Here is a 69505-nt window from a genome sequence, read left to right as displayed (position 1 = left end):
GAGACGGTGTCGTCGATACTGGTGAGGACACAAAGGGGAGATGAACGACGACCGAGCAACAAGGGTGGCCAAGTGGGCAAGATGGCTCGAGAGAGATCGAGAGAGATGTTTTTCGAGACTCGCTTTAATTGTTGGGTGAATGTTCTCTAAACCTGAGGGCGTTTTGGTCTTTCGGAGTCACTACAAATTATGTAGTTACACCTCGAGCTTAGACAACCGCAAAAAAAGGAAAAATTCCTGTGTGCATGCTAAAAATTCTCTGGTATGTTAATAGCAAGTTGAAACCACATACATCTTTGGTACCACCACACCACTAGGTGAAAAGGTGGAGAATATTTCCATGGACGTGAGGGTTACTTGCATTGCATTCAAAGGGGGACATGCAAGTGCAACGCATTAAAAAGCCAAATTCCAAACAAAAGGTGGGACTCTCATAAAGGTCATAAAGGTCTCCCTCTTTTTACTCCTTATTTTCATCACACAAACTTTGGGTAGAAATTAGTTTGCACGAATTCTCTTATGCAAGTCCAAACTAAATAATCGACTTTGCTTTTGAAATATAGTCTACAATATATATGTACACAACGAAAATCATTTTTCTTTTTATGTTTTTTTCCTCTTAACTTCGGGACGTCCAACCCCACAGCCCACTTACATGGAAGACAGGACAGAACTATTAAAATGAGCCTACAAAAGGCATGTCCCTCCTGGAAATCCTCCTTTTATTCCCGCAACCAGATTCAAAAATCACACAGAGAACGTACCCCAACATTTCTATCACAGTCATGTCTCCATCACAAGATTGCAAAAGCATGAATGTTTATGTTTGTGTGCGTGAGAGAGAGAAAAGCTTTCGGTACCTTATGATTTAAGGTATAAAAAAGCAAGAGTGGTGTACAAGCAAAATGGATTTTGTGTCTCTTTCTCTTGTTTACACTGGGGTCTGTCTAGTTTTAATCCGTCACTTTTAGGCAAAGACAATCAAGGGTGTCTACTACGACTTTGAATGCTGCCAAAGGAGCTTCTGTTGCTTGGAATGTCAAAGAAATTAGGGTTGGTCTTTCTATTCAGGTAGTTGAATGCTTGTTCATCAACACTAGATATACGTTCCGCTGGATATCCAACGCAATGGGCTGAGATCGATTGATATCTTTTGAATTTTATGTGATTAATTAACTGCTTTACAACGTTTCCCGAAATGATTGTCCCATCAAGAAGACAATAATGATGACCACGTTATCAGCGAATCCTACTTAATTTGAAATATTTCAACACTTAAAGGCCCTCAGGATGGCTAACGAGAGCCCATTTGCTCACAATGGAGTTGTGATCGTCACCGGTAGTCGCATGAGCATAAACTACTTCATCCTGCCTTTGTTATGAAAGGAAGGGTGGCGCTGCCATCTCTGTATGTGAATACCGACTTTTTAAAAATTTCAAATATATTTATTGATGTGATGTCAAGTATTTAATTGTACTTTTTGAACAAGTTTAAGACATGTTGGACCAAAAAAAAAAAAAAAAGAACAAGTTTAAGACATGATTACAGTACTATACACTACCACTATAAATTTATGAATTCCGATGTTGGCAATGCAACATATACATAAAGAAATGTTATTAAAAATTTACTTATCGCATGATGTGATAATTTTTTTCAGTTGGAGTTTTAAGGAAATCGATTATCTAACTCACGGATTGTCACTTATTTCACACATAATTGAAACTCGTCACATCGTTGCATCCATTTTAATAAGATTTTGTACTGCATCCAGCGCTTTTCTGTGGTGAATTTGTGAAAAGAACATCACATTAAACATAAAAGGGCTTGGATCATGATAGCATGTTTGACTAAGGTGGGTTGACGGGCTTTTCACAGGGGGCAAAAGGAAGTGAAAAAAATGAAAAAACAAGGAAGCAAAAGGTACACACACATGCACTCCAACCCCAAAGAATCAAAGATGGTAAAACCCTGACAAATTCACAGCAGCAGGAACAGCAAGAGGAGAGGGAGTCGCCATGCACTCTTCCCCTCGATTTCAACACTTTACACCAAAAAGCAAAAGCGAAGCTAATAAACGAATGCCCCACTTGTCTTTTTTACAATCCCCACAAAATTCACATGCATGAACTGACATTTTGCACTCATTGTACCTCACATGCACATGCAAATATGATAACCCTTTAACCCTCTCTCTCTCTCTCTCTATATATATATGTATATATATGTATATATCTCTATTTATATATATTGAGCACATATATATGTATATATGTATATATCTCTATTTATATATATTGAGCACCGGGGTTCTGATGGAGCTTTGATGATGATGAACGTGATGATGGTGTTGATGATGAATCGATGACGAGATTAAGACAAGTTCTTCCACACCCTTCTTCTTCTTTCTCTCCCCATCTTCATCACTGTTGCGTCCATCTCCAACTATTTAGTGGACGAGAGGCAGTAAACCAAAAGAGGTCGCTCTTTTTTGGTCTCACGGGAATATGCAACATCAAAAAAAGTTACATTGCTATGATACATATTGGTCCCCCATACCATATCTCTCTCTCTCTCTCTCTCTCTCTCTCTCTCTCTCTCTCTCTCTCTCATTGCTATGATACATATTGGTCCCCCATACCATATCTCTCTCTCTCTCTCTCCTAGAGAGAGAGAGAGAGAGAGAGAGAGAGAATCCCATGCATTATATTTACGTATACATAAAAAAACATGCTTTTCGCATCTGTCCATCCTTTTTCTTTTGGTGGGGAAGCTCTTGAGTGATGGTTGAACTTATGGCATTTACTACTTGATCACTGACCCTAGGGAAAAAATATATCTATTGGGTACACACACCCACAAATATACACACAGATCGTGCGTGTGTGTATATATATAAGCCGACCCTCAGAGTTAATTGGAGATTTCCAACTTAGGAATTGAAAATCACATGCGCAAGTCTTACAGTCTCACCAACTGCGTGTCAACTGCTCCTAAGTAGGCAACCTGCACAAGTCGAAACTTTCGATTTAACTAGATAACAAAACTTGCAGGGTGATCTATAATTCTTCAAGTAAACTGAACTCATTGTCTAGTTGCTCGTGTCTGTCGCCTCCCTCCTTTCTTTATTTGAAAGCATCATTACATTGCAATCTAAGGTTGCCAACCATTGGAGACCCTAGGGCGCCCGAGGTTGGGCCATCACTTGCTTTGTGGTCATGACATCTGTGGTCGTGACTTCATTTGTCTTTGTTGGGGGGTGGTTTCTTGACAGTATTGTTAGGGATGATACAATCTCAACTATAGATCCATATACCATCACTATGTGTTTTGCATAAAGCATTCATTAATTGAAAGATCGTGTGGTCAGAAATAACTAATAGTAATGTCATAACTGCCGCTTCCTAATAACAAAGCTCAACGGGGAAAAGTAAATCTAACTTGAAAGAAATAAATTAGGATAAATATCCTTAATCCTAAATAATAGCAAATCATTAAATTAAATAAGGTCAGTAAGATAGTTGGGAGAATTCCACTAGTATGGTCATGCAATAGAAGCTAAAGAGCCCGATCTAGCTAATCAATATATCCAGTCGAAATCACATTCATTCAAAATTTTAAATTGATGAGTAGGGGTTGAGTAGAATATATGAACTGCTCAATCTTCTATTACATCTCTGATATTGTTAGTAAGCAACATTTTTTCTTTCAAGAAAGCTAGAAATGCGAGAAGAATTATTTATCCCGACACCCTCTTGGTCCAATTAATATCCGCGCTAATTAATTAGAATCGCAGCAATTAAGGAGGGAGAAGAGAGGAAAGCCTTGCAAAGAATCTTGAGGTTGAATTTTGAGTAGAAAAGTATCAGCGTCAAAGTCCCCTTCCTTGACATGCTTTATTTGCAAGCTTAAGTCATTACATGCCCATGCACTGCCTTCATGGGCCACTCCCTCTCATTTTCAAACTCCTGCTTCTTATCAGAAAAGCCATCTCCCATTGTCACTTTCTTTTCTCTTTTTCCTCCCTCTTTCTTTTTGTCCCATACACCATCAAGCATACATAGCAAAAGTGAAATATATAATGCACTATTGGGTGAGAAATAAATTGAAAAGATGTCAGGAAAAAAAAGGAAAAAACAAAAAAATTATGCTACTTGAAAGATGGTGCAACATCACTAAAAACTACTAGAAATACATAAGAAACCCTAATCCCCATCTCAGCCTGGAACACATCTTGTATTAAGAAAGAAATACAGGCTCGTTGGATTAGATTACAAAAAGCAAAAAATAAAATAAAATCATGAAGCATGATGATTGGAGTCTCCTAAGGAGTTGTTTAGGCATTCATCGTATCTATCTTCTTCGCTCAATCGCTCAAAATTTGAGTTCAAATCACTATTTCTGCGCATTCTCTTGGGCCGCCTGTAGGAGCACAAATATAAGTGTCTTCGATGCATTATTCGAACTGTGGGAAATGAAAATTATCACACCCGGACACCTGCTAATATGGCAAAAAAAAAAGATTTTTATGTTTCATTTGATCCAACTTATGTTTGCACTAAGGTTATTCTATTTAACAAGTATAAAATGATGCCCAAGTTAAATGCAAATCTTTAAATAAGTGAATCGGATTCGAAATGAGTGTATTGGGTAACTGTGCTTTCCAAGTCGAAACTAGTAAAGATGAAATATAGTATATACTCAGTGGAACATCATGGTCTAAGCCTGTCTTGAGACACCTTTCAGTTGGAGAGTTCAGTGATTGACCTCTCATTGAAAAGTCGCCTTGACGAGAGAGCGCGCATGTCTGGGATGGGCTGGAAACAGAGTCAGCTTTTCAGGAAGTCATCAGTTTGTGGAATATCATTAATTCCCTCGACATTGTCAAATTTCTAACTGAAAAAACGAATATTGTGTGTACTCGACAGCAGAGATAGGCCAACAGAGAGGATAAATTATTTGATTCCCGTAATATTATTTTTAAATGTGGACATCTTTGCCGTTTGAATAAAAAAAATATAAAAAAAGTCTTAAACCCATTTCATTGATACCAATTCAATCATAAAACTTTTAATTAGGTCAATTTAGTCATAAATCTTTTGTAATTGTACCAATTCAACCTATCCGACCAACTTTGATTAGAAATTGTTGACATAGATGCTGACCATTGCCGATAATCTTACGCGACACAATTGGCATTGTACTACATGGACAAATTTCATAATTTCATAATTTTTTCTGATATTTTTTTTTTCATTGTGGCCAACGAGGGTCACAACCTAGCCCGGGCTATTGCTAGCCACAAGCGACGGCCGCCAAGCCCTCGCCCGGCCGAGAGGCTCGAGCCCTTGCATGGAGGAGGGTTGCCCTCTTTGGATCTACCGAGGGCTTGACGCGACGGTTGTTCTCCCCAGATTTGGTGAGGGCGTGACCCTCCCGGCCGAGCGATGGCTCTCGGCGGCGGTCAATGATGGCCCGGGCGACAACCGCGACCCTTGTTGACCACAATGAAAAAAGAAAAGAAAAAAGATAACAGTAATAAATAAAAAAAATTAAAAAAAAATTATAGAATTTATCCGGATCACCTGAAATTGTGTCATGTAGGACGGATGTTATCCATATTAGCATTTTCGGTCAAAATTAGCCGGATAGATTTAATTGGTACTAATGTAAATGGTTTGAGGCTAAATTAGTCAATTAAAAGGTTTGGAATTGAATTGATACCAATGCAATAGGTTCAAGATTTTTTTGGTACTTTTTCCTTTTTCAATTGGTGGAACACCAGCTACGTAACGAACATATACGTAAAGATACTCGACATAGGATCTTCATATGACGTCATGAACGGAGTCAATCACAGTGCAAAAAAACATATGTGATCGTTTTTCTTTAAGGGTGACGTGTTCTAAGTCATGTCATGCCTTATTCTTATAGTCTATGTTTGATTGTTAGGATAAAAACCTTTATCCTATACTGTATTTAGTAGATATCCATGATAGGATAAAGAGGGATATAGCCTGGATAAAAATATCCTAAAAGAGGGGGTGTGATAGATTTTGATAGGATTTCTCAAAATAGAAAACACAAGGAGAACCGGGTATTTTTCCCACAACCACTTTCTCTCTTTCATGTCGGACCGCTTCTTCGGTGGCGCTAGGTTGAGGTTGAACCTTTCCAACATTCGATAGGGGTCTCAATATGTAATGAAGAACTCGAGATTGATTATCGACTTTCAAGGTAGCTCTCTTAGACGACCTGCATGAGTGCATCTTCAACTTGTGAAAAGAGGTTGAATAATTTCATTGTTCAGCATTTGTTTACTCACTCGACAAGACAACGAGCAATCCTAGCGGGTCATTTTCAAAAGATTCGACTCCAAATCAAGACCCCATAGTTCTACTAGGTTTGCTTGATTGATGTCGTGCTTGAATTTAGATGACACAAATCTTTGTTCAACAATAACTTAGTCATTAAAACTCATCATTGAATAATTTCTAAAACATTATGATGTTTCAGCAAAACAGAGTCTCTCTTAGCTATGTCTTATCTCTATTTATACGATTTTACAACCGCAATTTACCAAACAATATATAGGATGCGATAAAATTCTTGGATTCTTATCATATCTTATCCAGACTAAAAATCCGGACGACCAAACGTAGTCATAGAGCATGAAGATCAATATTATCTATTTTGAAGCTTCCAAATCTTTTTTTATTCCTTTTTGTTCTATTAGTAATTGAGAAAGTTTGGAGCACAAGTTGAAGTTCACAACTTCGTTTTAAAGGAAGAACTTTTCATTCCAAGAACGTTGGCTCCTTTTGGGTCAAATGCTAGATATTGTGATTACTTGGGCTTCCAAATCATCTTATTTACTTATAATTGTGTTTATTTTGATTGTTTTAACACTTGAGAAAGTTTGGAGCGCAGGTTAAGGTCCATAACTTCGTTGTCTTCTCTCTATTAAGACAAGGTTTGTTTGTCTTTTTTCTTTTTTTTTTTTCTTTTACAACTCCTTTTCTACAGCCTAGAGGCACAAGCGACGGGTGCAATGAAACAATCTATAGGTTTTCCGAACCAATTAATTTCGACCCTTCAACATCTACAGATAATTCTAATGTGGAGCAATTCACACAAGATGCCGACATTGCGATCTCCGGTTTCTAAATCGAAAGTTTTCTGATGCGCAACCAGTCAAGCCTATAGAAAATTAATTTTCCGATAATCTTCATGGAGAAAGATGGAAGGAGAGAGACTGAAGGGCATCATATACATTCACTAAACATATAACCCATCCAATAAATATATTGGACAATGCAGAGTCCGTATAATTGTTTCAAGGAGGGTGGGAGGCACATGCTGTGGAACCGAATGTCCAAAGAAGTCCCACGTCGCAGTGTTTCGGTCCTCGTAATTATGGGGAAACACCATCATGCATGCTTAATTTGTTTATAATCACCCAATTAAAATAACCTACATTGTTGCAAGTGCTTCATTCGTTCCACTAATTAATTGATTAGTTAGTTAATTATGTTAATGCCAGGCAAGTGTGTCATCTTGCAGAGTTCAGACATAAGCAACCCTCTCTTTTCCCGATAAGTAGTGTTGGACGCATTAAATATCGACTTATAAAGGAGTCTCGTTAACGGGTGTCTGTGGCGCTAGTTAAGATTACTAAAATTATTAATAACTTGTGCAAATATGGTACTTTTTTTTTTTTTTGGTGAAGCTCATTCATAACTTGTCATAGTTGTAACAGAGAGCAACTAAGAATCTCATGTTTAAGACATTAAGAGAACAGGCACGCCTGTTTCTCTAAATGCTAAAAATAAATCACTTTGTCAGTTGACTGTAACTCCTAAGGTTACGCCCGTACTTTATTCCCATTTTCATGTCATAGTAAAAGCAACTTTTCTTCTTTATCCAGACATCGGAAACAAGCGTAGCAAAACTTAGACACCCCGTTATACACCATGACATGGAGAAGTCTAGAAATAGGATAAGCAAATATCATGTCAAACTTTATTAATATTGAATTTGCGTGGACGGAATTGTTTTTCTTCTTGGCTCCATTTATTTCGCGAAGAATGAATGATTTGAAAAATATTTTCTTAAAAGTAATCAGTTCTATCACTTACAAAAAACTAAACGAATGAAAAATACTTTTACCGTCCACGAAAATGTTTAGACATAAACTGTTGTAGATAATAAAAATATTTTTCACAGACTAGAATATATAAAGCGATACAATCAATTACTTTTAGAAAAACATATCTCTAATTATTTATTTTTCACGAGACAAATGCACCAAATCGAGTAATTCCCTGGATGGCGTGATCTTTGACTCAAATAGGAAGATCATGAATGAAGTCTTGACACAAAGCTTTGTGTTCTTGATGCTCAAAGTTTAAGGTCTCGATCCATGGAAGCTTCGAGCTCAGTAGATGAAGATTGAACCGGGCTTGGAGCTTGATCAAACAGAGATTCAACTGGAGTTGGTGCAGATTGCTTGGGCCTTGGAGATCCGATAGAGCAATTCTATTTGAGTTGTGCAGCTTGGAGCTTAATCTCAAAAGACATCATCGACCGGTAATGTTCCCTCCATATAAGACTCGAAGTAAACAGGTCTTGATGTTTATAGTATCCAATAAGGGGTTCCAGTACAAGGAAATTGCATTTTGTGAAATTTACGGAATTTTAGTTATTTGAGAAACGGGTTCTTTTCCGTTGAATAAAGAAGGTGGGAATGGACAACCAACGACAAAACAATTTTATAGGAATTCCAGAATTGTGGTCGAAAATTTTCTGTAGAGCCATAGCCATTACTCAAGCCCGTCAACATCACACCACCAATCGCAAGTTGAAATACTAAAGAAAGAACCATGATTTTTCTAGATAACGACTTTAAATCAAGGTATTCGAGCTTATAAGTAAGCGAGACTCCAAATTGTAGGAGAGTAAGGCGTCGTTTGTTTCTCGAAAAATGAATGATTCGAAAAATAATTTCCTAAAAATGCACTCGTATTGCTTGAAATTATTAATCAATGATAAATATTCTCATTCTCGACGATAATTTTATAATTGATACAAGCAATCTCTTTTAGGAAAATGTCTACCGAATCATTCGTTTTTATTCGAAACGAACTGAGCCCAAGACTTTTACAGGCCTATGCACTAGAAAAAAGAGCTAGGGATAGAACATATGCATGCATTACATAAGAGAAAAGGAATGTGTCCCCCTAGTTCTTTGAATTTGAAAGGCGCAAAAAAGATACCATGAGGCGTTTTTTTTTAGGTCAAAAAAGGATTTGTCATTTAGGGCTAAAAAGGACCTTTTCGTGATATTCCAAAAGGCAAGAACCTCAAAAGGTAATTTTGATCTCTTGGGAAGAATTAGCCCTACTTAAGCCACTAGCTGGAGCCTCCCCCGACATATAGTTTTATTCTCTCAATTTAATACAGGTGGACCATTTTATTTCCGTCTGAATAAAGTCAAGAACTTTATATTTATGACTAACCTTCGAACCATCCTTAGGAACATATAAATGACAATGTACTTGTTAATTCATCTTTCAATTTTAACTCACTGACCACCACCTCTCTCTCTCTCTCTCTCTCTCTCTCTCTCTCTCCCACAAACTTCCAAACCAAGAGAGAATTGATGGAAAGGGAGATTCATTGCGAGTTTTATTCTCTTTGTTGTCCTCTGATAAGTCCACGATGAAACAGCAGACAATCACCCTTATCTGCTCGATCAGCCCTATTCTTGATCCCTCCTCTGGTCTTGACAGTCCCAAGGAGACATGCTTTTGGTGAACCTCAAGCACATCCCTCCTCGCCATTCCACGAGCTGCAGATTCAGGAATCCTCAGCCCCATGGCTCGGCTTGAGATCAAGAGCGGCGTGGCGAGGTTTGGACGTCGCGGAACTGGTTCACGCTCTGCCGGGTCGCTCTCGGCTTCTCCAATATGACCATGGTTCCCGCTCAAAGCCTCTCTGATAAACACCGCCGCCGTCACCGTCGTCGTGGTCGTCAAGTTTGCAGCAGGTTCTTTGGTTATGCTGATTGTTGCGACGCAATCGGCAGCAGCGATTACACAGCTTGTTGTGGGGTTATGAGCCGAGCCGAAGCCGGGTCAAATGATTATTCTGACAAAATTACTTGCGTAGGAGGATCTGATCTGGTGATTGGTCCGGTAGCAATGGCCGAGGATGAATCAAGACTCACTGGCAGTCTCAATGAAGCAGCAGCCTCTAGCTCAAAGGACGTGGCTCATCACGACGACCGCAAGGACGATGAGGGTTGGCTACAGTTGAGTATAGGCGGTGGCCACGTCTCGACCACGATTGCTACACGCGGCGAGAATCACGACCGGACAGATTTGAGCGTCAAAAGAGACGCCGGACTCATTGAGCTTGACCTGCTATCCAGCGGAAATTTGCAACGGACGGGTCCATTGCCATTACCCCCCGCTCTCACTGTCCCTAAGGCCGAGCTCAATCCGTCTCCTAGAACGCCGCCGACGAATTTCACAGGCGCGACAACAAGTTTTAGCACGTCATCGTTTAGTTATTTTCAATACCCAGTTGGCGGAAGTAGCTCTACTGATTTCCCTCATCACCAAGTGATTAACTGGGCATTTAGGCCTCCTTATTCGTACCCACAAAGCCTCGCAGCTTCTCCGTCGTCCTTGCCTTTGCCGTCCTCCTCCTCTTTATCTTTGACGCCGCTCAGACCATACTTCGCACGACCATTTCAGCTACAAATGGGAGTGGACGTGGCGGGGCCGAGCTCGGACATTGGGATCATTGATCCCCCAAGAAGACCCCATTCTGGGATTTGGTTTATGCTTCAAGCATCCCAAAACCAGTAAGTATTTCTATGAATTTGTAGTCCCATTTGAGTCTTGATCTACCCTCAGTTTTCACCGAACGATTATTTTATTTGTAGTATAGTTTTCATTTTTTCTCTCAAATGCAGGGCAAAAGAACCGTTCCTGCCTCAAATACCTAAGAGCTACCTGAGAATCAAGTAAATACTAAAACCCTCTTGGCTCTTCAATTGTTCTTGAAATTCATCTAGCTGTTCTTGTTCGCCTCGTTAGTTTCTGCTGGAGTTCCTGTATTATTGTGGAGTTTTGATCATTGGTTTAATTTGTTTTACTTTTTCTGCAACATTAAGAGACGGAAGGATGACCATAAGATTAATCATGAAGTATTTGGTCAACAAGCTGAGACTCGGTAGCGAATCAGAGGTATGTCAAATGAAAACCCTCACATTCTGACACTTATAACTTTGTTCTTCTTAGAAATGCTGCTATTTAATGAAGAAACTATACAAAACATGCCTTAAATTCTTATATTGAAATGCTCCTTTTTTTGGTCCTTTTGTTTAGTGGAAACATGTATGCCAAGGGTGTGTTTCAATCTTGCCATTGAGTGAATACCTGGTAATATTTGCCAAAAATAACCTAAATTAGCGAGAGTGGTTGGTGTCTGAAACTTGACAAACATTGAATCACTAAGTTAATCTTCCCTGGTCCAAATAATTTCTCGCTTGATCTGTTACCACCATATTTAGGTGGGAAGTACATGTCCGACAGTGTAGTCGTCTTCCCGCTTTGTTCTTATTAGCTTTTGAAGTCGTTCATCGATGAGTCTTGTCGTGAGGAAGAGATCAAGCTCAGCTAGGACCAATTAAGGGGTGAGATGAGTCTATGGAACGGTCGTGAGGAGTGCTGATTAGTGGAAGGATTAACGTGGGTAGGGGTTTCGAAGAGGAATGTTCGATAGCTCAGAAAAGCACCTACCACCCAGAAAACTTGTGAAATGGGAAGAAACGTAGCTCTCATTCTTTGAGCCGAATGCCTCACATATTAACCCACATACACTCGTGCAAGTAATGTTTCCATCATTCGACATGCCTTGCATTAGAAACAGGAGAAAGCACAACCCAACTCCCTTCCATGGGCAAAAAGAATCTAATTTAAGGAAAATATATACAAAACAAAAAAAGAAAAAAAGAAATAAGCCACTACTTTTTTTATTTAATCGTATGTATGGCGTATAATAACATGTGTTGCTGCATGTGGTTACTTGATAATTTAATAGGCTCTCTCTCTCTCTCTCTCTCTTTTCCCCCTTCTTTTCCTTTTTAAAAAAAAAAATACCTTCTCCACTTTGTGGTCAAGACAAGGCACGACTGAGTTCTAGGGTTCTTGTCTTCATCACTCCTTTTTAATGGATGTGTGTGAAATCTTTGCTACCCTGTGTTGTGGCTTGATCCTTGGGAAGAAGGTGTCTTAGAGTCTTAAATTTCTGTCGAACTTACACCGACCTCTCGTTTATAAATTTTCTCATTGCTTTTCGTGAGATTATGTAAAAGGGTGTGCATTGGTTTTTGCGGCAAAATGAGAACGAGTCATTAGTGTAATGAAGGGGTCCAATGATGGGTTATCCAAGCCATTTTAAGGGACAATCATTGCTAAAAACGTAGTTCTAAGAGGCCAATAATGTTTGCACGAGATGGAAAAAGCCAATCATTCGAGAATCGAGTATATTGGTGTGTGTCTATTTGTGCATTACAATGCGTCTCGTGCACACTATAATCGTGTCATACATTCCAAATTACTGTGCATACTTCTCCATAGGTGCTTGTCGATGATGAGGATCTATGATCAAAATGTGCGCAATAAGACATAATGATTATGTAATACATTCCGAATAATGCCTGCTACTTTTAAAAGGTGCTCAAAGATACAGAATGCCCTGACCATCAAAACTACCACGCTTCATGGGAAATTTGTTCATTTATTCAAGGATGTAGAGTTTGAGCCTTAGGTTTGGATACCATGCATAAGTGTTCTTCTGACTTTCCAAACGTAGCTCAATTTAAAGGGGTGTATTCTGATAAATCTAGGCTTTTGTCAATATTGAATAGAGGTTTCATGAGGAAGACAACCTTCAAATTTGAAAATTTTCATTCTATTAGGCTGAAAAATGGAGTCTCAGGTTAGCCAGTGCACCGTCTTTTGAGATTCATAGCTAGAGGAGAGTGTTGGAAGTCTCATATATCTACTAAGATATAATCCAGAGAAATGCACTTGAGCTGTATTGGTTATGGTCACTCTTACAGCTGAAAAATTTCCTCCGCAGGACAAGAAAAATAAGAAAGTGAGATTTTTTTTTTTTTTTGACACATATGGTCTAAGTACGTAACATTCTCTCATGTTTCACTACTATAAGCAAGCCAGATGTGCTTGGACTAACTGTTGAGGAGAAGACAAGAGAGACGCATCAACAAGTAAGGGATCATAAAATTTCGGGAAAAGCCAATTCAAGTTTGCTTCGCTTCGGGGCCAAATCTGAATTCTGCTTGCCTTTGTTTGTACAAGAATCTATGTGTTTAAATCACTTGCTTTTGAGATTATCAACTCATTATTAACGCACAATAAGCCAAAAAATGTAGTAGGAATGCTTTAAATCACATAAAAAGATCGTATTTTGTCTCTTTTTTTTTCCGTTTTCCACCCACCTAAATCATCTTGCATAAAAAATATCGATTGCTTTATTGTTGGGTCTTGTGTCACCTACTAACATTCCCTCGGTCATTATAAAAAAAAAAAAATCACATGATTCGTATATGTTGTGGTTGAAGTCAACCCTACCACCGCGATTCGGATGCATATAGTCTTGTTTTTATTTCTCTCTCTTTCATGGGTCTTTGTCTTTTGTTGCATTACATGCCCATGAACAAAGGACATGACACTTCCTTAGCTAATTTTTTCTAAGTTTTGTATATTGATCACGTCCGGATGAAAAATAACTATATGTGCAACCGCCAAGAATAAGAACCATACAAACCCTTCTTCTTCTCCCTCTCTCTCTCTCTCTCTATCTCTATCTCTTCCCACCTAACACCCATACACGTAATCTTCACATAACTGTCATCCATCACATAGAATATAGACAAACATTTGTTTTATAGCTCTGAACATTCTCTTTGGTTATTCTGTCCGAAGCTCTCTCGTGCAATTAAGTTGTCCGGGTCAAACGTATGAAGCCAATTATTTGGTATTTTCTAAGTGCAATCTTGGCACCATTTGCCAGCGTGATGACACACAATACGTACCCAATCATCTATAGTGCGTATCATGTCGTTACGTGGACCGAGTTATATACTAATGTAGGAAAATCCCCGACTTATTTTATATACATATATATAGAAGCCAACTAGCTGCCAGCCAAACTATTGAAACTTCAACTTCCAACCTTCACTAAATGGCATGCAACTAAACTATACTATTAGTCGCTCGTCGGTTTATGGAAACTTTCTTGGAAAACTTTCGTTCGTATGATAAATTTAGTCAAGTCATGTCCCGAAAATTACATGAAAATCATATTTCTTTTTAAAGGGTTTGAGGTTTGGTACGGTAGATCTGCAAGATCAATTCGATCTAGCAAAAGTAGTACTTAGATTCGTATTTAGGTTACGAGTGAAGACTTTTAGCTTTGTGTTCATACCATGGTCGGCATCATTCCGAGGTATATTTCTTAGTGATGATTGGGCACAATATGGTCGCAGCACTTAGAGTACGTTTACGTGCGCATGAATGAAAGTCGGGGGGGGATCATCAACACCACGAAAAGAAAAAGGAGTGATGTGATTGATTGGTGGGAAGGTAAAGATCGTTTTCCTCTTAACTTTTTTCTTTTTTTGGCCTTTTCTTTTTATTCAGCCCTTGTTTTTTTGTTTTTGTTTTTGTTTTATTCCTCTCCCTCCCGAAAAAGCATTGACTTTAAACAGGTTAGGAAAAAAACATCATCGGCTTGGGACGATCGATTCTGGCCCTAGTTGACACTCATGAACATCAAAAAAGAAAATCGAAAGTAGGAGAATTAAGCACGTCCAAATCCCATCGTAGGGCCTCAAAGATCACCACGTGGACCCTCTCATCCTCAACCCTTCTTTTTTCATTATTCTTTATTCTCCTTTCGTTACGTCTCAAATGAAAACCTCCCACGTAATTCCTCTTTATTACGTCATGCTTTCGCTTCTTTGACCTCAGCTTACACATAGCTCAAGTGGGTCCCTCTGTAAACCCTAAGTTTTCTTCTTTGCCCCCCTTTTTTTCGTTTGGTGCTTAGGACAAATCCCCATCAAGAGCCCCATAAGTGGTGCGCCTCGATGGGATTAGAAGAGGCCCCATCGACGGGGGGCGAAATGGGGATGAAATCAAAGGGGCGAAAAAGGATGAGAATTCCTTTTCTCCTTTTAAAGAATTGACGTCGGAGGAAAGCAATGCATGAGGGATGATTCAACAGCAGAATCATTCCAACATGCTGAGAAAGATGCAAAAAATAAAGCTAGGAAAACACAAATGGGCCTCTCCACCACAAATATAATAAAGACCCTTGAATGGAAATGCATGCACAGGTATAAAATGCTGTAAAAAAAGGGTAGGTTAGATATTCAATAATTAAAGATCCATTATTAACCGCCCGGTTACGAGTATAATGTACCATTATTTAACCCGAACAATCATAAGATGGCGTGGTTCATGGGAGTGACTATTGATAATGGTATTAAACTTAGGTCTCTCTAGGGTTATTGAAGAAAGAAAATGGAGAAAGCAACGTGAAGAGGACGTGCATGAGATGAGGTGGATAGAATATGTTTGTGTGTGTGTAGATATCTACGTGCAAGTAGGTAGAGAGATTTTGATTGTTAGGGCTTATTCGTCGCCGTGTTATCTGGGTCCTTTTTTCTTTTAAAACGTTACCTGATAATAATGCGAAAAGATTAAGGAAATCTTGGTATTTTGTTTATGTTGTAGTGGAAGTCTAGGGCATCATGATTTAATGTTTTTTTTTTATCTTTTTTGGCTTAGGAGCAAAGTCTTAGGTGGGTCCGATGCATATGATTAAACTCGGGCAGGTTTCGATCGTGGGGTGGCTGGGCAGCCCCAAGTCCAATTTCTTGGGCAGAGAGAGAGAGAGAGAGAGAGAGAGAGTGTGTGCAGTAGGGTTAAAGTAGACGTTACAAGGATGTGTTTGAGTTGAGATATAACGCATGACAGCGTATGATGATGAATCACATTGCTTGCCGTCGAAATATTTCGATCGATTCGTCTGTCGATATTTACGTAAATATTTTGATGATTACTTTGGCTGTCTCAATCATAAGGGACTTAAACCCCGCTTTTCTTCGCCAAACCCCAGTTCACATAACTCTCCTGAAACCCTAATTATTCGTTTTGGTTTTTCTGTTTTGAACAAAATGAAGCAGGTCGAGATAAGATGTAGAGGGCAACACCTGCGGCCGAGCTTGACGTTGCAGCACGTGAGGGACCAGGTTTGGAGCACCGGCCAGAGGGTTCAGGCGGTGACTTTGCTTCCAGAGTCCTCCACCGCGGATCATCTCATGGTGCTTCACTATGGACGAAGCAGCGACGACGGTTGATTATAATCCCCCGGCCATCAATTAATTAACCGGAAAAAAGGGAAGAAGAAGAAGAAGAAGAAGAAGGTGATTAGTGTCATTTCCCCCTGTCATAATCCATGTCGATTAACCGATTAATCGGCTCTCTCACGTTAAATTATTGTGGTCAGCACCCAGCTCTTCATTCTTTCTTTCTTTTTTTCCTCTTTTCCCCCTCTTTTTTTATTGGCCACTCTCTCTCTTTAAGTTAATTCTCTAATTGGTGGAGAAAAAAAACTCTAAAATTACTGAACTTGGAAATAAATTTTTTTGGGTTTAGTAGAATGAATCTGCATGGGACCCGGCTTGTTGAAGGGTTCATATTTATTACCTGATGTTATTATTGCTAGGGTTCATAAATTCGTTTTTATATATGTTTCCTGCCTTCCTTCGCTTTCTCTCAAAGTCAGATTTGGGGGGCATTTCCGTGGTCCTATAGTGTTGGAAACTTTTCTTCTTTCTCTCAATCGTTGAATGAGGAGGAGCATTTTGCTGATTGTTTATTGATCAAATTGTCGTCTTCAAGACAAAAAGTGTCAGAATTTGAGCAAGTGACTCCACACGTATCGAAAGAATCACTAATACATCGAGATTAGTGCTATTACGAAGTACTGTGAATTGTGTGTCTTTTCGCCCGAGATTGTTAACAAATTGGGCACTGATGCTTTCGGCAACAATCATTATGTTATTGCAGGAAGAGAGACGGTTTGGTAGAGCGGTCATAAAGGTTTTAATTCAAAAGATCTTTCACGAGGAAAGATAAGAAGGTCTTGTTTAGGAGTGTTCCCCTTGAAATGTGTATCGACTTTGAGCCTGTAATACAAAAGTAAGTTCGATCCACATCGAAAGAAGTGGCTACCTGCCTTATACGTATTGTATGAAGTCTAAAGATGTGAAGCGAGACACAATACTACTCCTTGGTGGATGCTTGCACAGTCGTTCGATTTTCCAAAAAAGTCATAAATTTATTGTAATTGTGTCATTTCAGTTATAAACTTTTTTTTTTTTTGCTAATTCACTCCTAAACTTTTCGCATATGTGCCAATTCAGTCCATTTGGCTGGTTGGCGCTAATATGGATAATTTTTAATAATTTTTAATTATTTTCAATTATTTTTATTAAACATTTTTCCTGCTTTTTTTCTTTTTTTCTTGTCCTTTTTTTTTTTGTTAGGGCCTGCAGGAGACTGTTGGCCACTAGGCGAGAGGGTCCACGAGCCCTCGCTGGCTGCTAGCTTGACCCATGGCTGGCGGCCTCCTACCAGCCCTAACAAAAAAAAAGAAAATAAAAAATTTATTAAATATTAAAATAATTCAAAAAATACTAAAATATAATTAAAAATTGACAATGCAAGTGCTATTGGCGCAATGTCAGCGTCAGCCCTTCAAATGGATTGAATTGGCACAAATGTAAAAGTTTAGGATTGAATTAGGAAAACAAATGTTTATGACTGAATTAGTATAATTGCAATAGATTTATAACTTTTTTGGTGATTTTCCTAGTCATTGAAATGGATAAACACGTGATTAGAACGTAAGACATTGCTAAGCACGTGACTCATTATTGACGACCACAATGTTTATTATCGGTATTGATGCTTATTGATGACCATTACTAATCAATTGTTGAAACACAACGACGAATGGTTAGCGATAGTCGACAAGAGCATCGATTAGTAAAGGCAACAGGTTACTGAATGGAGCAAAAAAGGAGAATTGATGCCTGAAGGATGTCAGGAGGAAATATTAGGAGTGAAACTGTTGGAAGATAAGGTAATGGAAATCATGGAACAACTAGAACACGAATTTGAAGGAGCAATTGCTTGAAAACAAGAACATGATATCGAGAGAACAAGGACGCGAGATTTTCGAAGATGAAACGACATGGCTGCAAACGTAAAAGAACAAGAGAACTGCTCAGGGACGCTTATGGCACAATCACTATAAGTACCATAGTTCGTCTACTGAAAAGCCTTGCGCACAAGCAAACAAATCTATTATCGGTCAATCTATATTGTACTTTTAAATCTTTAGACTAGCATTGTCAATTAAATTTCGACATGTTTCTTAGTTGTACCTTCCAGATGCGTGTCATCGATTAAATTCCAACGTGTTTCTCTATCCGGGTGTTGCCTCGTCCATCAAATTATGGCATAGCATCCCGCGTTTTTATGCTTTGTCGTCAATTAAGTTCCAGCACAATTTGTCTACGTTTGGCTCAATTTAAGTGGCTGTATTTTTCAAGCTTTGCCGTCTATTCCAACACAGTTTGTGTATGCATGGTTCTATTCCAAGTAAAAAAAATTTTATTTCTTGTTTGCCTTATAATATTTCTTGTCCGGAATCGCCACAAAACTTGACTTCTTTAACAAAAATGGAAGAATGACTTTCAATGAAATATATTTCGTTGCGGGATCAATACCGGTGAAACAGTGGAATAGAAGTCTCGGTGAAGTCGACTTCATTGTGATTTAATAGTTTAAGTTTGTAAGTAAATGTTTGTCCAATTGGATCTATTAATGGGCTTAAATTTAAGCTCCATCTTGGTGATATGTCTATTAAGGGCATCATGATTCTGTTGTACGTCCCAACAAGTGATAACAGAGTTGAGCGAATTATTGGCTAGTGAAGAAGGATACATGAAAATTGATAGATTATATGGGAATGGTTTCAATTTTTGAAAGGTATAGATTGAAGATTAATTTACCAAAGGAATCTGCACTTGCCCTCGTATGGGAAGAAGCCATAATTAATAAAGCAAGCTGATTGGAATCTACTGGATCGACAAATGTTGTGTGTTATTAGGCTAATGGTGGTTCCTAATGTCGCATTTAACACCGTGAAAGAAAACACCACTCTGAAACTGATGAATACCTTATCGAACATATATGAGAAGCTCTAGGCCATCAACAAGGTTTACTTGATGCAACATGTACGTCACTTAAAGATGGGTGAAGCTAAGACGGTTGCTAAGTGTATCGATGAATTCAATGTGATCACAACCAATTGAGATTAATTTCATCGATAAAGAGCATGTTTTAATTTTATTATCCTCATTGCTCAATAATTGGAGTGCTTATGTTCATGCTTTTTTAGTTCTTAGAATCAAGGAACTTGTCGTTCAATGAGGTTTGCGATCTGATTCTAAGTGAAACATCCATTGAAGAGAATATGGTGAACATGTGTGTCCATTGATTTAATAGATTAAGGTGGAGGAAAAACTAGTACTCATGTTAGCATCAGTAGTATAAATCTAAATAAAATTTTTCAATCTATGATTGATAGTGTTGTATGTTGCAATTAGAGGGTGAATCATAGAAGGAGTTGCCTAAAATCAATAAACAAGAAAGGTAAGGAAATTAGAGTTTTTTTTTTTTTGTCCGAAGGAAATTAGAGTTGAGTCTACTAGTTATATTGTTGAAATATCTTATTGTAATTCAAATAATGTTGAAATAACATGTGTACACTAATTTATTAGATTAAGGACACATTCGTATTAGAGATAGATCTCTAAATAAATTATACACCTCTGGTTGAATCATAACGACTTAGATCTCGCGTTAGCAACGATAGTACAAATTTAAATAGAATTTGTCAATCTATGATTGGTAGTGTTGTATGTTGCAATTATGACAAGAGGGTGCATCATAGAAGTGGTTGGCTAAAATCACTAACCAAGGAGGGTAAAGAAATTAGAGCTGAGTCTACTCATTATATTGTTGAAATATCTTATAATAATTCAAATAATGTTGATTTTTTTTTTTTATCTAACACTCAGGATTCGTCACTTGATGGATGATTGTTGGATTCCGGTTGTTCTCTTCACTCCACTCTTAATAAAAACTGATTTACAAATTACAAGTGCACGTATAGTTTTAAATCATGGTTGGGGAATAAAGCCAAGTAAATACAATGGGTGTTGATAGGAGTGATCGGTACTGTGGTGGGTTGGTTCCATGTCTAGAACCAAAACTGGCCTAAAAACTTCTTTTTCTCTGTTTCTAAAGGAACAGAGTCTTAAGAAAAATGGGACGACCTATTTAGAAAATGTTTAAAATAAACGCTTGAATGAAACCTTTATACCAAAGTGGCATTCATCAAATACGTTGAGTGCCTGGAATTTTCTAACTGAAAACTTCAGCTGTCTAGACAAAATATCCATCAAGTCCAAGAGTTCAATTTTATTATTGAGCTGTCAAAAATATACTGATCAAGAAGCAAAATCTAGATGAAGTAGTTTAGGGAAATTTCAAAACTTAAGTGAAAAAACGAGTGGGTATTAGGGGTGGGCAAAGAAACCGAGAATCACCTAGACCGTCCGGAACCGGACTAGACAAAAAATTGACAACTCAAGCGTCGCTGAGAGAGAGAGAGAGAGAGAGAGAGAGAGAGAGAGAGAGAGAGAGTGTGTGTGTGTGTGTGTGTGAGAAATAAGAGAAGAGAGAGGCTGCGATATGAGAAATGAGAAAGTAAACAAGGGGTTTGAGTTTCTAAAACTTGTTCTAAATTGATTCCATAGAAGAGTTCTGTGTAAAACAAATCAAACCATGTGACCGAAACCGAGTCAAAAACCACCGGCTCCAATTTACTCGAGAATCAAATCAGTCCCCAAGTGAATTGGCCTAGAACTCATCGATAAGTCCTATTAAGTCCGATTTTCAGGTTGAACTAGCCCAATTGCATAGCTCTAGTTATTTGTGACATCAAAATCAGAATGCATGACAATATCGTAAGGGCATTGGCTGTTGTGAGGCCCAAATCGAAATGAAAGAGGAATCTCATTTCCTTGTGTACCTTGGATTTATCTAGATGTTAGTATACTTCAGCTCAAAATGAAAGAGGAATCTCATTTCCTTGTGTACCTTGGATTTATCTAGATGTTAGTATACTTCAGCTGATGGAGTTCTAAAAGTCATTCGAGTTGCCTTAGTGATAACAAAAGGAATAAAAAAACATAAGCTTATATGAGCTCCAATGGGAGACAATACCAAATTCGTCACTAAAACGTTAGAAGCACTTGTACGAGTGTCTAAATTGTGGCATATGCATTTGGAACACATTAAGAAAAGATGCCCGAAGGTTTTTAGTACAGTAATTTACTATATGTTTATGTGGCTAAAAAGCTGAATGTATGCAGGTTTTGTTGCTTGAGCAAACATCAGCAAGTGCAATTCAATACTATTGTCAAAGAAATCACGAAATTGTAGAATTAATTCATGGATGTTCGCTGATGGTCGCAATTTCCTTTGAGAAAGAATGTCAAATTTATGCTACCAATTGGTGATGGGTAGATTGACTATGGTACGAACTTGTGCTTCTAGGTGTTAAATGAATATGCAACGAGGAGGGCATACTGAGACACTGCAATAATACTAGTGAATCATAGTATGTTGTAGAGTTGATGAGCAAAAATTTACTAGAGATGGCCACAAAAAACTCTCTCTAGTGCTAGTACAAGTAGGAGATTTTCGGTAAACGTACTTAGTGCGGCGAACCACCTGGTGAATAGATTCCAATCGATTGCGATCAGATATGGGACTCCTTAAGAAGCATGATCATGTAATGATGTAACTAATTAGTTTGTATATTTAGTTCTCCTGTCATGTTCGAGTAAGTAGTAACAAGAGCGATGGGAGGCAAAGAAAATACATGTTCCTAAGTTATGCACTAGGTGAGTAGGACTATTGGGTGTGGCACTTGGAATTAAATTGATCGGTTGACAATAAAGAAGTTAATATAATGAGTGTCCAATACTTTTGGGCAAGAAAGGTTGTGGTAGTGTTTGAATAGATTTTCAAGGTGTTAAACTCAAAGTCGAGTTGCAATCGGAGTTTGTTGAGCCGACGGTTGTTGTAGCTATTGAGTTTGACAAGATAAGAGTTTGTTTTCTTGACAACTGTGGATGCAAAACTAGTTTTACTTTATTTGTAGTACAAGTTGTTATATTTGAATATCCTTATGGAGCGGCTGAGGTGTAGATTTTTTTTATTTATTTAGTTCTATCCTATCATAGTTTACTATACAAGTCGCATTATGTGCGCTATATGCCGTGTGCAGGCTACGAAACCTTACTTCCTTCTCACCATCCCCACCCCACTCCCCTCGAAGGTGGGGATTCGAATCCCCCTCCCAAATGAGAAGAGTGACCACTGGAATAATCCTCCAGTAATTGGCTGAAGGTATAGATTGAGTGAGTGTTCAATTGATGTCCAAGGCTAAGGCAAAGTTCAAGCGTGACTTGGACTAGAAGCATGTATATGGCAATTGAGCCCATGAGGGATTGTGTGAGAGTAGCAGTGATAAGTTCAACTTTAGTAAAGTGATAATAACTTGAGTCAAAAATAAAGTCGAAATGGATATCTATTAAAATATGTTTCGAATTTGAGCCCATTATACAAAAACCCCTACTAGAACCAAGTATGTGGAATCTCGATGATTACTCATAGCGCATTGGTAATTGTAAATTTCTTTCATTGCTTACTTAACAGGTGCCCATGGACACACTCGTTAACAAAAATTTAGGATGAAAATACATCACTAAAGAAGGAGCCATTTTCATTGTTACTGTGCCGGCTATTAAAATGAGGCCTACCTGTCTAGGACTCGATCTAGGGAAGGTTGAGAGAAAGAAAGAAAACGAATATCAATAATATAGGATTAAGGTTTATGAGTCATCTCATAAAAGGCAGTGTAATAAAGAATCAATATTGATTCATTAATAACTATATGAATCTATTCATATAAAAAAATCAAGAGCATCGAGCCAATAAGAGACTGAGAAGATTGACTCGAGAACAAATTTCATGATAGGCCCTCAGTAACGCGACATAAAGACTCCTTTATTTTTGAAATTTCATAAACCTAAAATAAAACTGAACTAAATTAAATGGTAAATGAATAAAAAAGAAAAAGCAAAACAAAAAAGAACCTTTGAAAAAAAGGGGAAAAATGTTCGTAAAATTTGTGAAAAATGTCGACTGATCCGGAGGAAAGGACGGACTGAGGAGAGAAGAATAAATGTGATAATAGACAGTGAACTCTTCTTTGAGTGAGGACAGAATGGGAGAATGGGGTATAAAACTCATGCACACATGCTTTCTGATTAAGTTTGTCACATCAAGATTTGCAAAAGATGCAACAATGCGACAATACCTTGTCGGGCACAAACGCAGAAAATGTTTTTACTGGGAATATTTTGTTTCTTCTTCACAATCCATCGTCAATTAGGAAAATCTTGTGCGTTTCATGCTAAGATTGTGGGGGTTAATTCCATCTTTGTCCCTCGATTATAGTAGATCCTGTAAAGTTATCGGTTCCTCGTCCTGTAAGGAGTAGTTATTCGTCACAAATCTAATAATTTTGTAAATATTTTCTTCCCAATTATTTCATTTTTTCTTTTCTTTTTTTTTTTCATTGTGGGCCAGCTGGGCTACTGGCGAGGGGTGCGGGCGCCGGCAAGGGCTTGACCCTTGCCCACCACAATGAAAAAAAAATATAAAGAGAAAAGAAATGAGAAAATAATAAGAGGAACAGTAAAAAAATAAGAAAAAATATTAAGAATCATAAAAAAAAATTTCACGTCAACATTGGTCGTGCCATGTAAGATAGCCGACGTCCATGTCGGTGATTTCTGATCAAAATTAACCAAAGCAAAAGGTTTTAGGCTAAATTAATTTAATTGAAAAGTTTATGATTGAATTGGTACCAATACAATAAGTTTAGAACTTTTTCTTCGTACTTTTCCCCTATTCAAAGACAACTAACATTCCTTCATCAAGGAAAGCAAGAAATCATTCAGATCCCGGCCCTTTCAGAGAAGCTAGTCAAGAGATTGTTAACTTTGAATTGTCGTTGGAGCAACCACATACATGGTATAAAGATACCAAATTTTCGAGAATATATTCCAAAACAACAATAAAGAATCATCATCACCGTGACTATGGTAAACTCTGAATCGTTGTCGCCACCGCTACTACATAGAGGGTATAAACATCCTGAACATTCAAGAATATATTCAGAAACAACAATAAAGAAGCATAGAAAGAACAGATTTCATAAGATGACTCCCAGTAGTGACGCCGAGCCGTAAAAGGAGAGAAATAAAGAACCAGTTGATACAGAAACAGTGACCAACATCTAACATCAGGACAAAAACAAGATGTGAATCCTTCAGAACAGCTCCTTCATAGGCAGACTATACGAGTAAATTGCTAGCAAGCTTACGGCATGATTGCCGTATCAGACATGCAACTTGAAGGTTACATTCAGAGGAGGTAATGCATACATTTTCCCACAAAACTACTGCTTTAGTAACTGAAGCGCTGCCAAATAAAACTATCCCCAAATTCACCTGGCATGCTCCATAGCCCTTGACCTATGGAATTTCATTAAAGGGACTTTCTTGAATTGCAAAAGAGAACTAGCCAGAAAATTACTGACCGGGCAAATGACTATACAGGTTTAAAATCTCCCAAAACAAAGGGTCTCTAATGGCAGTCTATTGAAAATTCAAATAAATCTTCTCCATGGTAACATCTGATAATTTGAAGATGAACAATGTCCACAACTATTTGTGTCTACCTCAACATCATCCCATGCATAAACAATTGTTTAAAGAGAACTTGCTTGTCCTGGCTAAAAAAATATGATAAACTCATGGTTACGTTTGTTATGCGAAAAACGAATGATTCAAAAGACATTTTCTTAAAATGATCGCCTATTTTGCTTACAAAAATAAGTAAACGAATTCTTTTTTCATCATCCACGAAAATGTTTATGTATAAATTGTTATCCATAATGATAATATCTTTCATTGACTAATTTTCAAACTATAGGAGCAATCATTTTTAGGAAATCTTTTTCCAAAACCATTCATTTTGACCAAACAAACGGAGCAACAAGCTATATATGTTTTCTCCATTCTCATCCCAAAGTACATCATAGGTGCTTGAAAGTGTAGAAAGCCAGTCAGTAAGAGCTCTGCTTGAATCTTCAGGATCAAAACAACCAACAAAGAATCAACTGGAAGACTGAGGATGTGGCACAATTAGCTTTTCTATTACCTGGTACAGCGATTGGGAGGAACTGGGAAGACATGCTCAAGACAGGAGGAGTAAGATCATTTACAAGCTTTCTTGACCTGTTAAAGAGGCAGGCTAAACTCATACAAGAGTGAAAAAAGAAACGAATTTGGGAGGCTGTGAAAGAAAGAAAAATCCTCTTGTAAATTCCTCGTATAGTTATGACCAAGCAGGCAAAGAGAGAGAGAGAGAGAGAGAGGCTGCTCAAAGGCCTTCATATTGATGAACCCTGTCCCCGTCACTGCCATTGTTCAGCTGTGGTAAAAAAGGAAAAATAGGACTTTGATTGGGGAATCAGCAGAGGCTAACATTTTGACCTGTTGTAACTTAAAAGAAAGGGAAGTAACATGCAAGAAGATGCTTAAGATTCAGGCACTCGATACTGTAACTACTGGTCATTCAATGGGTGCAGCGTCAATAGTCTTAAAATGTTCCAGGACTCGGTGTTAAATTCCCGAGGTTTGGAATGGAATAAAAGCAGTTGAAAACACGAAGTATATTCCAAGACTTGCTTACTTCATCTCCTTTTCTGATACTAGTGCCCAGAGAACTAAAAGAGCTTTAGTGGTAATGAAGTCCAAGGTCTTTCCTTAAAGTAGCATGAGTCAAGGTTTGGCTTTACCTCTAGTGTTCTTTAACAGATAGAAGTGCTGAACTATCCATGGCTTTAAATGATTCTCCTAAATGGGTTGCCATCTATTAGATCATTACTGAGGAAAGATGCTACCCAGGCATAATTTCTTCTTAACTAACTCTGGAGCCACTCAGTGGGGCAATGATATTTTAAGGACATGAGCACTCTCACTGGTGAACAATTAATCACTGTCACTTCAGTTTCATTATCACACATGCGATGACACAATCGCACTCACTGACGAACTCAGTTTCAAACACAAGGTAAGATAACCCTATCTGAGTTCATATTTCCCAAATCTAGAACATGATAAGCAACCTGACAAGCAGATCCCATTTGACTGAACTCCAATCAATTATATCTTGCCCTTGCCATTTGCTGTAAACTGATGCAGCATGTCAGAAATTCAAGCGAACTTTTTTACTAAAATGGTTAAGTTCCGCAGCCAATGCTTTAACATGAGATAAATGAACATGATGCTCCTCTCTGGTGGAAACTTACAAAGAAAAAATCGTCCTATCTGACATACGGACTCACATACTTGCGCCAGTTCTGTTCTCAACAGGATAAGTTCATAAACCAATTCCGAACACTGTAGTAGTGGGTAAAAGCTTCCACACACCCATCATCCATTTCTAAGCGCTCAGAGAGGTGTACAAGAGCACCTCTTTGTTGCCAAAAGTATAAGTTCATTTCTCATGTGTCTTCAGTCTCTTGGGAATCTAAGAAAATTGAATATATCTGCTAAGAATAGCATGTCTATTTGAGACTGGACCATAGAATGCAAATTCTTCTAGAATGATAGGATCAAATCATTTTGAAGACTATAAATTTGTATTGAGCTACCACTACCCAGATATTTCAAAAACAACTACGAATGTTGACTATTTTTCCCTTACTATGTAGAGTGCAACATGTGCAAGTCATACCTTTGTCATTTTCTAACCCTAACTATCATTCACACCAAAACTGCAGAAGTTTTGTCTAGACTTCTCTCTTGTATTATAAACATCCACAAGAAACCTAGAGTCACCTCCATTACAAGGCTAATTTTAATCACAAGCAAAAACAAAGTGACATCATACATAACCTTTAAATTACCAAGCCTCACCAAAAGACTCTGCAGGATAAACACGTAACCTAATTCTTGTAGTCATTTTCTGGTGAAAATGAAGTCAATATATTTATGTTCATCAACGGCTAGGTCCTATGCTCTCTATAAGTTATAAGTTGGAACCAAAGGCTAGACATGTTTCAGTAACATTACTGGAGCAGAAACTTTCCCTGATAAGGTCTTTATATGATTGACAATGTGGTTCGATTTGTGTCAGATGAGAAAAATTCTTTGTATTTGAGAAGAACACATCAATGCCGGCAATAACAAATTACAATAAACATTGTGCACCAACGATTTTACTCGCCGAGATTGATAAAAATACTGGCCTTGTGAAAAGATGAAAAGCATAGTGGATAAATTTTCTTAGCATTTTAGATGATTAATAGAAACACCAGCAATGTGAAAAATCATATTCATCGTGCTCATGGAAGTGCTTTACAAAAGTGCAAGTGCTTGAACCACATTTTAGTGCCATTCCATTCTTCAAAAACAGTTGCGAAGGACTCACGCCAGATAGAAATAAGTAAGAACTTCTCAGGTCAAAGAGGACTTTCATAGGCTAAGAGACGTACATTTAGCTGCGGACCCCTTTCCTCTTCTATCCTTGAGATGACTTTGCTCATCCAAAGACGCGTCCAGTTGGTATATGCAACAAATGCATTACCTAGTTATTAATCCAATCACAAGCTCGAGACACACATTCATCTTTCAACTTTTCACCAGTGGCAGCACCAATTTTGCTTCAGCAGGGTTAATTCAACCAACTGAAGAAATGTTTCTCAATACTGTAATTAGCGGTACTGTTGAAAAGCTAATTTAGTTGGTCAATTGTTAGTTTAGAACCCAGTGAAATCGCGACCACAAGAACAATTATGTCTAGAATGTAATGTATTATGCCTTTTACAGAAAACACGGTTTAGGCGCATCTTGTATTCGGTACCATGGTTCTTTAATCAAGTTGTAGCACAATTTATGAATAGCACTTGAAATTTCCATGAAAATCAAGTTCGAATACCAATAGGAAGCACCAACTCAATAAACTCTCATATGTGGTCATGCCCTGCTCTTTTGCCGCTCTGCTCTCAAGATCATTGCAAGTGAAAAAGAAAAGAATTCCTGTCATTTCCTACAGCATAATTTATATTCCATGGTCTAAAATAGCCATTTTCTGGTCAGAAACTTCACTACAATATTTGCTAAAAGCAACAGATTTCTCATTCATTTATTTTGAGCAAGATGGCTTCTTGTCTTACATCAGAGTATCCACTCATTCAAAAGCTGCATATCTTCAAATGGGCCCTATATTGAGGACACATGTACAAACCATACATTCCTATCCCTACTCCATGAGATATCCCCTCCAATTACTGAAAGTGAAGCATGCAAATAACAGCAGTGTTTTAAAAGTTCTTATTGTGAGACAGAGAAAGTGAAGCATACACAATATCTTCAGCCTGGTGAAGGGCTTGATTAGACCATCAGCCAACAAAAACCTGCATCAACGCATCATAGGCAGCAATTGCAACATATTTGGAACATGGAAGAACTTGCCAAGATGAGATGCAAGCAAGATACGGTCTCAAAGTTCGTTCAGTAAACCAGCGGAAAGTGTAATAGTCCTTTTTGACAAAGCTAATGGCGTCAATTAGCAATATCTAGCTTGGGATGCCACTAGATTTTGGTCAAATGTCTAGCTCAAGTTTTCTGCGCTTTCTTCTTCCAATGGGATGTAGATCAGTGAGATGAACCTTTTGTGGTTTCTGCTCTTACTATCAACAAATACAATATTCAGCTCAAGAAGGCACCATGGTATGATCAAAGTTAGAGCATTATTCGCATCTTTATTCGTTATCAGGAGGACAAACCCAAAACCATCTATGACAAATGTTATCAGTAACAGAAGCTATCACTGACTATCTACTGGGTTGCATCTAAAGAGCAACTCACATCACGAGAAACCCTTGCGAAGCTTCTGGATTGCCGAGTACATCTTCCTCCTCGATCCCACCGCATTTATCCCCATATCCTTCAAATCCTCCAGCGTCAACATCGGCAAAACCTCATCGTCAACCTCGTGAATCTCAAAAACTGGGGCGTACCGACTAAGCCCCAATTCAACGAGCCAACTCCTGACCCCGTCGCTGCTTCCTCCTTTCCCGTCTCTATAGTCGGATTCTCGTGCAGTGTCGAACTCATTTCCGCCGTTGTCGCGGCTCAGAGAGGCTCTGCCGCGGCTCGGCCTTCTCTGCCAATTGTCGAGCGCCGCGGCATCGTCGGTCGAAGCCGGACTGTGCTCCTTCGTCGGAGAGCCGGAATCGGCACCGAAATCCCGGAAACCCTCATTGATCTCCTCCTCTTCGTCCTCCCTGATGTTGTCGGCGACGTTGTCGAGCTTCGACGATGTCCAGCACGATCTCGGGCGCTTCGCAGCGATGCCGCGCCTCGCCTTCACCTTCCTGTGAGGGAAATCGAAGCCCGAGCTATTCTCGAGGTCGTGAAACTGAGCATCGCCGTTGACGAGGTGCGTCAGCGAGCGCGCTTTGACCGATTTGGAGGACTGTGGATTCGAGGACTCCTTGGGGAGTCTCCACGACGACGTGGGCTTGGGACGCCGCACGTGCGAGTCGTGGGCGGCCGTGCCGGGCTGCTCGCCCCCGATCTCGCCCAGGCGGACGCTGGGCCGGCGGTGGCGTTTCGGGGCGAGCGATGGACCAGGATTGTCGCTTATTGATGGGGCAAGGGCCGGCGCGGCCGTAGCGGCGCCGGTGTTTGCAGCGGCTGGTGGCGGCGGAGCTGCGGTGGCTGTTGGTTGCGACGGGGCCATGGCGGCGGAGGCATCGTCATGGCTGAGTGGGGACTCCAGCAAGTGTAGCTCAGCCGCCATTAGAGAGTCTGAGAGAGAGAGAGAGAGGGAGGGAGTCTGAGCGAGTCTTGAGGGTGGGACTCAGGTGGTCCTGGTCAACGTGGATTTGCCTATGTGCTTTACCTTTTATGGTAAAATAATTGGCAAGAAATTGATTAGGTTGATATAGATAAATTCTTTTACAGTGATCGTGAGAAATTTCACTAATCACGATATGTTTTACTTAAATTTGATGCCATTAGGGATATGCAAAGTAAACTCCGTGCGCACGAAAACGCGTACGAACTCGATTTATTCTAATCCGGATAGGTCGGATGATCCAAAAAATAAAAAAGATAGATCGGGCCAGGCTTTTGGGCTTAAATAATTTTTTGAATTCAGGCTCTAGTTATTTCACAAAATATAAAAAATATTTTCTAAAAAATGATAGGTTGTATAATTTGAAATAATTATTTAATAAAAAAATTCTTATTGATATATTTAAACTTTTAAAAATATTTATTTATTCAAACTTTTTCGTCCAACAAGACAAAAATATTTATTTATTTGTTAATAAAAAATTATTATCGAATTAAATTCGTTTTGGGATTCTCTCTCTCTCTCTCTCTATCTCATCAATCCTTTTCTCCCTCACTCGTTCGCCAAGCTGCGCTGCTGCACGGAAAGGACGGCGATGAGTAGGAATGTAGGATGGGGTAATTTTATCCGTTCACACGTCATCGGGGCAGGTTCCCAATTAGGGTTTCTTCCCGTTCTCGAGGAGCTTATTTATTTTCAAAATATTGTAGATTATTTTTGTCGGCACAAAAATTGATCGATTCTGTTCATTGCTATCCTTAAGTAACAAGGTCGGTCGATTAGGTCAAAGAGCGGGCCAAAGCACAAGTCATCAATGAACGGAGCAATGATAACTCGAAGAGGTTGTCGATTAACCACGGACAACGGTCATCGAAAATAAGCGTAACGATTTTTTCAAGTATTGAAGTAACGTCGTTTATGAACTTTACGGCGAATTGCCAACATGTCAGACGAGAACGAGGACATTGGAGCGATGCGAACACATAGCCGCCGAGCGACTATTTAGATATTCTCGTAATTTGCAACTTCTTGCGGATAACCATGACCGAAATACCTTGAGAAGTGTAACTACGTATCAATAGTATTATGAAATTACTTGTGGATTCGAAATCCGTAACTGTTTGCGAGAAATGTTGTTAGTGAGGTATGAAAGTTCGTGTTGTAATCCTTAGTTATTCCCAACTTAAAATTACCCGCATGTTCGTCATTTCAAGACTTCAAATTGCCATATCAATAATAGATTGACAATGCTGCAAGTAACGGTAATGTTGCCGATGAGATGGTCGTGCCTTCTGAATCCCTAGCCGCTAAAAGAATGGCGGGAGATAATCGTCCTACAAGATAAAAATTAGGCCACACTAATTGATGCAGTTATATTCATGGATGGATCGGGTAATTTGAAACTCATGTCTCATGCCTTCACTAGTCATTTTGAAGGGGGTCTCGTGACTCTTGTAAGAAACTCGATAGGGTTATACAATCTTCAGAATACATTCTTGAACACCACATCTATAACCATTCAAATATGCAAGTAAGTCTTAAAAATCAAAAGGCCAAAGAAGGCAGTGAATTTTGCGCCAAATCAAATTGAAAGAAAATTAGAGCATATAACTAGTAACGCAAAGAAAATTTCACACGATCTTATCCATCATCGATGTCAGAATATAGAAAACGATCTTTCTCATAAACCATTAAATCAATGGTGGATTAAGAAAGACTTCCTCGTATTTTGTGTAATTATCTGTGTTTTTTGTTATAATTAATTACTTTTAATTTGGCCAGAAAATTGCTTCTCTTTGAACCCTAAAAAGCTCGATCTTGAGCGCCACGGCATGGGCCTAAGCCCATTTCGGCCCATTGACACTATCCAACTGCTGGATCCTCCTCATCCTCTGCAGATTTCTATGGTTTCAATCCTACCAAAAAGCCGCCACCGCCACTTCGCAGTTCTGCCCTCGCCCGCCGCGCTCTCCGGTGTCGGGTCGCCGATTTTCGATCGGCGAAAACCCCCCTGCAACGTCCGTGACATGGTGAATCGCCCGCTTGGTACTCATCGATGGCGCTTGCTGCCCTCGGCTTCTCGTGGTCAATCTCGCGCGTTTCGCTCTACCGTCATCGCCCTCTCATTTTCTGCATCTCCAAGGTACCTCTCTTTGAGCTTCTCCTTTTCCTTTTTTTCATTGCAATGGTTACGAAGAGAAGGTGGTTGTGGGAGTCTGCAGGTGGGAAGCAGCAGCAGCAGTAGCAGCAGCAGCTGCTCCGTTGTAGTTGAATCCTCGAGCTTTGTAGAGGAAAAGGGGACGGAAAATGCTAGTCATTTGATCGGAAACCGTCAGAGTGAGCTCGTCGGACTCTTTTTTCTTTTGGTGAAGTTGGAAGTTTTATGGGCTTCTGGGGTAATTGTATGTTAATACTGTAGGGGACGGTGACAGTCAGGCACCTCGATGGAAGAAGCTGAGTTCTGTGGAGCTTGGCATCAGAAGTTCGATGATTTCGAAGCCCGCGAGAATGGTTCTGAATGCGTTAAAGAAAAAAGGTAAAGGCATTGTGGAGATTTTTTCGACTTGTGCACAAATCAATATGTGGGTTGGTCGAAGTAGCTTTAGTTGCTAAAGGTGTTGTATTGTAAGTAGCCGGCATCAATTTATCTGATCTTATGCTGCAAATGATGTGTTGTTAGGCAAAAGATGGCAAGGCAATGTACAATCGAGTAGGGCAGCATAAATTCTGTGTATTTCCTGTATGCGAAAGTCGCACACTGGGCGTTGGTTTGTGCATGGACATGATCTCGCATTTTATTGTAGGTCATGAGGTATATCTGGTCGGAGGCTGCGTACGGGATCTTATATTGAAGAGAACTCCAAAAGACTTCGACATTATAACCTCAGCTGAGCTCAAACAGGTTACCTTTTTTGGTTGATTAAGCACTGCACGGCAGCCGAGATACTGTGTGTGCTGGAAGAAATGTGATATCACTTGAGGCTGTACTTTAAAAACTGTTGATCAAACGCTGTCTTGCTAAATTAAAATGCATAAAGTGTTGGACACTTACCTATATCACTTATACAATAAGAGTTATACCTCCCTTGCTTATGTAATATTGGCGGCACCCCATAATTAATCCTTGTTCTTCTTTCGGTCATGTCCCTAATTTTCTCAAACCTCATTGACCGGGTCTTCTGCTATGTCACTTAATCAGCAAAGGTTACAACTGGTGATAATACAATATTTTGTCGGATGGTTTTTAAATGTGCTCGTGATGAGCATAAAGTATTGTTACTTTCGATTCAAACTCCAAAATTGACAATTAAGATCGTTAGACCATTTGTTTTAAGTGCCCAAAATCTATTGAGCATGCAACAAGCACAACTTCTTTATTACTTCTTAGACATTTTCAACCAAGGTTGATTTTACACGACCCAATCGCTTCATGATCTTAAACTTTTAAGTCTGAAAAAGTGATCATTTGTAAGTTTGGACTAACTTAGTTCTATTTCTTTGGCTGATATAACTGAGTTCTAATTTATGTTGTATGAGTGACCAAAAATCAATGCATGCCTTAATGGGATTCATAAATATATCTGTTGTAGGGTATCCAAATGGATGACTCAGAGATAATGTAGATCCGTAGGCATACCACTTTGGTAGCTTGGCAATTCGCAGGCTTTGAGGTTTGTTATGAAGACTGCTAGAGGATTGGATCCAAAAAGTAGATGATATGTTCATTTATGCACCTGAGATTTGTAATAGGGAGTTTTTTTCTTATAAGCCTGATTTAGGAAAATATCAGTAACCGTAAGATTTTTATGTGCTCAAAATGAAACTACCGAATTTCCTCTCATGCTTTTGGTTAAAATTTCAGCCACCTGGAAAATGTTAGGACTGCCTAGCCTGCCTAAGGATGAAAATGGCTTTGTGGCCATTATGGACCGTTGCTTTTTCATCCATTAATATGGCCAAATTTTTGAGGGAAAATGGCACCTGAAGTCCTATACCTTTTGCTAGAGATGTAGTTGAGTCTTGAACCTTTTTAATTTCCGATTGTAGTTAGAAATTAGAATTTGCAATTTAGACCTCCCATCATCAATGTCCTCGACTTTTTTGCATGGCATCTTGTAGCAGGTGCCATGTTGGACAAATTCAGAAAGTTCCATATGGGAAAGTTGTTGATGAAGATGATGGAAAGGTTACATTTGAACTTTTTAAACAGTTTCGAATTACTTTGTGCAAATTAAAAGGTTTAGAACTTGACTTCTAGTGCGATTATTGCTAGTTCGGTTATTCATGGCAATTTTTCATTGCAAAAAATGTTAAGGCGGTTATTTGAACTTCATTCCTCAACCGTCTTAGGTACGAAATACCTTTTTAAGATGTGAAGTTATTGGCCGACGATTTCCAATATGCCATGTACATGTCGACGAAACTATGATTGAGGTTGGTACATTGCATATACCGTGTTGACTTTTGTTTGTACCACACTTTGCTTTGCTGAGTACTATATGCATCTTTTTCTGTTGATTATTGTTTCCGGATAGGTTTCCAGCTTTAGCACCTCTGGAAGGAACTCTTTTGGGGGGCTCAGAAACAATGTGAAGAGACCTCCTGGCTGCTCTGAACGGGATTATATGCGATGGAAGAATTGCCTAAAGCGGGATTTCACGGTCAATGGGTTAGTTGCTTGAATCTGACTCAGAGTTTGAGATTAATAATTCTTGGGAATAATTTCTAAGATATACTTTTATTTATGCAGATTATTCTTTGATCCCTATGCAAAGATAATATATGATTATGTTGGGGGAATGGAAGATATCAAGAAAGCTAAAGTATGTGAGCAGCCTGAAGTTATTTTAATCTGCATTAGTTATGTTAAAAATCACTAAACTGGCGGATCTCATAAGGAGTCTTTGCTTGTAGGTGCGAACTGTAATACCTGCAAATCTTTCATTTGTGGAAGACTGTGGTAAGTCTCCATCCTTTTGGGATGTTCAGTTTACTGGTTTGGAGGTTGTAAGTTTTGTGCTGTTGACTTTAACCTTGAGAGATATCTGACTTCTTTAACATTATCTACAGCTCGCATTTTACGTGCATTTAGAGTTGCATCACGTTTGGGATTTCGATTTACTAAAGAAATAGCTCTCTCTCTGAGGGTCTTATCCCGTTCTGTATTGAAACTTGACAAGGTATATCGGTTTCTTGTCTTCCATGGTTTAGCTACTGTTACTCGAATCTCATGTTCTTTGGCATCCATTCTTCAGGGTAGAATTCTCATGGAGGTGAATTACATGTTGGCATTTGGATCCGGGGAAGCTTCTTTGAGATTGCTCTGGAGATTTGGACTTCTAGAATTGCTTTTGCCGTTCCAAGTATGCAGTCTCTCTCCAGGTTTTGATAACCTTCAAGAACCAATCCTTTTTCGCATCTCTCCCTGTAAAGATGTTCTAATCAGCTCAATCATACAGGCATCGTACTTTGTTTCCCAACATTTCAAGAGACGTGACAAAGGATCTAACTTGCTCCTGGTTAGTCTGGGTCTGCTTTGTTCCCTTTATTTTTCACACGGCCAACATGCTTTGGATGTTTCGTCATATAGTATCCTTACAATCTGAGAGTCAACTACAAGACAAGGACTTGTATTGGGAAATCACATATTCTCCTAATTATAGTTTATATGTACTGGTTTCCATCTCATGGTCATTGCCACATTGTCTCTGCTGCAGTCACTGTTTGCCAGCCTTGATAAAGTGGTGGCACCTGATCGGCCATGTCATAGTAGCTTATGGTAAGATCTTTCCACAATTCAGTCCAACATTTGTGGAACTTGTAGCATGGAGCTCAAGACTCACAGAAGCTGATCCTTTGAGATCTTATTGTTTGCGCCTTCAATTAGGAAATTTTAGCTGCCGATCATCATTGTATCTCGTCACATCAATGAACATGACCGAAATGTGATTGCGCTGCATGAGTGCTCGAGTTTCTTCCTCAATCTTTTGGCTCTGAGGAGAATACCTTCCTCTTTTTAAGATAAAGGATATTTAGCACCTGTTAACTCTCTCTCTCGCGCGTGCACACATATTCATGGACAGCATAACGCCGTGATTCTAATATGAATACGCTTTAGCTGATATTGTGATAATCGACAGGCAAGCTTCCAGATCACCATTCATGTTTCCACTTCATTGCGTTATTTTTCTTCTCATGTATAACATTTGTTTGTAGTTAGCCTGATTGCTTGATACCAAAATAAATTATCTCGACCTGCCTACAATGTACTATTTGTGTTGCTGTTGCAGGTTAGCTATATTGGCTTTTCATAAGGCTCTTGTCGATAAACCACGGGACCCTTTGGTTGTCGCTGCAATCAGCCTTGCTCTCCATAGTGGTGGTTCTTTGTTGGAAGCTATAGAAATAGCAAGAGGAATCAATCAACCACATGACTCCATTTATATGGAGCTTCGAGAATCTCCAGTGCTTCACTCAAAACTTGCAATGAGGGATGAAGTTATTGACCTTGCTGCATCGATCAAGGATGTATTATTGAAGATGGCTAGTGCACATTATGTGTCCCAAGCAATGGGCATGTACCCCCAAGCACCTCGCACTGATTTGGTAAGAACCCAATTTGTCATGCCAAATGGGTGTCGGTATTAGTTGTTGCATAGTCTCCTAGTTTAGGTGAAACAAATAAATGCACAGGGTGAGATGTTGTCACTTTGGTTTTGTCCAAGCCATCTGGGGAAAAAGTAACCTTTTATGAGATCTCGTAAAATTTCCCCTCTTAATAATTTTGTTGTTTATAGTCTTCGGGTGGTTTCAGTTATTGCGATATAAGGGGTCCTAATCTAACAGCATCCCTTCAGTTTCTCTTTTTCTTTGATATTTCTCAACAAACTTTCTTAGTATCTTTTTTGTTCGTTTGAATTCAACCTACTGATGACATTTTAATAGACTCACTTTAACATCACATTTTGGTGGTTTTGTGTCCATTACTGAGTATCTGTTTTCCAATTAAGGTTTTTGTTACGGAGGCCTTGCTACAAAGAACTTGCAGTATATTTGATTGTGTCAGAAGGGGCATGGAGAGGGGAACCGTGTCTAGACAGTTAAAAATCGACTATGATTCCTTGTCATCGGGGAGCTTGAAAGAGGTTCGTCGTACATTGGCAAGGATTGTTTTTGACACAGTGTATCCAAAAAAGAGCCAAGAACGTTCTTGAGGTACAAAGCTCTGTTTCCTCTGTAATTTTCTCCTCTGGAATGGTGTCTGTGGACATTAGTTCTCAGTGGCCCTTCAAAAGAAACTCTGGTGACAGATTGCAAGTTGCTGGAAAGGGCACTGCGGTGCCCAAGGCTCCCACATCCTATGGCAAGTTGCTATCTTGGAAAAATTTTAGTTATGTTAAAAGAAAATATTTTCTTATGCTCTAAAGTCCAAATTTTCATGGAAACTTTGAGGATGTTGATAACCTCTGAAGGGTCAGGATAAGATGTGGTGATTGAGCATTAAGTGGTTTGCAGAAGAATTAGGGATCATTCCCCCATATTACATGCTTCCATGGAGAATGCTGAGAGTGGATAGAGAAATAAAGCATCATTTTCTTGGGAAACAGCTTTTCCAGTGAACAGGTCATGTATTCTTCATACTTTTCTGTTAGTCTTATAGCAGCGAGCGCGAGCTGTCCATCATAATAGTTAGAAGGACAATAATGTGTACCCTTCTTCCATTCATGTTCGGCTTCTCCCTGATGCGAATCAGTGCAGGTTAGATGAATTGTTGTCCTCGGCGTACACAAGGATTTGTAACGTGAAAATAGTGTTGATGTTGAGAGAACGTTCCGCTACGAGATATTAAATCAGTAAAAAAGCTGTCTCCAGAAAGAAAGATGCCATGTCGACATTTGTACTAGCAAAAGTAGTTTATAGTGTACTTATAATTCAACCAGCTCCCTCTTTATTTGAGTGGATCATATTTTATTGAGTACAGAGAAAAGAGGTTTCAACTATATCTCCCTCTTTATTTGAGTAGATCGATAGTTAATCATGTATGTATGAGCTTGTGTTGCTCTTGACTATGTGGCACAAGACAGTTCCGGGAAGATCTTGTTGATGTTGTACTCCGTGATGCGGCGATGTGCTGCCTGTGTTAGATGTACACCATCCCAGCTTATGAACTCATTTGGGTTGGGGCAAGCTGTGATGCCTGTTGATCCACACATTCGGGTGAAGTTGAAGTTGTATGACCCACCAGTTCCACAACAAGCTTTTAGAGCCGATTTCGGGTCGAATCCTACGATGCAAGGCAAGAAATCGTCCCATCCTTATCAACATGGCAGGTTGACGGCATAGCCAAAGCAACAAAGTCCGAGATGAAACAAAGATGGCAAAAGCAGATGTTTTTACCTAGATAGGAGGCTCGGCGAAGCACATACTCATAGCCATTGTAATAGTCTCCATAGAGTATGGTAGCATGAGGGAATTCCCGTCTAAGCTTAGCGAGCGCGACTTGGACGTTAGTGTTGCGGAACTGTGAAAAGGCGTTGTAGGCTTTCAGGCAACCTTCGTCGTCGTATGCGTTCGAATCGTTGCTCTTGAAAGAAGTCAGGTATATTGGGGAGCACCCGATGGCGAAGTCTCCGAACACCACTACTTTGGAGGCACCCAGTTTGATCAGTTCCTGCATTTAGAAGAGATGTTTAGTCTCAACTGAATTTATGCCAAGTCATTAGTTCTGCTCTGCAAAGAGGACAGAGTCCCCGAGTTTAATCGGGTATTTCACGAGCTTGGGATTTATCTATTTGAAATCGGTGCTTGTCCTTATGAGGGAAAAAAAATATTGTGTTCTAAATAAATCTTACCCTCGTGACAGTTATGGTTTCTTCAACCAGGGGAGGCACGTAAGTCATGACTTCTGGAATAGATTTCCCCTGGAGAAACGAATAGAGGAAGTCGTTGCTGCCCATCTCCCCAACAATCACAAGAGATCTCTTCAAGTTCTTCCCACACTCTGACACAAAATCGCTCGTCAAAATCGCAACGACGATCACAACAATGCCAGTCATGCAGTAATCAGAAGAGATGTGGCATGGCATACCATCTTGTGACCCGCAGGTTGAGTTGAGATAGCTCCTGAACCAGTTGAGCTGGAGGCGCAAGGGAACATCGGAAGCCGGCACGGTGACGTTTCTCGCGGCATAGAACGAAGAGTTGAGGACGGTGCTCCCGGCGACGGCGAAGTTGACTCCGTGCTCGAAGGAAAGATTTTTGCCCAGAGAGGGATTCACAAGAGGGAGGCCAAGAGCCATAGCTGCCAAAGAAGAAGATCATATATTGAAAACTCTAGGTAGCCATAGTATTCATTTTCCCGGGAGGGTATTGGGGGTTCATTTTGATCCCGTACCGAAGTAGTCGACTATGAGGCGGCCGTCGGAGAAGCGGCCGGTGGGCTTGCCGAGAGTCTCGCCATAAGGGAGACGAGCAGCCTGGGCGCCAAAGCCGTTGGGTCCCACGATGCGGATGAGGTTGCCGGTGTCGGAGGTCGAGTCTCCAAACTGGTATATGGCGTCGATCCGACAAGGGCGAGCGGCTCGGCCGTGGACACGGCCCGTGGAGAAGAGCAAGGAGGACGCGAAGGCGAGAAGAAGAAAACGGAGAGTGATCTTCGAGGACATGGTCATGGTGATCGAGCGCAAGGCTTGTTCTTGCATGGAGAGAAGTGGGATGTGTGTTCGTTTATTTCTTGTTGGGAAGTCGTCAAAGCTCCGACTATAAATACGAAATCGAGGGAAAACGTCGTCGCTTAATACGAAGATGATTGTGTCCAGGAATCGATCACGTGTCGGCCGTAGAAAAGTACGGAACTGAGCCTTCTCGATTGATTTTGATGGCAACGCGGATTTTTTCAAGAGAGGAGTAAGTTGCGCAAATGAATTTTGCCACAATACTTGGACAAAAAGATCATTAATCTAACGGTTTATTTTGTGATGACTCGTCGAATTAGCAATCGACTTAACGACAAGTTCGATTCAATCCCTCCACCTTATATTTTATATACACGTGACGTGCTATACACAATCTTCACGAGATTGCTACTTTCGAGCTTATCATAAAAATCCCATATTCAGATAATTCGACCGACACTTATGCCCGTGTCTTTTCTAGCTCGAAAGATTTAACGAGCTAATCCGTGACTCGAGATAATTTTGTACGATCGATGATGGACTTTTCGTGGCAGTAAAAGGAACTTAAGCTTGATAGAACGTGAAATATAGGATAAGCTTACGGAGGGGTTTCTTAGGGTTAAAATGCAATTACGACCGCACGTGCCATTTTCCCTTTGTCGTGGGAAAGTTGCCTTGAAACATTTGCACGAGTCGCTTACTTGATGGTTTTGGTCTCCGGAAGATGAATCAAAACGGCGAATATTCCATTCTCTTCTCCTTCCAAGTCGTCCGATTCATCCCTGTTCTTTTTCATCTCTATCTCTTGCTCGAGGGGCGCAACTAACGCTACGGATTTTGTCAACGAGTGCCCTGAAGGCGTGTTTAAGAAACGAGTTAAAGCAAACTTCTATGGTTTTTCAACGTCCCGATCGTCCTCGTGAATGTTAGGTGCAATCGTTCCTATCATAATTGAATTAGTCTGCATAAAATATACTTAACAACGCCATTGTTGGTCTCCCTTGCTTGGTCAAAGTCAAAAGCTCGAGTTGAAATCGAGCTTGGAGAAGTCCTGTGCATTCACATGAGGATGATGAGCGCGAGGCTCTTTTCGTAATTCCTTGGAAATTGGCTTGTATCTATCTAGGCGCGGTCTTAATTATCAAGAAACGTCTGCTCTAAACCGACTTAATGATGTGGTATGGAAAAATCCGACTTCCTGCTTCTTCTGATCACGACACATCCATGGATGACACGCTCAAGTTGCTGAAATTGGCAATCACACAAAGATTCAACGGCAACACACTAAGATTTGACGGTTGCATTGTAGGATATATAATTGTCCATAAAATCATAAACTTATTGTGCGACGGCCAATACAGCTGTCTACGTAGAAACATTGGCTCTATCTCTCTCTCGCTTTTCCATTGGTCTAGAATTTTCCTGATTATTGTATTGTCCTTCCTTGACCATTCTACATTAAATGTATAATAAGTGGCTGAAGAATACATGAAGACATTGAAGAGGTCGGTAGACCTTGTGACGTGTAGCCTAACTTAGTAGTGGTTAGAACTAGGGACTGTAGATTTGTCCTGCACGCAAAATAGAAGCAAAATTATCGGCTGTTTTTTTTTTTTTTTTGGTCGAAAAAAATTCTCTGTTTATGTCGGAGATAATTGGCGTAAAGAGTCGGTGGATGAAGGCTATATAGATAGCACAGCTTTCTCAATTTGTGTACACGCCCAAAAATGTAAACGTATAAAGGGAAGTGTTGAGTAGTATGTGAGCAGTTTTGAGGTGTCCAAAACAGTCAAGCGCATCTTACATTAACGGCAGATATCAGAATCTTATCAAAACAATCACGATCCTCATAGATAGTAGATCTTAGAATAATATCCAAATCCTCTATCACAACTCATCAATAATCAGAATCCAACACTCGCATCCGTAATCATAGAAAGCATAGTTGTAAGAATAGAGATCTACTTGCCTCGACTAAGCAAGAAATCAGACAGATGAATGATCAGACGATTCGTCGGACTAGGTCGGCGTACGATCGATCACGGCCTAAGGCGATCGGTTAGGGCAGCCGGTGTAGTGACAACAGTGGGGCGGGTTCGTGGATGGATGGACGATGGTTGAACAACACTAGGGCGGTCGGAAGGCGGTTGGCGTTCTAGCAGAGTAACGATAGAGATTTATAATAGTTCGATCGGCTTAGTCTAGTCGGCGGCTTGCGGTTTAGTCGGCTTATGACGAGTCGGCGGCTTCAATTGCTTGCAGATTGGACCAAATGGTGACATGTGTCAAGCACATGACACGTGTCACCCGCGAGTAGCCTGCGGCTGCCACGTGGCAAACGGCCTTGCCAAGTGCTGACATGTGGCCCCGCACGTGTCCTCATGCTGGCACGCGTCCGATTCTAGCCTCGGTTGTCTAAATTTTTCATATATTTGACGCGATGAGACCTAATTTTAACATATCGTGTCCCCTAAAAATAGTATCGGGTTCATAAAAATTCCTGAAAAATAACTAAGAGTTCAAATAAAAATTCCATAATGCTTATTCCATAATCCGAACTCATTAAATACTAATTTATTCATAAGTAGGTGAGGATTTTTAGGTTGTCACACGGAGACATAGGTTAGAGACCATTATACGTGAGTAGGCGTTCAAGGGTACGTCGGAGCTCTGCCACCGCACAAGTCAAAGACTGTAAAGTCAGTCAATGGGGGACCGGGCTTACTTGGTATAACATCGAGCCTTACAACCAAGTCATTATGGCGGACTTTCCAAGTTTGGCAAGCGGTGTCGAGAAGGTCAACAACCCCAATTATAGTATTTTGAGTGTCCACTTAGACTATTGCTATGTCAAAATTCATGGGAAATCGTTGGCGGCAAAGATGTGTCAAATTGGTGGATTGGGTTGGGTTTCGGTCGAATCAAATATGGCCCAACCCATATTGACCCATTTAACCTACTTTGATCAATGTTCATGCAATGAAAATTTAATGACCCATACCCGACCAACCCATATTGACACCTCCCGCCCTTCTCTACCACTACCTTGTCCGCCGCCGCCACTCACCTGCCATAGCTCGCATGCTCGCCCACCGGCAGCCCTCCCCCCCTCTCGGGGCCGCTTGCCTGTCGCTGGCGCCGCCTACCCACCCGCTTGACCGTTGCCGCCCAACATGTACCTTTCTCTTGGGATTAGAACAGGGCAAAAAAATGTTGGGCTTTCCTCAGGTTTTAATGCTCCTTTCTTCAGCGCTTGATAGATCTTTACAGAAGAACGAGAGACTTCTGGAGACATCACATTCTAAAGATGTAGTCACCATTTTCCATGGCGTAAGACCGCCCGCTCTGACCATTCGCCAATACGTCAAACGCATCTTCAAGTATTCGGGTTGCAGTCCGTTCTGTTTCATCGTCGCTCAGACTTGCATGGATAGATTCGTCCAGAACATGGACGTTCGCTTGAATTCTCTAAATGTTCATCGCCTTATGATAACAAGTGTCACCATAGCAGCGAAATTCGTCGATGATGCGTAAGTACTTGTCTCGTGCATCAATTCCTTACGTGTTAGGGGTTGCTTTAGTTATCTTGAAGTGTGAATTCTGGTCCCCCACCTCTTAGCTCGTAGTGAGAATCCTTCATTGCACGCTTTGCTGGTTTCTGAAGGGGTTATATCATGTGCTCCCTGCGGGTTCTTTAACAATACATACTACGCCAAGGTTGACGGAGTGAGCACGCCAGAGCTCAACCGGCTAGAGATGAAGTTCCTGTTCAGCATAGATTTCCGACAACACATCAGCATCAACACGTTCCTGCGACACTGCTTGCTGTTGGAGAAGGAACCATCCGATAACTAATATCAACTTTGCCGGTGGCGGGGGCGGGTGGTGGGCGGCAGCGGTAGTGGGCGAGTGGCAGGGGTGGGCAGCGGCGGGGGGGGCGGTGACGGGCAACGGTAGTGGGCGAGCGATGGCAAGCGGCGGCAGCGGCTGGGGACTTGGAAAGCTATAGCCCATGGGTCAAAAATAAATCGAAAATGAATTGAGCTAAAATCCATTAAAATCCATATTTAAATAGGCTTTATAATCTTAAATCCATATTTGACCCATTTAAGTTTAGTAAACTCATATATGACCCAAGTGTATAAAAGTGAGTTAAAAGTGAGTCAATGACCCATATTGACACTTCTAGCGACAACACCACACCACCCGAGGATGATGATGAGTTAAGAAAACAGAACATGGAAGAGGGTAAGGCTCTTTATGTTCTTACTGTTACTATAGAGGATCCGTTCTTATAGCATATCAAGGGCACAAAAACCCCGGAGGAGGTAGGGGATAAATTGGTGGGATTGTTTGCACGGACAAACAATGCCAAGCTACAAAGGTTAGAAAGCGAGCTCCTCTCAATCTCAAAAAAGAATAATGACGGTAAGTAAATATTTCTCTAAAGTTAGATTTTTGTGTGAAGAAAATTACAAAGCTAGAACCTCAAAAAGCCATCTCTAAGACAATAATGAGAAGAATCAGTATTTAGGGGTCATAGAAAGAGCATAGCAGTATTGTTATGGCCACCCGTGGATGGGCAAAAGGACTAACTCTGACTGAGTTGGCGAATATAATTGGCCAATTAAGAGTCTTTACACAATCTGAAGGGAACGGATCCCATAAACATACGCAGCGGAATTATTCTGAATCAACAAGCCCTAGAATCAATCTTGAATCACCGATCGAAGAAATGCATCACGGAATGAGCGCACCTCGAGTTTTCACAGATTAAATGTACACAATGCAGCTTCAAGAAAATTGAGTCGCCCGTTTGACGTTCCAGAGAGGAGATCGGGAGTTCGTCGTCGTTCGTCACTTTTCTACGTTCTTTGTTCTTCATTGAGAGAACGTCTAAACAACGTCTAACGTTCTTGAATAAGATAATTGCCTTTTTGGCAGTTTATCTATAATAGGTCAAGGGCTGTGATAGCCTACATGCGCGGACCACGGTCCTTCCCATGCACCCTCATTTTCTAACACAATCGAATGTCTAATTCTGGGTTAAGGATGATGAAACTGCATTCTTTAGTTATAAAAGAGGTTCAAGAGTCATATGAGGAACGGTGCTGGTACTTCAGATGGCGAACAAAGGAACAGTCGTGGAAGCTTAAAGTGGCGACAAGAACAGAGAAGCGTTCACCCAGGGGGAGCCCATTGAGATCATGACGAGGATGATGATGAAGATGAGATCAACAAAAGACATTGTAGACGGTGCTACATCTACAACAAAGTAGGACACATTGGTAGAGTTTGTCGGTTCGGGCGAGAGGAAGGAAATGTTGCGATGGTTATCAACAAGGAGATTGAAGGCGAAGAAGAATGGAACTTCCTAGCTCCTATTGCAGTGAAGGAATGAGAAGAGATTGCAACCGCATGTATTATTGAGTCCGATGATTTGACAATCCTTGTCGCGTCCCCCAAAGAAGAGCAAGCCGAGGGAGAACTCGAAGAAGCAAGCAGCGATGCCAACAAGCAGTTGTGATAAGGAACTGCAAGAGATGCAGGAGATGATGAAGAAGCTGAGAATCAAGAACATGAAGATGGAGAAGATGCTGAAGAAAATGGGTGAAATGCTAAGGCAGAAGGACAAGGAGCTCCATGCAAAAGAAAGAGAGAACAAGAAGCTTCGACGTGAGCTCAAGAGTTTGTGGAAGATCGAGGAATTCTAGTATGGGAGGGACAAGAAACACGAGAAGGAGAAAAAGAAATATTGCCTAGAGAAAAAGCACATAGAGGACAAGGGTGTGGAATATTAAGAAGAAGAATAAGGAAGTAGATATTAAAATGACTCAAGCATTTTGAGGGTGAAAATGGAAGGCAATTATCAAGATTTCGAAAAATATTTTTCGAAAAATACTTACTTATATCGCTTATAAAAATGAAAAGTTATTTTCATCACCTACGAAAATAGTTGGTATAAATTGTTTTCAATAATAGAAACATTTTCCATTGTCTAACTTTTCTAAACCATATAACCAATCATTTTTAGGAAAATATTGTTCAAATCTTAAATTTTTCATCAAACAAACGCACTATTAATGATAGTTAGAATTAGTGGTCGTAGATTGTCCGACAAGTGAAGTAAAAGCAAGGATCTAGACTTGTGTCGGGGAATATTTGCTGTGAGAGTAGGTGGAAGAAGAAGGCTATAAATAGCACAGCAATCTCCATTTGCATACACGCCCAAAAACAGAAACATAGAAAGAGTGTCTGCTGTAATTTCTTTTAAATTTAGCCAATTTACTCCTAAACAAAGCTCCAAGTCCAATCTAATACAACCTTATGTACCCTTAAATAGAAGTTTTGCCTAATAATTGTCCAAAAAATCATAAATCTATTGTTCTGCTGTTAAACATTAAATCGATAAAGTTGTCCCCGGAGAGGAAGTTGCCATCAAAAGTAGTTTATAGTGCACCTATAATTCCACCAGCTCCCTCTTTATTTAAGTAGATCGTACTTTTATTCTCAGTACGGTGAAAAGAGATTCCAGCTTTCTCTGAGATCAACAGTTAATCATGTATGTATGAGCTTGTTGCCCTTGACTCTATGTGGCACAAGACCGTTCCGCGAATATTTTCTTGACGTTGTACTCTGTTATACGGCGATGCGCCTCCTGCGTCAGATGTAGGCCATCCTAGCTTATGAACTCGTTCGGGGTCGGGGCAAGCCGTGACGCCCGTCGATCCACACGTTCGGGTAAAGTTGTAGTTGTATGACCCGCCAGTTCCGCAACAAGCTTTCAGAGCCGATTGTGGGTCGAATCCCACAACGCAAAAGCAAACATTTCATCCTCGGTAACATGCAAGTTTGACGGCGTAGCCGAAGCGACAAAGTCTGCGAGAGTACGACGTGAAACGAAGACGGCAAAAAGCAGATGTTTTTACCTAGATTGGAGGCTCGGTCAAGCACGTACTTGTAGCCATTGTAGTAGTCTCTATAAAGTATGGTAGCTCGAGGGAATTCCTATCTAAGCTTGACAAGTGTGGCTTGAACATAAGTGTTTCGGAATTGTGCAAAGGCGTCGTAAGCTTTCAGGCAACCTTTGTCATCGTACGTGCTCGAATCGTTGCTATTGAAATAGGTCAGGTATATTGGGGCGCATCCAATGGCAAAGTCCCCGAACACCACTTCTTTGGATGCACCCAGTTTGATCAGCTCGTGCACTTAGGAGAGATATCCAGTCTTAACTGAATCTGTACATATTTTTATTAGATGTCATGGGGAGTGAATTCCTGAGAATTTTGCTGGAAACGTTTGGTAAATCATGCAGACTCGGACAGTTCGACAAAGAGGATAGAAAGTTCATGTGATTAGAACCCGGGATTTCAGCAAGTACTTGTTCTTCTGCAGAAATAGAGCATCCCGTTCTTGAGCTTAACGGAGTATTTCACGAATTCACAGTTAATCTATTTAAGATGGGTCTTTGCCATCAAGGAGAGGGAAAATTCCAAATAAAAAGCCTGAAATATCCTTATTTGTTCAAATAATGACATGAAGTACCCTCATTGTTTTAAATGAAGGCCTGTCCAAGGGGTTTTTTTTTTTTTTTTGGGTAAGGCTGTCCAAGAGCATTTTTGTCCTTTTACATTTTCTAATTTTTTTTTCTTTTTCATTTTTTCCCTCCCTTTTCACCGATGTCCCATCTCGGACGATGGCCAGCCACCAGTGAGGGATGGGCGAGGTTGCCCTCGATAGTCATAGTTGAGGGTCGGCCACACTTGGGCAAGGCAAGCCCTTGTCGGCCACAAGTGAGGTCGGCATTTGTAGGATCCGGGTGAGGGTCACCTTACTCGCAGTGGCAAGGGCCTATGCGAGGTCACCGGCCCTCGCCGGCGATTGGTGGACTCGCCAACTCCAACAAAGGAAAAAAATGAATCGGGAAAAATGAAAAGAAAAAAAGGAAAAAAAAATAAATAATAAATGATGAAAATGATTTTGGTCGAGCACTTCTTTGAAACAATGACGGTATTTCAGGCCCTTATTTGAAACAAAATCTACTTCATATCTTTATTTGAGAAAATAATTACATTTCAAGCCCTTTTTTGAAATTTACTCTTACGAAAATGAAAAAAACATGGTGTTTTGAAATAGGATCTTACCCTTGTGACGTTTAAGGTTTCTTCAACCACGGTTGGCACGTAAGTCATGACTTCTTGAGTAGACTTCCCTTGGTAAAAAGAATAGAGGTAGTCATTGCTTCCCATCTCCCCAACAATCACAAGAGACCTCTTCAACTTATCCCCACACTCTGACACAAAATGCATTGCAACATCGCATGTCAAAAACACAATGCCAATCACAACAAAGCCCCGTCATGCAGTAATTGAATAATAGATCATATCCCATGCAAAATTAACAGACGTGAAAAGGCGAGTTGGGGCAAACCAGTTCGTGACTTGCAGGTTGAGTTGAGATAGTTTCTGAACCAGTTGAACTCGAGGCGCAAGGGGACGTCGGACGCCGGCACGGTGACGTGGTCAATTGTTCTTCTTTTGACTTGTAGCTATGTATAGCTCAAAGTGCGGGCAATATATTTCTTACGTAAGGCCCGTCCTATCTAACTTTCGAGCATTAAGATACATTTGAGTCGTGGATGAATATCATAAGGGATTCCTCACCGAAAAAAGAAGAAGAATATCATAACGGATTCCCAACATAACATAAGATTCTGGTTCTTGAAAATTCACGCTATTCCAAATCCAGAAAACAGCCGGAAAGAATGTTGAAAGAAGAGGAGGGATTAGTCTTATACAACGAGTTTTAATCTACCTTTACTTTGATATGTTTTCAGCAACCGAAAAGTCCTTTTCTTTTCCTCTCTCTTCTCTCTCTCTCTCTCTCCATCTTCTCCTTCAACTTTCAGCCATGAGGAAAGTATGAGGTAGTCTCACTCTTCCCTCCCTTTCTCGTTAATTTTGTTTGAGTTTTCTTGTTCTTTATCTCTGGATTTAGATGTGGAAGCTCTTTTCTTCCGGTCTAGCTCTAGATTTGACAATGTAGACTCTCCCGCTCTAGTTATAGATATATGAGCTATCTTCTCCCGATCCAGCTATGGGAGTTTAATAAGTATGTTTTCAGGGATTCGGTTTCCCCCATGCTCTGTTTGTGTACACGTTTTCAGGTCGTGGCGGAACCTCGATCGGAGCGGCCCCATTGGATCTATTGTGGGCGGTAGTATTTCGGTGGATGGGCCATCTTCCTCCTTACGGTTGACGGGGAAGGACCACAAGGCGGTGGCGGCCATCATTCTCGGAACAGAGCTCTTCAACATCCTACCTTTCCCCACCGATGACTTGGAAGTACCGGGAGGAGCTGAAGCTGATCAAGTTTCAAGTACTGTATCCACTAATTTCCTAATTGAACACAAGTAAGCTTGGATGATTGAAAAGCAAGGTTAAACATTTCAAATCATTTAACTCAGAATAATATCGGAATTGGCATTTATGTATTTTCGTACATAAATTTGACCAAACTTTGATCGAGCATAACGTTTCTATCCAAAACATTCTATTAACTTGAACATAGCCCATGACCCTATTATTTCAAAAATGTGATTCGATTTTCAAAAAATAGGGTCAAGGTTGCAAATTTGAATAATCAAACTGAACAGATGGCCACAACATTTTTTTTATATGATGATTTAGATAGATAGATAGATCGATAGATAGATAGATGATAAAAAGGTGTGCTTTCTATAAGGAGCATTGGAGCATTGTTCTGAAGAATACATCTTTGCATGTTATTTGATGGAATGTTGGGGGACAAAGGGATTCATCCACAATTTTGATGAGTTTGAAGATGCTCGAGATAAATGGCACAACATATTGCATGATCCAATTAATGTAGCTTTGTTAGAAAGAAGTGCGATGAGAAAGGGTTTCCAAATGAATAAAGTGCTTTGTAAACATCCCTTAACATTTCATCACGAGCCCCAGACCATAACGTCTTCACAAGAGAGAGCAAGAGGCTAAAAGAGGCTCAAAGGAAGAAGAATAAGCATCTGCAACTTGAATTTCTCGATGTATAATGACTTATGCAATCCATCGGCAACGGCTAAGTACATTTCAAATCATGTAATTCGGAATTTTGAAAATGAGTGTCTTTTATATAATTAAAAAGTTAGGTTAAGAATTTCAAATCATATGATTCGGAAAGTTTTTGGAATTGATATTTTTGTATTTTCGTACCCAGATTTGACCAAACTTTGACCGGGGCTTAACTTTTCTGTCTAACGCTCTATTAACTTGCAGCTACAAAAAGCCCATGACCCTATCGTTTCAAAAATACGTCGTATTTTAAAAAATAGTGTCTAGATTGTGCGCTTTCTGGACCATTTTCCTGAGTCTATGACATGCTTTGTGGATTATTTGATTGTACGTTGGAAGGCAGGGGATTATTCCACAATATTGATGAGTTTGGGAATGATTGAGGAAAAAAAGGCACAACATATTGCATGATCCGGTAAATTTAGCTTTGTTAGGAAGAAATACGATAAGAAAATGTGGCCGAATGAATGAAATACTAGATATACCTCTTAAAATTTCATCACGAGCCCTAGTCCCGACAAGAGTGTGCGAGACAGGCTAAAAGAAGCTCCCAAAGAAGAAGAATGAATATCTGTAACTTGAATTCCTGGTGACTTGTGCAATTTATGGGCAACATAAAAATTGCATTTCTCGATGGATAATGACTTGTGCAATCTACGAAATCAAGTACCGAATGCAATTTTGTGTTTGGCATGATCACCTCTCTTTTATCTGCAGATGAATATCAAACAAATTTCTATTTCAGGAAATAGAAATTTTATGTTGTTAATAAATGAATTTATGTTTCGAAAATAAAATTTTGTGCTATCAAGCGCGTTTGTCTGCTTAGAAACTCATTGAGATTGAAAAATATACTTACGGCAAAAATGTATTTCCAAAAATATCCCATATCCTCCCTCCATTCTGACCGTACCGGATCCCTCCCCCAAAAAAATTGTGAAGTCACCGAACCGAGTGGGAACACGACGGACACCAGCCACTCGCACCAGATCCCTCCCCCAATCCCAGCCGGAGGACCCACAACTCCTGCCAGCGTAGTCCATCCAACCGTCAACATCGTTTGAGGAGACCCAATCCGACGGCTCAAAGAAGTCCGTGCTCCACCGTATAAATTCTCGAACGTCTCGCGGTTTATCTTCTTCGTCTTCACTGTGACTGCGAGCAACCTTCGTTCCTCTTCTTCTCATTCTTCTTCCTCTTCTTCAGCTTCGAAGCGAATGGCTAGTGTTTCCGCTGCTTCCGTCGCCTTCAGAGCTCTCTCGAAGCCGCCGCTCAAGAGCAACGAGGTGAGTTTCTCCATGTCCCTTCCGTTTGTTTCTCCGGAATTCTGCTCGGAGGTGTGAATCGGGGGTACTGTGTATAACTCGGCCGCATCCGGTACAGCTGGGAACGAGACGGAGGAGACATTGCATTGGTCTCGTTCTCATGTCATTCCGAACGTGTCGGGCTATGATTCGTTGTTATTGTTACGGAGTGTGAACTTGGAATCGACATGCGTGCTCTGTCTTTTGTTGTTAATGGGTAACCTCCATAGAATTAGCACTACCGCCAAAGGGAAATGAGAGATTACATGCTCTGGCTGGTGAAATGTACCAGTAGTTGTCAAGTCCTTTCTGTTTTTCATGAGCATTGGTCTTGATCGCTTTGAAATTGGGACTGTACTTGATTTTGTCTATGGCATGGCGGACCCAGAAAATTAGATTATCGGGGCCAAGATTAAGACGAAATTTTGTGTAACGCGGGGGAAGCGAGAGATAGAAATTTCACTTGAAATTCCACTAGATTATCGCATGTTCTGACTAAAAACTACACGAAACGACCCCCGGCGCTGCCGTGTCATTGGCTGGGGACATGGATGTGTTGCTTGACTAGTTTTTCCATAATGACAGTGAGTTGTGCTTATGCTTAATCATCCCCTTCTCTCTTGGGCTTTGAAGGTTTATTGTATGGTCTCGTATGTTCTGTATAATGATCCAAACTACATTCGTACATGTGCGATGTGATTAACGCATAAGAGCTGGTTTACCAAACTGGCTCGGGAAAATTTGCTCTGGGTTGGAATTCGCCTTTTATATGTCGGATGCTCTGAGAATATCTCTAGATGCCACTTGAAGTTACTCAATTTGATCATGGATGTCACCTAATTTTTTTTGCAGACCTCAAGGTTGAAGATTGTCTCTCTAGGGTGGAGAAAGAATGGCTTCCCTTCCTTGAGGAGTTCCCGGCTCCACGTCTCTTGTGCGGTATGGTACATAGCATCGTCTGTTCACGTGTATCTCCCTAACTTGATGAGTCGTGATAGAGACGAGAAATATTTTAGTCGAAATTACTAGGAAAGAGGATGGAGTATAGTACTTGGTGACTGTATTTTGAACGTTACCAACCTCGTATACTTGTTCGGCAGGCGAAGCCTGAGACTGTGGACAAAGTGTGTGAAATAGTGAGGAAACAGCTGGCGCTACCGGCGGAGGCCGACCTCACTCCAGAGTCCAAGTTTTCTGCTATAGGAGCCGACTCCCTTGATACAGTATGTCTTGAATTTGAACTAATTCCTTAGGATGTCAATATTTCTTTGAGAAAGTGCAAAACTTTGAACCTTAAATGCAGTTTTAAATTTTAATTATAGAGATATGTCAGTTGATCTAAAATTCTGTACATTAGAGTTCAATTTTGATTGATTTAAACTGATCATGAGACGATGAACGTGTGTTCTTGATCTGCAGGTGGAGATAGTGATGGCTTTGGAGGAAGAATTTGGGATCAGCGTCGAGGAGGAAAGCTCTCAGAACATAACCACAGTCCAAGAAGCCGCCGATTTGATAGAAAAACTCGTGCAGAAGAAACCGGAGGCATGACAGGGAAGGATCGAGCTGGCGATGCTAGAGATTTTGACCTGATGAGGGGGCAAAGGAGATTCCTTCGGACATTTTTGTGTATGTTAGCTATCGGGTTTTGCTCTGATTGTTGTGAACTGAGATACGCACTTCTAATTTGTCAGACTCTTGTGGCTTAACGTCACTGCGAATCTTTGCGGCCGTTTCGGCATTCTGTTGTTATCACCGTACCGTGTGTGTACTGTTGCAAACAGATTCTGGTCGGGTAATTCCTAGGAAACATGTCCCGGTGGTGCAAGTGTAATATGGAGAAGAAGAGTCGCCAGGAGATTCCTTTTTGCTTGAAGAATGGGGTCTTGCTTTGCTTCCTTTCACTTCCAACAAAAAACATGCGGTGCGGACATAGATTGAGTTCTGTTTGATTCATAGGTGTGTCGATGTCTTGCCGTTTCACCCGATGTTTTGAATTGATGAATTGCTTCCTTGATTTCCCCTTTCAAAGTAGTAGATGTGCTCTTTTCCAAAATGACAGCAGCAAAAGTTGGCTTGCTCTGTTCAAATTACAGAAGTAGAAATAGACCTTTGGTTTTTCTGGTTTGGGTTGCAAACACAGAGAGAGAGAGAGAGAGAGAGGTTGGTACAGTTTCTGTTTTTGGACCACGCACGGGCTCTTGACGTTGACACGGTTTTTCATGTGCGCCCCGCTCTTGGTGACGGACGCGTACTTTTGGGAAGAAGGACTACATGCTTCTGTCCGACATTGGCACAGACCAGAAGCATGCCATGTACAACATCCTCAATCACAACCATAAATGCTAGAAAGGGATAGTATATCTCTATAATAGAAAGAAGAGAGAATATAAAAAATATGGGTATAAAAAGAAAGTCCTACAATTATTGCCAATCCGATCATGAATTTATTGGCAATATGCTAATATAATTTTTCTAGCCAAATTAATCGGAAAATGGGACGGTTCAATGAGCGCCGGCCATCTTAAGTGGCATGGCCTAAAAGACGCTCGGCATTAACATGGACTATTTTGCAATTTAAAAAGTGAATTTTTTCTACTTTTTCCTAGAAAGGGTCAACCTCACTGGCCATCATTGAGGCCCAACGACCAACAGAGGAAAAAGGAAAGGAAATAAAAAAGAAGGAAAGGAAAAAAATTGATAAAACCATTAATATGTGACTAGCATTCACGTCGCCTATTTCCAACAAAAAATGTTTAGAAGGATTACATTAATTAAATTGACCAAATTAAAAAGTGTCGCAACCTAAAATTTTTCAATCATAGATAATGGGTTACTAAGTTAATTATTCAATTAATCTAGATCGGACTCTCCCAAGTTCATACCAACTTAGGGTTTATGCCTTAAATGCAATATATCTAACTTTGGAGTCGCCACTAATCTATTTAAGGCAAATCGACTAAACATCTAAATAAACTAACAAGAAAATTATTCTCTACGAGGACTTGATTATGTTAGATTACTCTAACGCTCTTTGTGTCCAAATATTCGAAAATTTGGACTCGACAAAATCGCCAATGTTAGTGCCGATCATGTCACTCAGATAACTTGCATCCACATCAACTATTTTTGACTAAAAATTGTCGGAATGATTATATTGACGAATCGTTTAAAGGTTTATGATTAAATTGATCAAATTAAAAAGCTTACGAATGAATTAGCATCCGTATAATAGATTTATAAATTTCTTGCTTGAAAAGGTAGACAAGAGCCAAGATGAGAGAAAACGTTAATCTAGGGCGGTATCGATCCCTTTCATCATCACAATAGAAAGCAGGAACCATCAATAACACCAATAATTCCCCGCAGTACGGGTTTGTACGGCAAAACACGCTTTAAGTTTGGCATAAATGTGGCTCACGTCACATGACACGTTGAAAAAGAATAAATGGTAAATTAAAAGTATAGCTAGAGATACAAGCGTCATCCGACATAACGAAATTGGATCAACAAGACTCTCAAGATGTAAAGTGCCGTAAAATTAATATCATCGTCCATAAATGTGCCGAACAAGCTACCACAAGCGATCGTGCATGAACACATTTCACGTGCCTGTCCTCTAGGCGAATGCTTTCAACGTGCATCTCGACGAACACGCCCACCTCGACTTTTAGATCCTAGGATAACAGGCGGACTCGAGAAACACACCCAGCTCGACTTTCAGATCCAATCCTAGCCGAGTTAGGCTGATGGTTTTAATTTGTAACCACGTCCACGATCGATAAAGCTTTTCTTTTGTGGAGTTTTTTGCGGAGATAATAATAAAGAAAAGTAATTATGCCGTTGTTCAATCAAATGAGTACGTAAGAAGTGATGAAAGCATGTACACCAAACTCAATTTTATTGTTATTATCATATCGTCACACCGAGAGGACGGTTGCTTAATTGGTGTTAACGAAGATTTAGTACCTTAGTCGAGGCACGGAGCGACCGTGCACACGAGAGGTCGAATCTTTACGGCCGTTTCGGCAATCTGTTGTTATCACCATATCGTGTGTCTGCTGTTGCACGCATATTTTTGCTTGGGTAATTACTAGGAAACGTGTCCCGGTGGTGCAAGTGTGTATAAAAAAGAATGCCCGGACAGACTTGAGTGTCACGTGAAGATTTGTTTTTTCTCCTTCTTTCTTCTTTTATTCTTAGATAATGAATTTTGATTTAATATATAATGTGATCCATGAACTTTTAATTTGTTCAATGTGGTCTTTAAACTTTACTCCAATATACAATGCGGCCCTTGAACTAATGTGGACCATGGACTACCGATATATATGCTTACTTTAGTCCACGAACTATATGAAAACATTTGATATTGTCTTACTATTAATTCAAGTTCGGGGATAACATTGAATATTTTCATTAAGCGCGGGGATTAAATTAAACATGTATAAAAAATCTAGAGACCATTTTGAAAAAATTCAAAGTTCAGGAACTATATTGAATATTGAGATAAAATTCAGGGTCAAATGAAGGACAGAATGAAGAATTGAGTTTTACTTGCTTCCTTTCACTTCCACAAAAAAAAAAAAAAAAAAGTTGCATTGTAAATGTCTTGTTTGATTCATAGGTGTGTCGATGTCTTTGCTGTTTCATCTGATCTCTTGAATCGAGGAATTGCTTCCTTAATTTCCCCTTTGACAGTAGTAGATGTACTCTTTTCCAAAATGACAGCAACAAAAGATGCTTTCCTCTATTCAAATTACGGAAGCAGAAATAGAGAAATAGACTTTGGTTTTTCTGTTTTGGGTCGAAAACATTGAGAGAGAGAGAGAGAGAGAGAGAGTTTTTTGGAAACAAAAAGGGTATAATTTGTTTGCTTCTTTTTTTTTGGGTTACGGATGCGTACTTTTGTTTGGGAAGAAGAGCGACATGCTTCTATCCGGCATTAGTACAGACCCGAAGTATGCGGGGTAAGTACACTACGAGTGCTAAAACTTCGTTTTCGCTCACTTAAGTACCACATCCGAGGAAAATTATTCACTTGGGAGATATTTTTCGGCGAAAATTATTCACTTGAGTGCCACTTTCGACGAATCACCTTACGTGGACTTTTGGTTAATTTTTTATTTATTTTTCAGTGACACGTGGATTTTTTTAAATTTTTCTGAAAGTTTTTCTTATTTTATTTATTTATTTTCATATTTTTATTTTTATCTTATTTTTGTTGCTTTTTCAACCCTGGCTGACGAGGGTCACCGGCGACCCTCGTCGGCCAAGAGCGCAAAAAACCAAAATAAAAATAAAAAAAATTAGGAAAAAATTCACGTGTACATTAAAATATTCAATAGAATTGTTTTGCGGGTGCCATGTCAACTTCTCTTGTGTCCATATTAGTGATAGTACTTAAGCGGTCAATTTTTCAAAGTAGTGAGTGAAAAAAAAGAAAGTTATGGTACTCAAGTGAGTGAAAAAAAAATTATGGCATTCAAGTAAATGGTGTATAAAAGTTATGACACTCGTGATATACTTATCCCGAAGCATGCCATGTACAAGATCCTACTTATCATAATCACAGCTATAAATGCTAGAAAGGGACAATATATCTCAAAACTAGAAAGAAGGGAGAATAAAAAAACATGGCGACAATTATAAAAAGAAGTCTTAAATTTATTGTGCGGATGTGAATTCAGTCATGAATTTATTGGCAATTTACTAATGTAGTCTTTGTGGGCAAATTGGTTGAAAATCACTAACATAACGATTCAATGAGCAGCAGCCATATTAAGTGACATGGCCTAAGAGACAACGGGCACTAACGTGTGCTATTTTTGCAATTTTAAAAAAATGATTTTTTTCTTTTTTCCCTTCATTGGTGGTCGAATTTAGAGAGGGTCAACCTCGCAAGCCTTAAGCGAGGCTCAACCTTGCTGGCCATTGCCAAGGCCCGACAATCGACAAAGGAAGAAGAAAAGAAAATTAAAAAAAAAGGAGAAAAAAGGAAATGAAAAAGAAGAAAACAATCACAAACTTTTACAAAATTGATAAAATTGTCAACGTCGGTGTCGATCATGTCATTTAGATAACCGGCACCCAAGTCAGCTATTTTCGATTAAAATTAACCGAAACGATTGCATTGGAGAATCTTTAAAGGTTTAGAATTGAGCTAGCCAAATTAAAAAATTTATGACTAAATTAGCATTTGTACAATAGATTTAGAATTTTTTTACTCGAAAAAAAAGTAAAAAGGCAAGATGAGAGAAAATGTTAATCTAGGGAGGCATCGATTCCTTTCATCATCACAATAGACAAATGGAACCATTAATAACACTAACAATTCTCCGCATTGCAAATTTGTACTGCACAATTGATTTATACGACAAAACACGCAATTAAACAAAATTAAGCTCGGCATAAATGGGTTCGCATCATATGACGCGGCAAATGTTGTGTTTTAAGATAGGTCGATCGCTTAACATATTGAGACACGAGTCGATGTGATTTAGTTAACGGTGGTAATGGTCCATTTATTTCAACAAGACAAGATTAGATATATTACTTAAACTTAATAATCGTCTTATCCTAATAAGTTTAGGAAAGTATCGGCCAAATTGAAAGAGAATAAATGGTAAATTAAAAGTATATCTAGAGATACAAAAGTCTTCCAACACAACAAAAATAGATCAACAAGACTCGTAAGATGCAAAGTGCGGTAAAATTACTCTTATCATCCATAAACGTGCCCAACAAGCTACCACAAGTTATCATGCTCGAACACGTTTCGCATGCTTGTCCTCCAAGCGGACGCTTTCAACGTGCGTCGTAGGTTAACGGGCAAAATCGAGGAACACGCCTAGCTTGACTTTCAAATCCTAGGACAACAGGTGAACTCGGGAAACATGCCCAGCTCGAATTTCAGATCCAACTCGAGCAGAGCTAGGATAATGATTATAACCACATTCAATTTTGGTGAAGCTTTTCTTTTTCGTGAAGCTTTTACAAAGATAGCAAAAAAAGAAGAAGTAATTATGCCGTTGTCCAATTAAATGAATACGTAAGAAGTGATGAAAGTAAGTACGGAAAATCCAATTTTATGGTTATTATCGTTACATTGGGAGCACGGTTGCTTAATTGGTGTTAACGAAGATTTAGTACCTTAGTTGAGGCTCGATGCGACCAACCACAAGAGAAGGTCGAATAATGGCAACCGGGAAAATTCAAACATAATCAGCCAGAAAAAAAAAAGAAAAAAGAAAAAACAAAATCCAAAATTAAGAAGAAAAAAGAAAAAAGAAAGAAAAAAAGAAAAAGAAAAAGAAAAAAAAATTGAAGTTCCTCTCATCGCCGCACATCTCCAACGCTGGGGCAATGGGCATCACTCACAAACGCCGGGAGCCCCGTCACGGAGATCGCTGACGTGGACGGTCCAGATTCGAACCGTGTCGTCTGGTAGATTCGCCCCCCCGCCCGTCCTCGTCATTATAAGAATCCTCGTCCTCTCCGAGTACCCCTTCATCTTTCTCTCTCTCTCTCAGTCTCTTCCTGTTTCCCGTGCTCGTGCCTCTTCCTGTTTCTTTTTGTCGTTCTTTCTTTCGCTTTTTGGGAATCTTCGTGTTAAGAAAAAGCTTCGATTCGAATAAGGTTTTACGCCATAATAAACGATTAATTTGTTTTGGAAGACTGGATCTGAGATCGAGAACCCTAAGAATTGGAGCCTCGAATTGCTCCGATCGTGGATCCTAAAAAGACAGCCGCTGAAATCGGATCGGATCTGTTCGTTCAAAATTAATCCGGGGGGGGAGCACTCTGCGCCGGATCGAAGGGCCGTGAAGTAAATCGTCCCCGATTTAGTCGGATTCTGGTGAGGTGGAAGTGGGAGTGTGGTTGATTAGCGGTACTTGGGAATCGGGCGGGTCGCGGGGGATTTTGTTGCTGGATTGGGGTTTTTTGGGAGATGGTGAAGGAGGAGAACCTGGTGGATGTGGAGGAAGGCGAGATTTCCGACGCGACGTCGATCGAGGAGATCAGCGAGGAGGACTTCAAGCAGGACGTGAAGGAGACGAAGGAGGTCTCGAAGCCCAAGGCTAGGGTTTGGACGATGGAAGATTTGTACAGGTATCAGGTCGGGAAGGGCTACACCTCGGGCCTCCACAACCTCGCCTGGGCGCAGGCGGTGCAGAAGAAGCCGTTGAACGAGGTCGTTATAATGGAATTGGATGCGGCGGCGAACGTTAAGAAGGGCGATTCGGTGAAGGGGGTGGAGGCAGTCGTGATTGACGACAGTGGGGACGAAGGGGATGCGAAGGTTGGCGACGGCGAGAAAGAGGAAGGAGAGCTCGAGGAAGGTGAAATCGATTTGGACTCGGACGTGGTTGATAAGGTCGATGGAGAAGGTGGAGAGGCGAGCTTGAGTGCCGAGTCCGTGAGTGATGGTGGCGAGTGTGAGATGGAGTTGGGAGAGGAGGAAGTGGAGAGGCGACTGCACTTGATTCAGGAAGCTCTTGATAGCGTGATTTCGTCCAATGCAGAGATGTAAGTGAAGTCAACATAATCAATGGTTGGTTTTCGCTTGAATGTTTTTCAGAATTGAGAATGGGGCGTGCCTAGTTTGAGCTGTGAATTGCTACAACTTTAGTTCTGATTAATTAAATGTGTTTTGCTATGGTAGATCATTTGAAGAAGTCTGTTGCCGCCTTCAATGTTGTCTGGAGAATCTCAAGGAAGTGGTTTTGGTGAATAGTCTTCCCTTGAAGGATGGCCTCATTCAGCTGTTCTGCGTGGCAATTCAAGCAGTCCATTCTGTAAGATGTCTGCCACTGTTTCAACTCGATAGTGTGAAATCCCAGTTCGGTGTCACTTAGGTTTTGCTTCCAATGCCGGGGTATTGATCAATTTTTATGCTTTGTTGACAGGAATTCTGCTCCATGGATTCCAGCCAGAAGGAACAGAACAAGGACAAAATTTCAAGGTTATTAGTTTCTCTTTTTGTTTTCCTTCCAAGTAAACTTGTCATTATTTAATTCTCATGGTTCCTGATTTGCGACAGGCTGCTTTCTCTCGTGAAGAGCAACAATCCATCTTTTTTTTCCTCTGAACAGGCGAAGGAGGTTGAATTTGTGCTTTTAATTTTTCTTTGTGATGGTTGTTAAAGTTGGTTTTTGTAGAATGGCACTGAATGTTGCTGCGACTCTTGCCTTTTCAGATAGAGGACATGATATGCTACTTAAATGCACTTCCCATATGGTCGAGCGCAAAAGCCACTGATAAAGAGAGAGATAATCAATTTAATGAAACTTCAAACCAGAAAAATTCGGAATATTCAGCTGGTATTGCTACTAATAGTTCAGCGCACTCAAGTGAAGTATGCAGCGAATCATTGCTTGCTGAGTTGACAGATCAGACTGGTCGAAACATTACTCTAAAGGCTCTGAAACTAGGGAATTCGGGTGCCAAGGCTCGAGGAATGTTGCTTCCATTGCTTGATCTTCACAAGGATCATGATGAAGACAGTCTTCCTTCACCCACTCAACAAGCACCACCATCTTTGAATACATCACAAGCATTCTTATCTAGGGCAGATGGAACGGTTAAGCCAGAGATGAGCATGAGCATGAGCATGAGCATGGGTAAATTGGCGCAGGAAGCAGAAGCTTTCAAAGTGCATCCCTACGAAACTGATGCACTTAATGCGGTATCCACCTATCAAAAGAAGTTCCAACAGAAGTTTGGGGGTAGTTCCTTTTCCAATGACAGACTTCCAAGCCCAACCCCTTCAGAGGAGCATGAAAATGGAGTTGATGATACAAGTGGGGAAGTCTCCAGTTCTAGTTCTAGAATTGGTAATAGTAAAATTATGAATGCACCTATTTTGGGGCGACCGGTTTTCTCTTCTTTGCCCCATGTTAACAATGTCAATATGCAAGGAGTGATGGCTCCACAAAATCATGCCCTTACAAGCTCAGGTTCTAATCTTCCTGTTAAATCCTCTGGAAAAAGTAGAGATCCGAGGCTTAGGTTTACCAATTCCGATTCAGGTAATCTGGACCTTAACCAACGGCCCTCGCCTGTGATACATAGTGCACCAAGAGCTGAACTTGTTGGTGGGAGCATGATCACAAGAAAGCAAAGGAACTCTGAGGATCCTACTCTTGATGGTCCTGCAACAAAAAGAGTAAGAAATGGATTCGAAAATTCTGGTGTTTTAAAGGATGTGAAGATGGGTGGCTGGCTGGAGGATTCTCATACAGGAGGATATCAAGCAATTAATAGAAACAACCCACTGGAAAATGCAAGTGATTCGAAGAGAACAGATAATGGGTTGATTTTTCCATCTATAGACAGTGGTAAGTCCAGTGTGGCAATCAATGGGAACAATTTGTCTAGAGTTTCAAATATCAATCCTGCAGCTGCGCTGCCCGCATTGTTAAAAGATATCGCTGTTAATCCAACGATGTTAATGAATCTACTAAAAATGGGTCAACAGCAGAAATTAGCAGCAGAAGCCCAGCAAAGCCCCGTTGATAAAAACATGAGTTCTCCGTCCAACTCTTCTATACTGGGAGCTGCACCCAAGGTCACTCTTGCACCGGCAGCAGCAGCAGGGTCTGGGATTCTGCAGAAACCCACTGTGATGCCTTTGGCTCCTACTCCAGTGGCTCCTATGGTAAGCATTGTGCACGTAGCTAACTTGGGAATTTTCTCAGGGCACGCATGGCAACACTTGAAATCAATTTCTGGTTTTGACCCCAAACAAAAAAAAAATCAGCTTCTTGCCAAAAGTTGATTTTTCTACTTTTGGAGAGAAGTAATCTTCAAGTGGCTTCAAAACTATTTCTGAAGCAAAAAAAATGTTTCAGAAGTAGAAAAATGAAATTACGTAGCCAAATGACTCTAGAAATGCATTGTCCTCCAGAAGTGTTGCTCGCCCTTAGCTATTGTTTCTGCCCCAAGAAGGCAGTTTCTTGCATATTTTCTGTTTATTACTTTCTTTTAAAACCTCTTTCTTGCCCCAAGCTTGCATTCTCATGTTTATTATAATAATAACAGCACCTCTTTGGGAAAATTTACGAGACATATATATTAGAAAATTCAGGATATATTGCTTTCTACCCACGTCTCTCGTTACATCAGCACATTGCTTGCAATACTGAATCATTTGAGCTGTTCTTCTTTCCTTAATACCATTTTTTAAGTTTTTTGAAATTGGTGTGGTGAAAGTTCTGGACTCTTCATCTCGTGTAGGGTCAGCAGGATGAGTTGGGCAAAATTCGCATGAAACCCCGTGACCCTCGCCGTGTTCTCCATGGCAACATGCTTCAGAGGACTGGCAGCATGAGTACTGAACAGTTAAAACATGCCCCTCCAGTGTTAAGGACACAGATGGAGGATCTAGCAGATAGAAAAACAATGCTTTCTGAATCTTCTGGAGCATCAGATGTTTCTCAGAAGATTTTAAAGAACTCGAAGAACGTTCCTGTTATTATTTCTTCTTCACAATCATCAACAAGCCCAGTGCCAGGTTGTCAGAATCTTCCATCCCATCCTATACAATCTACATCAGGAGTGGATGCAAAAACTGAACTTCCAAACGACAAGGACCAGCGATGTGGGACTGATCCCTTGGTGGAAGTAAGTGCACCAGGCCCATCTCCTTCACAAAGTTCATGGGGGGATCTGGAGCATATATTTGAAGGGTATGATGATCAGCAAAAAGCAGCCATTCAGAGAGAGAGGGCAAGGAGGATGGAAGAACAGAGGAAAATGTTTGCTGCACGCAAACTCTGCCTTGTTTTAGATCTTGATCACACACTTTTGAATTCAGCCAAGGTGAATTGTAATTGACTTGTGGAAGGCCCATTGGTTCTTGTATGTTGCTAATTTTGCTTTAATGATTTAACATGTGTTCATTGGATAGTTTGGTGAAGTGGAGCCTGTACATGAAGAGATCTTGAGGAAAAAAGAGGAACAGGACAGAGCACAACCTCAGAGACATCTTTTTAGGTTTATTCATATGGGAATGTGGACGAAGTTGAGGCCAGGAATTTGGAACTTTTTGGAGAAGGTAACCTTCCATATCTGGTTCTTTTGGTTACTTCTTGTCATGCTAAATGTTAAGCTTATTTGTAGTCCTTGTCTTGTAGGCTAGTAAGCTTTATGAGCTGCATCTTTACACCATGGGCAACAAGCTTTATGCTACAGAGATGGCAAAAGTGCTCGACCCGACAGGGGTGCTGTTTGCTGGTAGGGTCATATCAAGGGGTGATGATGGTGATCCATTTGATAGTGATGACAGGTGTCCCAAGAGTAAGGATTTGGAAGGAGTTTTAGGAATGGAATCATCTGTTGTCATCATTGATGACTCCGTGAGAGTATGGCCGCATAACAAACTAAATCTGATAGTTGTAGAAAGGCAAGTATGCTGGAATTTAAAGGGATGTATTAATTTCATGTCAATTCACATCCGATTGCTGTGTTGTATATGTTCTCTTTCACAATTCGTGCAGTTGACACCTGATTATGGTGTTTTACTTGTTCACAATTCTCATCTAATACAATGTTATGCAGATATACCTATTTTCCCTGTAGCAGACGCCAGTTTGGGCTTTTGGGTCCTTCTCTTCTTGAGATTGACCATGATGAGAGACCTGACGATGGGACATTGGCCTCATCTTTGGCGGTGAGATTGCAATTAGAATTCTGGATCTTTTGATGGAATAACTCTCTTCCCTTATATGCTTGTCTTGCCTCCTACAGGTTATTGAGCGAATACATCAGGACTTTTTCGCCCATCAATCTTTTGATGATGTGGATGTTAGAAATATATTAGCCACTGAGCAACAGAAGATTTTGGCTGGCTGTCGTATAGTTTTCAGCAGGATATTTCCTGTCGGTGAGGCTAACCCTCAACTTCATCCACTGTGGCAGACAGCGGAGCAGTTTGGTGCCACCTGTACCAACCAGATAGATGAACAGGTTACTCATGTAGTTGCCAATTCTCTCGGAACAGATAAGGTAACATGTCTGAATCCATGACTAGATGGAATAATGGGGCATGTGCCTACTTGGTTCTGGCTTGATGGATTCTAGTATAGGAATGGTGGAATTTCTTAGTTTCCACTGCATGAGCAGTTTATTAAGTTGTCTGTCTGTCTGTCTGTCTGTGTCTGGGAAGGTAAACGTCAGTAGCTCTAGCAAAGACATGCCTGGTAAGACAGCCTAGGGTATTAATCAGGACCACAGTTCTTGTATTGATAATTGCTCTATAAAGCAAGGGGGTTGTCTATCTACTGGTTGCATTTTTCGTCTTGGTCACTTGAAAGTTTTTGCCAGCCGATTGAGCAATGCTGGCCAAGGACTCTTGAGCTAGAATAAGGATACTATACTGGGGTGTCCTGGTTACAAGATGTGATTATTTTCTTTTTCTGAAGGCTAACTTGATTTTGTTTTTAATCCTGCATCAGGTGAATTGGGCTCTTTCTAGGGGAAGATTTGTTGTCCACCCTGGCTGGTAGGATTCGGGTTCCAGGTTTTGATTTGGTAATTAGTTTTTGCATTTCGTAAGTCTATAGGTTTGACAGTTTTTGCATGTCTCAATAACAGGGTGGAAGCATCGGCTTTGCTTTATCGGAGAGCAAACGAACAAGACTTTGCCATCAAACAGTAACCAATGAAATGACACATTGAAAACTAAAATCCGACCCAACATAACCCCGAACCACAGTACCATATCTGCTTAATGCCGAGCGGATGAAGCAAGAAACAGACTCCACTCGGCATAATTCGATTCCGATAGACCCTTTCATACCTTGTGCCTGCTTGCCTATGGATTATTCGACGTGAATTAGGCATAGGCAAGGCGCTATTCTTTTGGCGAGGGTATTAGCTCCCTAGTGAGAATGAATGAATGGGCAATATCCTCCTTGATTAAAGTTCGGGGTGGTTAACTCTAGGGGACAGTTTCCTTTTGGAAGTCGGGGATGAGAAAAGCGGACAAATTCGGATACCAAACAATGACAGATCTCTCATGGATACTCAACAAAGTGGGGAAAGAAAGGATCTTAAAGCTGTGAAATGGGGTTAAGATATTGGTGTGCTTGAGGTCATGATTCTCGACTTAGGGGGAATTGCAGTGAAAGAACATCTATTCTGATAGGTCGGATTTGGGATTAGCAACAAGTTCAGGATCTAATTGTGTAGCTCAATGTATAAGGTGTCGTAGAATTTGCGGAAAAGATTAAAAATCTGAATTGCTGGTGTCGGTACTGCTGGTAAATCGCTGTTTCTGCAGAAGCTGATTATTAAAATTGTCCTGTCCCAATCCTCAAAATTCCCTCTAAAAATTCCGGCAATCGGTTTGTTTTTCTTTTTTAAGTTTCTTTTACCTTGATTGGAGAGGCTAAAAGAGGATATCAAGTTATATAGTTTTTGGGGGTTTCTCTATATGGTCAAAATTTATTCTCCTGCTGCAAAAAGATCAGAAAGGAATCTGGGGCTAATGATTTATTCCACTTGCTGTGGTTTGGGTTTGGAGTACGCCATTCTTCGAGAATTGAAGGCGTTCTGGTGGATTCTGGTTGAAGCTTTGGTCTAATTTCCATCTTTAGACATTTATAGAGGGACAACGGAATTCAAAGCTTCGGAAATTCTGATATGGACAGTCGCTGTCTGCGCGAGTTCTGCTGAAGTTGATACTTGTTTGGGAAGTATGCTGGGGGGGAAAGGGATAATACTCCGAAGCTATCCTCTAAATTCCTTCTCTTCTCCACCAACAAAATAATAATAATAATAACAAAGAAATAAAGTTAGAACAAAAGCTTCAAACTTGACATTGAAATCTGCTTGCTGGGTGTTTCATTGTTCTATGTGTTCACGACCGGAATGGTCCAGACAAGCTGTTTTCCTAGGAACATTAGCAGAATATGCAGAATGAAAGGAGGAATCTTTTATGATGTTTGTCAATTTGATGCAAATTAAGGGGGATGACACGAGTATGATCAATCTGAAGATTTCGATAAATGGCTCACTTGTTATAAAATAAATTGACTGCATTGGTATTACCATTAACTCCTCGGTTCTATCTTAAAATATTCTTTTTCTCTGAATTAGTCCTAAAATTCTTTTTCAAGAGATGGATTGGCCTTTTATAAGCACTAGAGGAAGTCGTGCACTACACGTGTCAATAGTTGAAAATCCGGAAAAATTAAAAATCAAGCCATAAGATGTTTGTTTTCGCAGTAGATTGTCATCTACTTAAAGACTTCATCCTATAGCTTTTCGTCTAAAGAGTAGGATTTTTGACCCAAGTTTGGAGAAATTGCAAAAAAAAATAAAAAAATACATGATTCCACTATAGATAATTCAATATTTTGGAATGTTTGAAATATCTTGGGTCAAATATAAGTCAAAATGCGAGTTCCGTAAATTTTATGAAAACATTAAAGATTAAAAGTAAAGTTACTCGAAACAAGAAAGGAATAGGGTATTGTTACCAAAATGAAAATGAAACTAATAAAAAGTGAACAACTCTTCCAAATGTTTTAGTGTATGATACATCACATATGGTTACTTGATTTGGCAAGTAACATCGCATCCAGAGCGGGTGAGATTGATTTGGGGGATTGTAAAGTGACAAGTAGCGTTCATCATATGTTTGCTTCATGGTGAGGAATAAGGCAGAAAATGGAATTGAGAATAGAGTGAGAATAAGAATGGAATAGTTATTTTTCAGTTTGACTTTGGAGTATCGAATAGTTATTTCAAGATCATACGCTTGTTTGATTTGTGTATACAATAATAGCAAAGAAATTTCGACTACCCTTTGCTGATAGATAATCGAAGCCTAATTTTTCTCATTACAATATCTTCAAAATCACATATGAAAAGATGTTACAATTTGTCAAAAATTATGGTACTTTAATTTCAAATAGGAAATATATTACAGTCATTATTTTATCACAGAAGAGTAATTAATAATAAAATAAGGCTTGCACTTTTTTCCCTTCCTCCATGGCTTTAACATTTATTATTATTTTTTTTTTGGTGTTTTGATCATTTTATTCTTTGTGTGGTTCATCACTTCTGGTACAAATTTATATGCTTCCTTTTTTATTTATTATTTTATCTACTCTTTTATTTCGTTTCTTATTTTTTCCCTTATGGGTCCCACTTTCCTTCACATTCTTTTTCTTCCTTTCCATGCCTCTCGTCTCTCTGTTCTCTCCTTCACAAGGCATTCCCTCTGTACGCCTCCCACTCCTTCCTAAAACACCAAAGTCCTTTGTTTATCAACTATGGTGCCAATTCTATTGTCCTCCATACTTTTGTCAGCACTGGCATTGGGCTCACTGGTAACTTCCTCGACGAGTCCCTTTTTTCCATATGCAGGCTCTTCTTGCACTATGGAAGGTAATATTGAGAAGCACAACTTCTCTACCTTCCTTTTTTATATTTTTCTCAAGGTAATATTGAGAAACACCGCTTCTTTGTAGTGAAATGTGGAGGATGATGGGATTGGCATCATAGATAATAAATAGAGAACGTTGGGATTTTTAGAAGAAGTAGGAGTAGGAGGTGCATAGAGAGAATGCCTTGCGAGGGAGAGAATAGAGAGACGGGAGGCGTGGAGAGGAAGGAGGAGGAGGAAAGCAGTCCTCAGTAAGGGAGAAAAGAAGAAACAAAATAGAAGAGTTGACAAAATAATAAATAAAAAAAGGAATCATATAAATCTGTACCAGAAGTGTTGGCTATACAAAGGATATGGTGGTCAAAATACACAAAAAAAAGGAGTGTCAAAATCATAGGGGGAGTGGAAAAAGTGCGAGTCTAAGATAATCATTAAAACCTAACTATCTAATAATTATCATGTTTAGATGATTATGTTATAATTATAATTTTCAATGGTATAATTACCTTATAGTTATTATTCAACTATTTAATTTATATAACTTATGATTGCAAATATAATGTTTATACTTAATTTGATTAATTTGCATAACAATAATAGAAACAATTATCACATTTTTAATTTGTAATAGTAATGGTAGTATAATCTAACAATGAATGACTTAACTATCGACTATAAGCCTAATTATACATTGCGTTATTATTCCTAAAAAATATAAATTTGTATCAAATTCGTTGTTTATTCATGATGACTTGAACATTTAACCTAAAATACTGTATTATGATAATGTTAACATTTATAGTTACAATACAGTATTAAACATCATTAAATATTTATTCAATTTTTATATGATAATGGTTGATTATAGAATTAAAGTATCAGTTTTTACAGTACTATACTATTTAATTATTAGGTAATTACGTTGTAATAGATATTTGACAGTATATTACTTAATTATAGAGATTTAGTTGTAATATTGCAGTTGTTGAAGGAATAGCTCTGATCATTTTTTGAACCAAACGAAGAAATGGCTATGTCATAGGAATAGATTAGCTATTCCAATAAATGAAACATGCAGCCAAAATACTTCTTATATTCATATGAAAGAGTATCGGAGAAAGAAGCCAAGTAAAGACATTGCTTCTCTAGCCACAACCAAAGGAATAAAAAACTTATCTTATTTAACATGATGATCTATTCCATTTTGTAATGAGTCTTTGTCTTACTTTAATAGATTACTAACACATATAGCTTAGCACTTCACGAATTCAAATGCGTAACAAATAACTATAATCCTATGTGGAAAATTATATACTCTTACTTGGGTTTTGCCTCGCATCTTACTTGATGTATGAGGTTATTTAGGTATTTCATGGGTTTAGGATTCTCACTTCAAATCTAATTCGACTTAATAAAACAAGTACACGAGCGTCCTGTTCACGAAGAGGTATAGAGACACCCAAAGTAATAACTAATACAATCTATCTACCAATAAAAGAAATAGTAAATGGTTTTGTTAGTTAAGAGGTGTTTAAAATCGTCAACCTAAAGAGAAATCAACGTAGTATGTGTAATGTTCCCGTTTAGGTATGATTGACTTTAGACGTAGCAATTGTTCATCATGATCTCAAACATGTATAAAGTTATTGAGTAACGAATAAAATGTAAATAAATGAGAAATAATAATTAAATCGATATTAAAAAAATTGGACTACCATTGTTGGGCAGGGAAAACTACCAAAAAAGTTCTAAATCTCTTGTAATTGTGCTAATTCAATCACAATT

At 39.8% G+C, this 69505-nt stretch overlaps 7 protein-coding genes across 13 annotated transcripts; 5 read left to right on the top strand and 2 right to left on the bottom strand.

The window, feature by feature from the left end:
- The first annotated feature begins 9605 nt into the window (after positions 1-9605).
- LOC115747461 (protein LAX PANICLE 2-like) lies at positions 9606-16808 on the top strand. 2 transcript variants are annotated; one of them, XM_048279485.1, is made up of 4 exons: positions 9606-10871; positions 10983-11033; positions 11184-11256; positions 16287-16808. In XM_048279485.1, the coding sequence occupies exons 1-4, from the start codon at positions 9970-9972 to the stop codon at positions 16461-16463; spliced, it is 1203 nt and encodes a 400-aa protein (XP_048135442.1). In that variant the 5' UTR covers positions 9606-9969; the 3' UTR covers positions 16464-16808. The 2 variants fall into 2 exon arrangements, with proteins under 2 accessions (XP_048135442.1, XP_048135443.1); XM_048279486.1 differs by having other exon boundaries at positions 9608-10871; positions 16290-16808.
- Positions 16809-25326: 8518 nt separating this feature from the next.
- On the bottom strand, positions 25327-30283 carry LOC115747418 (protein bicaudal C homolog 1-like). 3 transcript variants are annotated; one of them, XM_030683570.2, is made up of 2 exons: positions 29259-30283; positions 25327-25619 (listed from the first exon to the last, which is right to left on the bottom strand). In XM_030683570.2, the coding sequence occupies exon 1, from the start codon at positions 30193-30195 to the stop codon at positions 29260-29262; it is 936 nt and encodes a 311-aa protein (XP_030539430.2). In that variant the 5' UTR covers positions 30196-30283; the 3' UTR covers positions 25327-25619; position 29259. The 3 variants fall into 3 exon arrangements, with proteins under 3 accessions (XP_030539430.2, XP_030539431.2, XP_030539433.2); XM_030683571.2 differs by lacking the exon at positions 25327-25619 and adding an exon at positions 27722-27975; XM_030683573.2 differs by lacking the exon at positions 25327-25619 and adding an exon at positions 28537-28804.
- A 1883-nt stretch (positions 30284-32166) lies between these two features.
- Positions 32167-37995, top strand: LOC115747417 (poly(A) polymerase I-like). 2 transcript variants are annotated; one of them, XM_048279479.1, is made up of 14 exons: positions 32167-32395; positions 32475-32583; positions 32672-32788; positions 33057-33154; positions 34603-34686; positions 34788-34921; positions 35003-35075; positions 35167-35212; positions 35323-35432; positions 35508-35615; positions 35712-35771; positions 35970-36031; positions 36543-36858; positions 37263-37995. In XM_048279479.1, the coding sequence occupies exons 1-14, from the start codon at positions 32309-32311 to the stop codon at positions 37464-37466; spliced, it is 1608 nt and encodes a 535-aa protein (XP_048135436.1). In that variant the 5' UTR covers positions 32167-32308; the 3' UTR covers positions 37467-37995. The 2 variants fall into 2 exon arrangements, with proteins under 2 accessions (XP_048135436.1, XP_030539429.1); XM_030683569.2 differs by having other exon boundaries at positions 32475-32589.
- Positions 37996-38125: 130 nt separating this feature from the next.
- LOC115747460 (acetylajmalan esterase-like) lies at positions 38126-40011 on the bottom strand. The gene is made up of 5 exons (XM_030683643.2): positions 39647-40011; positions 39341-39553; positions 39105-39253; positions 38650-38923; positions 38126-38536 (listed from the first exon to the last, which is right to left on the bottom strand). The coding sequence occupies exons 1-5, from the start codon at positions 39951-39953 to the stop codon at positions 38319-38321; spliced, it is 1161 nt and encodes a 386-aa protein (XP_030539503.2). The 5' UTR covers positions 39954-40011; the 3' UTR covers positions 38126-38318.
- A 3088-nt stretch (positions 40012-43099) lies between these two features.
- LOC115747459 (cyclin-P3-1-like) lies at positions 43100-43781 on the top strand. The gene is given in 3 exon segments (XM_030683642.2): positions 43100-43119; positions 43121-43456; positions 43616-43781. Coding segments are annotated over 3 exon segments (522 nt in total).
- Positions 43782-51173: 7392 nt separating this feature from the next.
- LOC115747449 (acyl carrier protein 4, chloroplastic) lies at positions 51174-53195 on the top strand. 2 transcript variants are annotated; one of them, XM_030683632.1, is made up of 4 exons: positions 51174-51303; positions 52174-52260; positions 52422-52544; positions 52741-53195. In XM_030683632.1, the coding sequence occupies exons 1-4, from the start codon at positions 51235-51237 to the stop codon at positions 52870-52872; spliced, it is 411 nt and encodes a 136-aa protein (XP_030539492.1). In that variant the 5' UTR covers positions 51174-51234; the 3' UTR covers positions 52873-53195. The 2 variants fall into 2 exon arrangements, with proteins under 2 accessions (XP_030539492.1, XP_030539491.1); XM_030683631.1 differs by having other exon boundaries at positions 52419-52544.
- Positions 53196-58835: 5640 nt separating this feature from the next.
- Positions 58836-66374, top strand: LOC115747448 (RNA polymerase II C-terminal domain phosphatase-like 3). 2 transcript variants are annotated; one of them, XM_030683629.2, is made up of 13 exons: positions 58836-59850; positions 59987-60119; positions 60231-60286; positions 60365-60425; positions 60521-60571; positions 60605-61981; positions 62560-63144; positions 63233-63379; positions 63459-63727; positions 63883-63994; positions 64072-64329; positions 64779-64825; positions 64918-66374. In XM_030683629.2, the coding sequence occupies exons 1-13, from the start codon at positions 59273-59275 to the stop codon at positions 64979-64981; spliced, it is 3738 nt and encodes a 1245-aa protein (XP_030539489.1). In that variant the 5' UTR covers positions 58836-59272; the 3' UTR covers positions 64982-66374. The 2 variants fall into 2 exon arrangements, with proteins under 2 accessions (XP_030539489.1, XP_048135415.1); XM_048279458.1 differs by having other exon boundaries at positions 60521-61981.
- The last annotated feature ends 3131 nt before the right edge of the window (positions 66375-69505 follow it).

This window comes from Rhodamnia argentea, chromosome 5 (assembly GCF_020921035.1).
Source record: "Rhodamnia argentea isolate NSW1041297 chromosome 5, ASM2092103v1, whole genome shotgun sequence".
NCBI classification, from domain to species: domain Eukaryota; kingdom Viridiplantae; phylum Streptophyta; class Magnoliopsida; order Myrtales; family Myrtaceae; genus Rhodamnia; species Rhodamnia argentea.
Note: the sequence above shows the minus strand (reverse complement) of the source record. Positions and strands in the feature narration are given on the sequence as shown.

Coding starts and splice junctions, on each gene's coding strand:
- LOC115747417 (XM_030683569.2), top strand. CDS start 32,309: ATGGCGCTTGCTGCCCTCGGCTTCTCGTGGTCAATCTCGCGCGTTTCG. Junction 32,396..32,474: donor TCATTTTCTGCATCTCCAAG/GTACCTCTCTTT, acceptor GGGAGTCTGCAG/GTGGGAAGCAGCAGCAGCAG. Junction 35,213..35,322: donor TTCATTTGTGGAAGACTGTG/GTAAGTCTCCAT, acceptor CATTATCTACAG/CTCGCATTTTACGTGCATTT.
- LOC115747461 (XM_048279485.1), top strand. CDS start 9,970: ATGACCATGGTTCCCGCTCAAAGCCTCTCTGATAAACACCGCCGCCGT. Junction 10,872..10,982: donor CTTCAAGCATCCCAAAACCA/GTAAGTATTTCT, acceptor TCTCAAATGCAG/GGCAAAAGAACCGTTCCTGC. Junction 11,257..16,286: donor GACTCGGTAGCGAATCAGAG/GTATGTCAAATG, acceptor AACAAAATGAAG/CAGGTCGAGATAAGATGTAG.
- LOC115747449 (XM_030683631.1), top strand. CDS start 51,235: ATGGCTAGTGTTTCCGCTGCTTCCGTCGCCTTCAGAGCTCTCTCGAAG. Junction 51,304..52,173: donor CGCCGCTCAAGAGCAACGAG/GTGAGTTTCTCC, acceptor TTTTTTTTGCAG/ACCTCAAGGTTGAAGATTGT. Junction 52,545..52,740: donor GAGCCGACTCCCTTGATACA/GTATGTCTTGAA, acceptor CTTGATCTGCAG/GTGGAGATAGTGATGGCTTT.
- LOC115747418 (XM_030683570.2), bottom strand. CDS start 30,195: ATGGCGGCTGAGCTACACTTGCTGGAGTCCCCACTCAGCCATGACGAT.
- LOC115747460 (XM_030683643.2), bottom strand. CDS start 39,953: ATGCAAGAACAAGCCTTGCGCTCGATCACCATGACCATGTCCTCGAAG. Junction 39,554..39,646: donor CCTCATAGTCGACTACTTCG/GTACGGGATCAA, acceptor CTTCTTTGGCAG/CTATGGCTCTTGGCCTCCCT. Junction 38,924..39,104: donor AAACCATAACTGTCACGAGG/GTAAGATTTATT, acceptor TTCTAAATGCAG/GAACTGATCAAACTGGGTGC.
- LOC115747448 (XM_048279458.1), top strand. CDS start 59,273: ATGGTGAAGGAGGAGAACCTGGTGGATGTGGAGGAAGGCGAGATTTCC. Junction 59,851..59,986: donor ATTTCGTCCAATGCAGAGAT/GTAAGTGAAGTC, acceptor TTGCTATGGTAG/ATCATTTGAAGAAGTCTGTT. Junction 63,995..64,071: donor CATTGGCCTCATCTTTGGCG/GTGAGATTGCAA, acceptor TGCCTCCTACAG/GTTATTGAGCGAATACATCA.